The sequence below is a fragment of the Theropithecus gelada genome, chromosome 9 (genome assembly GCF_003255815.1).
Source record: "Theropithecus gelada isolate Dixy chromosome 9, Tgel_1.0, whole genome shotgun sequence".
Lineage (NCBI taxonomy): Eukaryota > Metazoa > Chordata > Mammalia > Primates > Cercopithecidae > Theropithecus > Theropithecus gelada.
Window position 1 is genome coordinate 91,379,900 of NC_037677.1, and position 72,089 is coordinate 91,451,988.

The following is a 72,089-nucleotide window of genomic DNA, read 5'->3' on the forward strand; positions in this document are numbered from 1 at the left end:
CTAGCTATCCATTTTTGTACCAGTATCATTTTGTTATATTGCAAATACTGAACTAAGACAGGGCATCAGTATACTTCTGCTTTTATTTCTGGGGAAAGAAATATTCTGTGTGACTAACCTAAGCAGCATATGATTTCATAAATGGAATTTTAGGTCTGTGAGGAAAAAAAGTTTAGGTCAACTGATCTGCAGTTTCTGCCAAACCATACAGTTGTTTTTGTTTTTGGTTTTGTTTTCTAACACTGTACTGTCCAGTTTCTCTTTTGGCTAACTTTATAATGTAGTATATTTTTAAAAATTTAGTATAATTAGATATGCTGGCACATAATTTGTCAGATAATTGCATGAAATCATTTCTAGGAAAAGGACAACCGACCACTGGAATTCACTATTGAAAACTTGGTTGGCAATGTAGCTGATCTATTTGTTGCTGGAACAGAGACAACAAGCACCACTCTGAGATATGGACTCCTGCTTCTGTTGGTTACAGGTAGGACCACAGATGATGGACAAAGTGAATTTCAGAACAATGCTGAGAAGACAGTGCCAGTGTTTGCCATCCTGTTTCTCTTAGAGAAGCTTCATTCTTTAAATTTCTGTGTCATCAGCTGTTATCTGTCTAAATTTGATGACATGATTAAAAAAGACATCTTTACACAATGGAGGAGGATGAATGAGATCAGTGAAAACAGTATGGCAGTAGCAAAATAAATAAAACCCTGATGAAGTGTTTGGATTTCAGCAGAGGTAATTTGTGGTAGGGAGAGTCAGCAAAATTGGCCTAGTATTGAATGCTGGTATTATTATGGAAAGTCCACTTTGAACAGTAGGTTCATTCTTGAAGATATCTTTTTTCATTTTGGAACTCCATGCTCTGATACTGGGGTAGGGAGATGAAAACGATCTTTATTGAAGCATAAGTGGAATTCTGGAATTGTACTGAGACATCCTGAGATAAATACCAGTCTGGGAAGTAATCTAAAAGTTAGACACCTAAGAAACATGTTTCCATTTAGGCAGAGGCCATACCTAAAGGAATTTTATTATTCCAGAAGCGTGTTTCATAAAACTGCTATTTGACCAAATGGGAATATTTGGAAGGGGGGGAGTTAATAATTGCATCTTTCACATACAACTTTTCTTTAGAATTTATAATTTACCTTTAGAGTAAACTCTACATTTCCTTAGAATTTACATTTAAATAGTAAATGTAGCAGATTTTGTTTGGCAGCAGATAACATACCTTCTTCCCTGTGTCAGGATCCCACTGAAATTTCAATAACTAAATTACAAATTAAAATTAGCCTGTTGGAGTAAAAGGAGAGGAGAATAGAAAACAGCCTATAAGTCTCTGGCAAATTTCTGAGACATGGAGAGACAATGGAGGGCTGACAATTGAAACAGCATAGGGGATGGAGTTATAACGTAAGTATCAGCAGAGGAAGATTTATCAAGAGGAGAAGCTAATCTATGTCACAATAATTCTCATAAGGCTCAGTATTTGGAGGCACCAAGGACCAAAGAAGGTAGGGAATGAGAGTGAAAAGGGAGCCTCTCCTACCCAGATTGCCTCCATAACTCCTTTTACCAGGTACCTGATTTTTTCCCACTGGAAAAGGGAAGCACACCCTCCAGAGAAACACAACCTAAAAAGCCCTGTACTCGGGGACACTTTACAGGGCCAGGAAAGTGTGAGGTGTGAAGCCAGCCATTATTTTCTGGAAGACATTAATGATAATTGGTATAATTTTTTCCTTAAATGTTGGAGGAATTCAAGAGTGAATATCATTAGGGCTTATGGCTTTTTGTTTTGGAAGTTATTAATGTTGATTCAATTAAGTTAGTAAATAAAGGCTTAAGCAGATTATCTATTTTCTTTTGTCTGAGTTTTAGAACATTTGTCTTTAAGAAATTAATCGATTTCATTTGAATTACCGTGGTTGTGGGCAGAGAGTTGCCCATAATATATATTTATTATCCTTTCAATGTCTAAGGTATCAATAGTTATACCCCTTTTAATTTTGATGTTATTAAAATGTGTTTTCTCTCTTTTTGCTCTTGGTGAAACTGGCTAGATGTTTGTTAAATTTATTTTCAAAGAACAAGCTTTTGGTATCATACATATAGTTGGACCTTGTTTTTTATCCACTCTGATAGTTTGTGTCTTTTAGTTGGTGTATTTAGTTATGTTTAAAGTGATTTTGATATAGTGGGATTATATGTACCACATGTTTGTTGTTGTGTTCTCCTCATTGCCCTTGTTCTTTTTCTATTTTTGTCATCAATTCTTGTTCTGCCTCCTGTGGTTTTAAATGAGCATTTTATAAAATTTAATTTCCTCTTCTTAACACATAATATTTCAATATTTACTTTAGTAATTTCCGTAGAGTTTGCAATTTATATTTGTAATTAATCCAAGATCACTTTCAAATAACACTACACTGCTTCATGGGTAGTGCATCTACCTGTAACAAAGTATTCTTAACTGCTCCTTCCAATTCCTTATATCCTTACTGCCATTCATTTCACCTATCCGTAAGCTATAATTACCAAATATATTGTTGTCATTATTATTTTGAACAAACTACCATCTGTCTGACAATTAAGAATAAGAAAAATAAAAGTTTTATATTGCCATCAATTACTCCTTCTCTAACATTGTTCTTTTCTTTATGTACGTCAGTGTTTGGCTTGTATCATTTTCTTCTTTCTGAGGAAATTTTTAACATTTCTTGCAAGGCAGGAACTAAAGACAATTTTCTCAACTTTTTATGAGTGAGAGTCCTTATTTCTCCTTCAGTTAAGAAGGATAAGTTTTCTGGATACAGAAAGCAAAGTGGATGAGACTATTTTCCAACACTTTAAATATTTTGCTTCACTCTCTTCTTATTTGCATGAACTTTTAAGAGATGTTTGATGTAATTCTTATTCTCATTCCTAGATAGCTATGATGTTTTCTTCCCCAGCTTCTTTCAAGATTTTTGCTTAGTCTTTATTTTCTTCATTTGAATATGATGTGCGTAGGTGTAGACTTTTGGGTACCGAACCTACTTGGTGTTCTTTGAGGTTCTTGGATCTGCAGTTTGCTGTCTGTCCTTAATTTTGGGAAATTCTCAGTCATTATTGCTTCAAATATTGCTTCTGCAGAACACTTTGTTTTTAAATAAGCTTTTTTCATTGAAGTACAATATACATAGAAAAAGATGCACATGTTCTAAATGTACAGCTCAGTGCATTAACATAAAGTGAATGTCTTTATATAACCTACAAGTAAGGCATAAAAAAGAATTTTGTTTCTAAGGCATCCTCATTCTTTATACTGCCACATCCTCTCTTAAGGTATCCACTATCATTCCACAGGTTAGTTTTTAAAAATTTTAAAAATTTTGTTGTGTTATACAGTCAGGGTATACATGCTCATATTTCTTACATGGGTATGTTGTGTACTGGTGGGGACTGGGCTTCTAGTGCACCCATTACCCAAATGATGAACATTATACCTGATAGGTAATTCACCAAACTTTGCCCCCCAGTACATCCTCCACACTTTTGGAGTTCCTATTGTCTATTATTTTCATCTTTATGTCCACATGTCCCCATTGTTTAGCTCCCACTTACTTGTGAGACCATGTGGTATTTGATTTTCTGTTTCTGAGTTAGTTCACATAAGATAATGGCCTCCATCTCCTTCCAGGTTGCTGCAAAAAAACATGATTTCGTTCTGTTTTTTATGACTATGTGGTACTCCATGGTCTAAATACACCACATTTTCTTTACCTGAATAACCACTGATGGACATATAAGTTGGTTCCCTGAATTTGCTATTGTGAATAGTGTTGTGAGAACATGAATGAAGGTGTGTTTTTATATAACGATTTTTTTTCCTTTGGGTATATACCCAGTAGTGAGATTGCTGGATTGAATAGATTGAATCCTTTCCTCATTGCTTGTTCTTTTCAGGTTTGTCAAAGATCAGATGGTTGTAGATGTGTGGTGTTCTTTCTGAGGTCTCTGTTCTATTCCACTGGTCCACTGTTTTGGTACCAGTGCCATGCTGCTTGGGTTACTGTAGCCTTGTAGTATAGTTTGAAGTCAGGTAGCATGATGCCTCCCACTGTGTTCTTTTTGCTAAGGATTGTCTTGGCTATGTGGGCTCTTTTTATGTTCCATATGAAATTTAAAGTAGTTTTTTTCCAATTCTGTGAAGAAAGTCATGGGCCGTATGGCCATTTTCACGATATTAATTCTTCCTATCCATGAGCGTGGAATGTTTTTCCATTTGTTTGTGTCCTCTCTCAATTCCTTGAGGAGTGGTTTGTAGTTCTCCTTGAAGAAGTCCTTCACATCCCTTGCAAGTTGTATTCCTAGGTATTTTGTTCCCTTTGTAGCAATTATGAATGGGAGTCCACTTATGATTTGACTCTCTGTCTATTACTGGTGTATAGAAATGCTTGTGATTTTTGCACATTGATTTTGTATCCTGAGACTTTGTGAATTTCCTTATCAGTTTAAGGAAATTTGAGGCTGAGAAAATGGGTTTTTCCAAATATAAAATCATGTCATCTGCAAACAGAGACAATTTGATCTTCTCTCCTTCTATTCAAATATCCTTTATTTCTTTCTCTTGCCTGATTGCCCTGGACAGAACTTCCAGTACTGTGTTGAATAGGAGTGTTGAGAGAGGACATCCTTCTCTTGTGCCAGTTTCAAAGGAAATACTTCCAGCTTTTGCCCATTCAGTATGATTTTGGCTGTGGGTTTGTCATAAATAGCTCATATTATTTTGAGATACATTCCATCAATACCTAGTTTATTGAGAGTTTTAGCATAAAGGGGTGTGAAACTTTATTGAAGTTCTTTTCTGCATCTATTGAAATAATCATGTGGTTTTTGTCATTGGTTCTGTTTATGTGACGGATTACGTTTATTTATTCATTTATTTTGAGATACAGTCTATCCCCGTTATGCAGGCTGGAGTGCAGTGGTGTGATTTCAATTCACTGCAACCTGCGCCTCCCAGGTTCAAGTGATTCTGCTGCCTCAGCTTCCTGAGTATGTGGAATTATAAGCGCATGCCACCACAACTGGCTAATTTTTGTATCTTTAGTACAGATGGGGTTTCCCCATGTTAACCAGACTGCTCGTGAGCTCCTGACCTCATGATCCACCTGCTTTGGCCTCCCAAAGTGCTGGGATTACAACTGTGAGCCACCTCACCAGGCCTACGTTTATTGATTTGTGTATGTTGTACCAGTCTTTAATCTCACAGATGAAGTCAACTTGATCATGGTGGATAAGCTTTTTGATGTGCTGCTGGATTTGGTTTGACAGTGTTTTATTGAGGTTTTTCACCCTGATGTTCATGAGAGGTATTGGCCTAAAAGTTTATTTTATTGTATCTGTGCCAAGTTTTGTTATCAGGATGATGCTGGTCTCATAAAATAAGTTAGGGAGGAGTCACTCTTTTTCTTTTGCTTGAAACAGTTTCAGAAAGACTGATACCAGCTTCTCTTTGTACCTCTGGTAGAAGTCATCTGTTAGTCTGTCATGTCCTGGGCTTTTTTTGGTTCATAGGCTATTAGTTACTGCCTCAGTTTCAGAACTTGTTATTGGTCTATTCAGGGATTCAACTTCTTTCTGGTTTAGTCTTGGGAGGGTGTATGTGTCCAGGAATTTATCCATTTCTTCTAGGCTTTCTAGTTTATTTGCGTAGAAGTGTGTATAGTATTCTCTGATGGTAGTTTGTATTTCTGTGGGATCAGTGGTGATATACCCTTTATCATTATTTGTTGTGTCTATTCTTTTCCCTTTTCTTCTTTATTAGTCTAGATAGTGGTCTATTTTGTTGATCTTTTCAAAAAACCAGCTCCTGGATTCACTGATTTTTTTTTGAAGGGTTTTTCAAGTCTCTATTTCCTTCAGTTCTTCTCTGATCTTAGTTATTTCTTGTCTTCTGCTAGCTTTTGAATTTGTTTGAATTTCTTTGTAGAGTCTGGATTTTAGCCCTTTGTCAGATGGATAGATTGCAAAATTTTTCTCCCATTCTGTAGGTTGCCTGTTGAACCTGATGATAGTTTCTTTTGCTGTGCAGATGCTCTTTAGTTTAATTAGCTCTCATTTGTCAATTGTGGCTTTTGTTGCCATTGCTTTTGCTGTTTTAGTCGTGAAGTATTTGCCCATGCCTGTGTCCTGAATGGTATTGCCTAGGTTTTCTTCTAGGGCTTTTTTGGTTTTAGTTTTTAAGTCTTTAATCCATCTTGAGTTAATTTTTCTGTAAGGTGTAAGGAAGGGACCCAGTTTCAACTTCCTACATATGGCTACCCAGTTTTCCCAGCACCATTTATTAAATAGGGAATCCCTTCCCCCATTGTTTGTTTTTGTCAGGTTTATAAAGATCAGATGGTTGTGGATGTGGGGTGTTATTTCTGAGGCCTCTATTTGGTTCCATTGGTCTATATATATGTTTTGGTACCGGTACCATGCTGTTTTGTTTACTGTAGCCTTGTAGTATAGTTTGAAGTCAAGTAGCATGATGCCTCCAGCTTTGTTCTTTTTGCTGAGGATTGTTTTGGCTATGTGGGCTCTTTTATGTTCCCTTTGAACTTTAAAGTAGTTTTTTTCCAATTCTGCAAAGAAAGTCAGTGGTAGCTTAATGGAGATAGCATTGAATCTGTAAATTAATTAGGACAGTATGGCCATTTTCATGATATTGATTCTTCCTATCCATGAGCATGGAATTTTTTTCCATTTGTTTGTGTCTTCTTTTATTTCGTGGAGCAGTGGTTTGTAGTTCTCCTTGAAGAGTTCCTTCACATCCCTTGTAAGTTGGATTCCTAGGTATTTTATTCTCTTTGAAGCAATTGTGAATGGGAGTTCACTTATGATTTGACTCTCTGTTTATCTGTTATTGGTGTATAACAATGCTTGCGATATTTGCACATTGATTTTGTGTCCTGAGAGTTTGCTGAAGTTGCTTATCAGCTTAAAGAGATTTTGTGCTGAGACAATGGGGTTTTCTAAATATAAAATCATGTCATCTGCAAACAGAGACAATTTGATTTTCTCTTTTCCTAATTGGATACCTTTTATTTCTTTCTTTGGCCTGATTGCCCTAGTCAGAGCTCCAATACTATGTTAAACAGGAGTGATGAGAGAGGGCATCCTTGTCTTGTGTCCCAGAGATTCTGGTACCTTGTGTCTTTGTTCTCACTGGTTTCAAAGAACATCTTTCTTTCTGCCTTAATTTCATTATTTACTCAGTAGTCATTCAGGACCAGGTTGTTCAGATTCCATGTAGCTTTTGAGTGAGTTTTGAGTGAGTTTCTTAATTCTGAGTTCTAGTTTGATTGCACCGTGGTCTGAGAGACAGTTTGTTGTGATTTCTTTTACATTTGCTGAGGAGTATTTTACTTCTAATTATGTGGTCAATTTTAGAATAAGTGCAACTTAGTGCTGAGAAGAATATTTATTCTATTGATTTGGGGTGGAGAGTTCTGTAGATGTCTATTAAGTCCACTTTGTTCAGAGCTGAGTTCAAGACCTGGATATACTTGTTAATTTTCTGTCTCATTGATCTGTCTAATATTGACAGTGTGGTGTTAAAGTCTCCCATTATTGTTGTGTGGGAGTCTAAGTCTCCTTGTAGCTCTCTAAGGACTTGCTTTATGAATCTGGGTGCTCCTGTATTGGGTGCATATATATATAGGATAGTTAACTCTTCTTTTTGCATTGATCCCTTTACCATCATGTAATGGCCTTCTTTGTCTCTTTTTATCTTTGTTGAATTAAAGTCTTTTTTATCAGAGACCAGGATTGCAACCCCTGCTTTGTTTCGCTTTCCATTTGCTTGATAGATCTTCCTCCACCCCTTTATTTTCAGCCTATGTGTATCTTTGCACATGAGATGGGTCTCCTGAATACAGCACACTGATAGGTTTTGACTATTTATCCAATTTGCCAGTCTGTGTCTTTTAATTGAGGCATTTAGCCCATTTACATTTAAGATTAATATTGTTATGTGTGAATTTGATCCAGTCATTGTGATGATAGCTGGTTATTTCACCTGTTAATTGATGCAGTTTCTTCAGTGTTGATGGTCTTTATAATTTGGCATGTTTTTGCAGTGGCTGGTACTGGTTGTTCCTTTTCATGTTTAATGTTTCCTTCAGCAGCTCTTGTAAGGCAGACCTGGTGGTGACAAAATCTCTCTGCATTTGTTTGTCTGTAAAATATGTTATTTCTCCTTCACTTATGAAGGTTAGTTTGGCTGGATATGAAATTCTGAATTGAAAATTCTTTTCTTTAAGAATGTTGATTATTAGCCCTTACTCTCTTCTGGCTTGTAGGGTTTCTGCTGAGGGATCTGCTGTTATTCTGATGGACCTCCCTTTGTGGGTAACCCAACCTTTCATTCTGGCTGCACTTAACATTTTTTTCCATCATTTCAACCTTGGTGAATCTGACAATTATGTGTCTTTGGGTTGCTCTTCTCAAGGAGTATCTTTGTGGTGTTCTCTGTATTTCCTGAATTTGAATGTTGGCCTGCCTTGCGAGGTTTGGAAAGTTCTCCTTGATAATATCTTGAAGAGTGTTTTCTAACTTGGTTCCATTCTCCCTGTGATTTTCAGGTACACCAATCAAATGTAGATTTTGTCTTTTCACGTAGTCACATATTTCTCAGAGACTTTGTTCATTTCCTTTCACTCTTGTTTTTTTAATCTTGTATTCTTGCTTTATTTCATTTATTTGATCTTCAGTCCTTTGAAAGGATATCCTTTCTTCTGCTTGATTGAATCAGCTATTGAAGCTTGTGTATGCTTCACGCAGTTCTTGTATTGTGGTTTTCAGTTATATCAGGTCATATAAGGTCTTGTCTACACTGGTTGTTCTAGTTAGCAATTAATCTAACCTTTTCTCAAGATTTGTAGCTTCCTTGCAATGGGTTAGAATATGCTTCTTTAGGCTAATATCCAGAACCTACAAAGAACTCATACAAATTTACAAGAAAAAAACAAACAACCCCATCAAAAAGTGGGCAAAGGAAATGAACAGACACTTCTTAAAAGAAGACATTTATGCAGTCAACAGACACATGAAAAAGTGCTCATCATCACTAGCCATCAGAGAAATGCAAATCAAAACCACAATGAGATAAAATGGCGATCATTAAAAAGTCGAAACCACAGGTGCTGGAGAGGATGTGGAGAAATAGGAACACTTTTACACTGTTGGTGGAACTGTAAACTAGTTAAAATGGCGATCATTAAAAAGTCGAAACCACAGGTGCTGGAGAGGATGTGGAGAAATAGGAACACTTTTACACTGTTGGTGGAACTGTAAACTAGTTCAAACATTATGGAAGACAGTGTGGCGATTCCTCAAGGATCTAGAACTAGAAATAACCATTTGACCCAGTCATCCCATTACTGGGTATATACAAAGGTTTATAAATCATGCTGCTATAAAGACACATGCACATGTATGTTTATTGTGGCACTATTCACAATAGCAAAGACTTGGAACCAACCCAAATGTCCATCAATGACAGACTGGATTAAGAAAATGTGGCACATATACACCATGGAATACTATGCAGCCATAAAAAAGGATGAGTTTGTGTCCTTTGTAGGGACATGGATGTAGCTGGAAACCATCATTCTCAGCAAACTATTGCAAGAACAGAAAACCAAACACCACATGTTCTCACTCCTATGTGGGAATTGAACAATGAGAACACTTGACACAGGAAGGGGAACATCACACATTTGGGCCTGTTGTGGGGTGGGGGGAGGGGGAAGGGATAGCATTGGGATATATACCTAATGTAAATGATGAGTTAAGGGATGCAGCACACCAACATGTCACATGTATACATATGTAACCATGCTGCATGTTGTGCACATGTACCCTAGAACTTAAAGTATAATAAAAAAGAAAGAAAAAAGGAATATGCTTCTTTAGCTCAGAGAAGTTTGTTATTACTGATATTCTGAAGCCTACTTCTGTCAATTTGTCAAACTCATTCTCCCTCCAGTTTTGTTCCCTTGCTGGTGAGGAGTTATGTTCATTTGGAGGAGAAGAGGCATTCTGTTTTTTGGAATTTTCAGTCTTTCTGCTCTGGTTTCTCCCCCTCTTTGTGGTTTTACCTAACCTTAGTCTTTGATGTTGGTGTCCTACTGATGGGGTTTTGGTATGGGTGTCCTTTTTGTTGATGTTGATTCTATTTTCCTTCCAACAGAGAGGCCCCTCAGTGACAGGTCTGTTGGAATTTGCTGGAGGTCCACTCCAGACCCTGTTTGCCTGGGTACCACCTGCGGAGGCTGCAGAGCAGCCAATAATGCTGTCTGATCCTTCCTCTTGAAGCTTCATCCCAGAGGGGCACCCACTTGTATGAGGTGTATTTTTGCCCATCCTGGGAGGTGTCTCCCAGTCAGACTATACAGAGGTTAGGGACCCACTTGAGGAGGCAGCTTTCTGTTATTGGATCTCAAACACTGTGCTGGAACAACCACTGCTCTCTTCAGAGCTGTCAGGCAAGGTCATTTAGGTCTGCAGAAGCTGTCTGCTGCCTTTTCTTCAGATACATCCTTCCTCCGGAAGTTGAATCTAGAGCAGCAGTAGGCCTTGCTGCGCTGTGGTGGGCTCCGTCCAGTTTGAGCTTCCCTGCCGCTTTGTTTACACTGTGAACATAGAACCACCTACTCAAGCGTGAGCAATGGCAGACACACCTGCCCCCTGCCAAGTTCCAGTGTCCCAGGTCAATCTCAGACTGCTGCACTAGCAGCAAGCAAGGTTCCATGGGCTTGGGACCTACTGCACCAAGCATAGAAAGGAATCTCCAGGTCAGCTGGTTGTGAAGACCATGGGAAAAGTGCAGTATTTGGGCAGCAGTATACTGTTCCTCCAGGTACAGTCACTCACAGCTTCCCTTGGCTAGGAAAGATAAATCCCCCAACCCCTTTGCTTCCCAGGTGAGGCATGCCCTGCACTGCTTCAGCTCACTCTCTCATTTCAACCTTGTTGAATCTGACAGTTATGTATCTTGGGGTTCCTCTTCTCAAGGAGTATTTTGTGGTGTTCTCTGTATTTCCTGAATTTAAATGTTGGCCTGCCTTGCTAGATTGGGAAAGTTCTTCTGGATAATATTCTGAAGTGTTTTCCAACTTGATTGTATTCTCCCCATCACTTTCAGGTACACCAATGAAACATAGGTTTGGTCTTCTCACACAGTCCCGTATTTCTTGGTGGCTTTGTTCATTTCTTTTGATTCATTTTTTTCTAATCTTGTCTTTACACTTTATTTCATTAGTTTGATCTTCAATCTCTGATATCCTTTCTTCCACTTGATCTGTTTGGCTATTGATACTTGTGTATGCTTCATGAAGTTCTTGTGCTGTGTTTTTCAGCTCCATCAGGTCATTTATGTTCTTCCCTAAACTGGTTATTCTAGTTAGCAATTCGTCTAACCTTTTTTCAAGATTCCTCACATCCTTGCATTGAATTAGGGCACACTCCTTTAACTCGGAGTAGCTTGTTAATACTCACCTTCCAAAGCCTACTTCTGTCAATTTGTCACTCATTCTTCATCCAGTTTCATTCCCTTGCTGGCAAGTAGTTGGGATTCTTTGGAGGAGGAGATGCATTCTGGTTTTTGGAATTTTCAAACTTTTTGTGCTGATTTTTCCTCATCTTTGTTGATTTGTCTACCTTTCATCTTTGATGTTGGTGACCTTCATGTGAGGTTTCTTTGCAGATGTTCTTTTCATTGATGTTGATCATATTACTTTCTGCTTGTTAGTTTTCCTTCTAAATGTCAGGCCCCTCTGCTTCAGGTCTGCTGGAGTTTGCTGCATGTCTTCTCCAGATCCTGTTTGCCTGGGTGTCACCAGCAAAGGTTGCAGAACAGCAAAGATTGCTGCTTGTTCCTTTCTCTGGAAGCTTCTTCCCAGAGGGACTCCCACCAGATGCCAGACAGATGGAGATCTCCTGTATGATATGTCTGTTGACCCCTGCTGGAGGTGTCTCCAAGTCAGGAGGCACAGGGGTCAGGGACACACTTGAGGAGGCAGTCTGTTCTTTTGCTGAGCTTGAGCACTGTGCTGGGAGATCAGCTGCTCTCTTCAGAGCAGGCAGGCAGAAAAGTTATGTCTGCTGAAGTGTGTCCTCAGCCACCCCTTCCCCCAGATGCCCTGTCTCAGTGAGATAGGTGTTTTATCTATCAGCCTCTGCCTGGGGCTGCTGCCTTTCTTTCAGATATGCCCTGCTCAGAGAGGAGGAATCTAGAGAGGCAGTCTGGATATAGTGGCTTTGCCAAACGGTGGTGGGCTCTGCCCAGTTCAAACTTCCTGGTGCCTTTGTTTACACTGTGAGGGGAAAAGTGCCCACTCCAGCCTCAGTAATGGTGAATTTCGCTCCCCCGATCAAACCCTAGTATCTTAGGAAAATTTCCAGCTGCAGTGCTGGCAGCGACAATTTCCAGCAAGTGGAACCTAGCTTCCTGTACTTTGTGGGGGTGCATTCCACTGAGCTAGGCCACTTGGCTCCCTGGCTTCAGCCCCCCTTTCAGGGGAGTGAATGGTTCTATCTCGCTGGTTTTCCAGATGCCACTGAGGTATGAAAAATAACTCCTCCAGCTAGCTCAGTGTCTGCCCAAATGGCCGCCCAGTTTTGTGCTTGAAACCCTGGACCCTGGTGGTGTAGACTCTTGATGGAAACTTCTGGTCTGTGCATTGCTAAGACCATGGAAAAAGCATAGTATCTGGGCTGGAGTGCACCATTCCTCAAGGCACAATCTCTCACAGCTTCCTTTGGCTAAGGTAGGGGGTTCCCTAACCTCTTGTGCTTCCGGGGTGAGGTAATGCCCCACCCTGCTTTGGCTCACTCTCCGTGAGCTGCATCCATTGTCTAACCAGTCAAAATGAGATATGCCATGTACCTCAGTGGGAAATGCAGAGATCACCAACCTTCTGCATTGATCTCGCTGGGAGCTGCAGACTGGAGCTGTTTCTATTCAGCCATCTTGCCAATGTGTGGGTGTTTTAAATGAGATTTACTTTCTGATGTAGTTCTTATCTTGAATCTTATTGGTGTATACAAATTCTACAGATTTTTGTACCCTGAACATTTACTGAGGTTGTTAATTAAGTCTAGAAGACTTAAAAAGAGGTCGTTAGATATTTCTAGGTATATGATTCGATCATCAACTAGCAGAAATAATTTGAGTGCCTCTTTTCCAATTTGAATGTCTTTCCTTTCTTTCTCTTTCTTGGTTGCTCTGACTATAGCTTCCAGTACTATGTCTGGTGAGGAGTGCTGAGAATGGACATCCTTGTCTTGTTGCAGTTCTTAGGGGTTGTTTTCACTTCTGCACATTCTACATGATGTTGGTTGTGTGTTTGTCATAAGTGGGTCTTATTAATTTGAAGTATGTTCCTTTAAAGCCTAATATGTTGAGGGGTTTTTTTAAATCATAATTGCCTTTTCTATATCTATTGAGATAATCATATGGCTTTTGTTTTTAGCTGTGTTTCTTTGATGACTCACATTCATTCATCTGTGTATGTGGAAACATTCTTGCATCCCTGGAAGAAAATCCACTTGATTAGGATTTCTGTTTACTTATTTGTTTGGTTTTTTAAAAAGTCAATATTTATTTTAGATACAGGGGCTACATATGGTGATTTGTTACATTGGTACATTGTGTGATGCTGAGATTTGGAGTATGGATCCAATCACCCTGGTGGTAAGCATAGTACCTGATAGGTAGTTGTTACCCCCTCTTCCACCTTCTAGTTGTCCATAGTGCTATTTTTTCCCATGTTTATGTCCATGTATGCTCAATGCTTAACTCCTACCCATAAGTGAGAATGCTCATTATTTGGTTTTCTGTACCTATATTAGTTTGCTGAGGATTATGGTGTCCAGTTCCATCCATGTTGCTGCAAAGGACATGATTTCATTCTTTTTATGGCTGCATAGTACTTCATGATACATATGTAACACATTTTCTTTATCCAATCTACCATTAATGGACACATATTTTGATTCCATGCATTTGCTATTGTGAATAATGCAGTGATGAAGATATGCATGCACATGTCTTTTTGATAGAATGATTTATTCTCTTTTGGCTATGTTACAAAGTAATGGGGTTGTTGGGTTGAATTGTGGCTGTGCTTTAAATTCTTTGAGAAACCATCAGACTGTTTTCCACAGTGACTGGACTAATTTGCATTTCCACCAACAGGGTATAAACATTTTGAGGTGCTGTTTTATTTGGTTTGCTAATATTTTGTTGAGGATTTCTGCATCTGTGTTCATCAAGAATATTGGCCTGTAGTTTTCCTTTTTATGTGTGTGGATGTCCTTGATTGTTTTTGGTATTAGGGTGATACTGGTTTCGTTGAATGAGTTAAGGAGAAATTACTGCCCCTTCACTTTTTGGAGTTGTTTCAGAAACATTGGTATCAGCTTTCCTATGTACAGCTGACAAAATTTGGCTATGAATCTGTCTGGTCCTGGGCATTTTTTGCTAAAAGATTTTTTATGACTGATTTGATTTCATTACTCATTATTGGTATATTCGGGATTTCTATTTATTCCTAGTTCAGTCATGGGAGATTGTATGTCTCTAGGAATTTATCTATTTTCTTTAAGATTTTGAGTTTGTTTGCATAGGTGTTCTTTGTAGTTTCTGATATCTTTTGTATTTCTGAGGTATCAGTTATAATGTCACATTTATTATTTCTGATAGTACTTATTTAAATCTTCTCCTTATTTCCTGGGTACTCTAGCTGTAGTTGTCTATCATTTTTGTTTATTCTTTCAAAGAACCACATTTTTGTTTCATTGATTCTTTGTATCAATTTTGGGGGGCCTCAGTCTCATTTATTTATGCTCTGAACTTTGTTATTTCCTGTCTCACTTAGTTCTGCTCTGATCTGATCTTTTTTATTTTCATTCTTCTGTTAGCTTTGAGATTGGTTTGCGCTTGTTTTTCTAGTTCCATGATGTATGACATTAGGTTAAGTTGGAATCTTTCTATGTTTTTTGATATAGACATTTAACACTATAAACTTTCCCCTTAGGATTGCTTTTACTGTATCCCAGAGGTTTTGGTATACTGTGTCTATATTTAATTTATTTCAAAAAATTATTTGATTTCTGTCTTAATTTCATTGTTTACTTAAAGGTCATTCAGGAGCAAGTTGTTTGGCTTCCACATACTTGTTTAGTTTTGAGAGTTCCTCTTTGTATTGACGTCTAATTTTATTCCACTGTGGTCTGAGAAGACACTTAATATGATTTTGATATTTTTTGAATGTATGAGGCTTGCTTTATGGCTAAGCATATAGTGGACTTTGGAAAATGTTCTATGTGCAATTGAAAAGAATTTATACTCTGAAGTTGTTTGATAGAATGTTCTATAAATGTCTATTTGGTCTATATGATCTATAGCCAAGTTTAAGTCCAGAAATTCTTTGTTGATTTGCTGCCTCAATGATCTTCTAGTGATGTCAGTGTGCTGTTGTAGTCCCTCATTATTATTCTATTGCTATCAGTCTGTTTTGTTATGGCCAGTATTATTTGTTTTATGAATCTGGGTGCTCTGGTTTTGGATGCATATATATTTAGGATATTTATTTTTTCTTGTTGTATTGAACCCTTTATCATTATAATCCTCTTTTTTTTCAATTGTAGGTTTAACATCTGTTTTATCTGATATGAGCGTGGCCACTCCAGGTCACTTTAGCTTTCCATTTGCATGATATATATTTTCCCCCCTTTACTATGAGTCTATAGCTGTTCTAGCTGGTAGGTAGGTCTCTTGAAGGCAGTAAATGACTAGGTCTTGTTTTTCAATCAAATTTGCCATTCTGTATTTTTAAGTAGAGTCTTTGTGTCACTTACATTCAACGTTAATATTGATATGTGGCCAGGCATGGTGGCTCACACCTTTAATCCCAGGACTTTGGGAGATCAAGCCGGGCAGATCACCTGAGGTCAGGAGATTGAGACCAGCCTAACCAACATGGAGAAATCCTGTCTCTACTAAAAATACAAAATTAGCCAAGTCTAATGGCCCATGCCTGTAATCCCAGCTACTCAGGAGGCTGAGGCAGGAGAATCGCTTGAACCTGGGAGGCAGAGGTTGCAGTGAACCAAGATTGCATCATTGAACTCCAGCCTGGGCAACAAGAGCAAAACTCCATCACACACACAAAAAAATTGATATGTGATGTTTTGTTCCTGTCATAGCGTTGTTAGCTAGTTGCCTTTGACTTTCAATTGTAAAATTGTTTTTATCAGATCTGTGAGCTTTGTATTCATATGTCCTCTTACAGTAGTATTCCCATTTTGTTTCCAAGTTTAGGACTTTTTTGATCAGTTCTTGTAGCACCAGGCTAATGGTGAGCAATTCCCTTAATGTCTGTTTGTCTGCAAATGACTATTTCTCTGTCATTTCTGAAGTTTTGTTAGTCATGATATGACATTCTTGGTTGGCAGTTCTTTCTTTAAGGATGCTAAAAATAAATAGTCCCCATCTCTTCTAGCATGCAGGGTTTCTTTGGAGAAGTCCAGTATTACTCTGATGAGATTTTTCTTTATAGGTGATTAGATATGTCTTTCTTGATGCTCTTAGGATTTTTTTCCTTCATGTTGACTTTAGATAGTTTAATGACTATATGCCATAATGAGGTTCTTCTTGCAAAAAATCTTCTAGAAGCTCTCTGAGCTCACAAATCTGAATGTCTCAAATTTCTCCTAAGACCAGGGAACTTTTCCTGAATTTTTTCCTAAACTAGGTTTTCCCATACTTTTTAGTTTTTTCCTTCCCTTTGGAGTGCCAGTAACTTGTAGTTTTGGATGCTTTACAGAATTCCATATTTTTCAAAGGCATTGTTCATTTCTAAAACCCTTTCCTCTTTATTTTTGATTGACTGTATTAATTAAAAGACCTATCTTCCAGGTCTGAAATTCTTCCACTTGGTCTAGCCTTTTGTTAAAGTTTCAACTGTATTTTGTGAACCCTTCAATTATTTTTTTTAATTTCCAGAAGTTCTGTTTGGTTTCAAAAATGATATCTATTTCTTTTTTCATATCATAAATTGTTTTTCTGTTTTATTTGTGTTGGTCTTTAACTTTCTCTTGGACCTCACTGGGCTTTTAAAAATGAATACTTTGCATTATTTATTTGATATTCAAATATTTTATTTTTGTTAGTATGATCCTTTGGAGGTGTTATACACTTCATCTTTTCATACTTTTAGAGTTGTTTCTCCGCTTTCCTCTCATTTGAATGAGCTTCACCTTCTTGTTTTTTGAATTAGCTTTTGTTTGAATAAAAAATTCCCCCCCTTAACCCATTCCCCATTTGCACTGACAGTGCTCTCTGTTGGCACTTGCAGCTTCAACATTTACCCTGAGATAACACACCAGGTTTTGGTATAAGAAATTCCTTTACCACCTTTTAAACATTACTCTGCTGAACTCTTACATCCTATTCAAGAAGGATAATCTCAAGCACATGATCAGTCATGCAAACTTCAGAGTGATGTTGATAGAAAGAATGCTGGAAAAGCATCACAAGCAAGGGCAGCAACCTCTTTAAGGCCCTCCATGCTGTGATGATGTCATACCACTTTGCCTGTCTAGATGACATTTCCCCAAAAGCATACCACCAACGTCAGGGAAACAGAATTGGCTGGTTGCTGCATCATTTGCTGCTCACACAATGACAAGGATGGCAAGAAGATTCAGAAAGAAATGCAGTATATTTTTGTGGAATGTGATGTTCCACTTTGTGTTGTTCTATATTTTCAAATTTACCACACAAAAAAACTATTAAATACTGATCTTTACATACACTTTTGTTACATTAGGAGTAGAGACAAGTTCTGTTTGGAGACAACTCCAAGGAAAGTTTTTATATTTTATTTTCACATTCAAAACCTTTGCTTCAGCCTCAAAGAGAGTGTTTATGTAAAATTAAATAAATGCTGGCAGTGAGCTGCACTTTTTTTTGTCTAATGGGAAAAGATTTAAGAAGGTGTGTATTACATATGCTGTTTAGGGTCCTTTGGCTTTGGTTCTGGGTGCTTTCATTGGAAAGTGTTTGTAAAAGTTCCTTGGTTATAAATAGCCTTTGTATAATGGCTTTCCCAAATGCTGGTTGAAATAGTTCTGTGCATGGTATGTGAGCAGGCTCATTTTCTCCTCTGGGGCTAGAGTGTGGAGTTCTCAGAAAGTATATATTGTTCCCCAGTGCTGTGCATAGTGTCAGTAGATTTTCTATTGTGTTATGCATTTCAACCTCCAGGACCACTGGTGGTACTCATAGGTAAGAGCTGGCTAAGGTTAATGCAGATGTGTATATACTTGATCCTTGTTTACTGGTAGAAGCTCTCTGTTACCTCAGGCAATGGGATGGTTAGTGGCATGCACATTTGTCTGAGCTCCCAGATTAGCCCTCAAATGGAAGACCAAGACTGGTGGGGTAGATGAGACAGGCCTGCCTACAGGTCTCCTAGTGTCAGGAACAAGCATCAGCTTTGAAAGCAGGTCTAGTGGGCCATAGCCAGGCATCTGAAGATGTGCTAACTCATGTTGTCAGGAAATCCTGGCTGCCCCAAGTTCTCTGCATGGGTGGGGTGGCCTAAACCTCTAATTTAGAATAGTGAGTGCTTCACGTGCCTGGAGATATTTCTGGCCATCAAGCAGAGAGGCCATGACTGCACCAATATCTCTTCACCTGAAGGGAAGGGTACTTCAGGAGCCTTATCCAGGGAAGCAGGTGTACCAAATGCCTGGAAATATGCCTGAGGAGGTAGCAGAAAAACTGCTGCTGCCAAAAGGTCTTTGCAGGGGATAAGAGGGGCAAGTCAAGCTCCTAATCCCAGAGAGTATGTGCCGCTCAAACTGTGTGTGAGATGACTAGGGAATGAGCACAGAAATCGCCACAACAAGGTCTTTGCATGGGAAGGTAGGGGCTGTTCAAACTCCTAATCATTGAGAATGGGTTTGCAGAATGCCTGCAGTTATGTCTGGGTGTGCAGCAGAGGAAGTGCTACTGCACTAAGGTCTTCGTGTGGGAAGAAGTGGTGACTCAAGCTCCTATTCCAGTGAGTAGGTACACCCAAAGCTTGGTGTTATGTGTGGGTATGGAGCAAACAGTGTGCCTCTGCACCAAGGTCTCTGCATGGGAAGGGAGGGGAAGCTCAGGCTGCTAATCCATTTGTGAGGATGCTCCAAATGCTTGGAAAAATGACCAGGAGTGGAGTGGAGGGCACACCTACCACCTTGCCAAGATCTTAGTAAGGAAAGGGTAACTTGGCTCAGGCTCCCAATACAGGTAAGCAGGAGTGTGGTTTGCCTCTCTCCTGTTTCTCAGAGCTGGTGGGACACTCTGTCACGACTGAACAAGGGAGCAGGATGGGGCATCCAGCAGTGACACAGGCAGACCAGTTCCAGGTCACAAAGCTGTCCCAGACTGCAAGCTGTGATGCCCAAGAGAAACCTCGATTTCAGCAACTCTCCTCCCACTCCAGAACAGTGATGGGAGAGAGCTCAATTCCAGAGCTTACTGTTGGGGTGCTCACCACACTCACCGCTCAATTCTGACTGTGGGTGCCCTTTCCCTGCTCCAGAGCAAGTGCTTCTGTCTCTGTCCTGAGACTAAAATGCCTGCAGTGACTGCTGCTGCCAGGTCACCAATGACTGACTTTCCAGGAGCGCAGATTAAAAATGGCAATGTCTTCTCAGTTCTGGGTCTGGGAAACACCTGCAGATTTTCCTGGTGTCTTTCCCTTTCATCACCTTTCAGCCTCCCTGCAAGTAAGTTCCAGCATTTGGGGCCTGGATCTCTAGCGGAAAGGAGATTCAGAGAGGGAGACTCTCTGGCCCTCTCACACACTGGAGGCTTCACCCGTTTTGATAAGCTGAACACCATCATGGGGCCTGCATTCCCACCTCCTTCACTTGGGATCTGAAGTGTGTTTCACTATTTCAGCGAATTCCCAGATTTTTTCTTGAATTAAAGCTCACAGAATTGATCTTTATACACTATTTTGCTATTTCCAAGTGGCTGAGGCATGATAAAGCCTCTAATCTGCCATCTTGGCAAAACACACACACACACACACACACATTTTTTTTTAAAAAAGAAACAAAATGATAGTTTTATTTATTTGTGAATTTATATCAATGGAATCATCCCATAGTACTTATTTGCTGTCAAATACTTTCATTTAATGTGTCGTGATATTCAATCAAGTTGTTGCAGACAGCAATAGTTGTTATCTGTTTCTTAGTGTTTCACTTTATGAGCATTTTACAATTGTTTTATGGTACTGCTTCAAACATTTGCGTTGCTTCCAGTGTGAGGCTGTTTTGAATAGTGCTGTTATGTACATTCCGATACGTCTTTTTGCTATCACAAAGTATTGCTGCATTTCTGTTCAGTACATACCTACAGCTGCAATTGCTAGATATGCATGTATTTACTTTAAGTAAATTCCACCAAAGGATTATCCAAATGGTTGAACTATTTTACTAATTTTTCTATGAGACTGTGATTGTTTCACTTTCTTGTCAACAGACAACATGATCTGTCCTTTTTTCATCTGAACCATTCTGATGAGTTATATAATAATCTAATTGAAGTTTTAATTTGTATTTCCATAAAGCTTAATGATGTTGAGCAATTCAAGTTTGCATTGTCAGCAGTGATTCTTCATTTGTGAAAGCCTAGTTTATTTTGCATATATAAGCACACAGTTGGCTTTATTTGTTTTTAAAACAATCACAGGTATATAGAAGAACTGCTTGTTCTTATAAATAACTGTTTTACACGGAACCTTTTGAAAGTAAATACTGACCTGATTCCACATAGTTGAAGTATTTTAGTATGTATTTACTCAAAACAATGTGCTTCTCTTATATAACTATAGTAAAACCATCAGGATCAGAAAATCAATGTTAATGCATTGGAACTTTCTAATTCTTCTTCCTGTTGGTGTTTTACAAAAAGTCCTAAAATATATGCTTTTTGTCCCTCTCATAATTTAGTTCAGAATCTAGAATCTCGTGCCACAACTAGCTGTCACATCTCTTTCATCTACTTCAGTGTGGAGCAGTTCTTTAGTCATTACTTGACTTCCAAGACATTGCCACTTTTTGAGAGTATAGGCTGAATATTTATAAAATGTCCCTCAATTTAGGCCTGTCTAATGTTTTTTAATGATTAAATTGAGCAGATGAATCTCTGCCAGGAATATCACAGAGGATACTTTTCATTTTGGAGTGATAGATAATTTCAATGTGTTTCATTAGATTGATGTCATTTGATTACTAGGTTCAGATAGTGTGTGGCTGTCTTCTCCATTGTAACTATGTTCTTCTCAACTACGTAATTTAGATGTATTCTGTGGGTAGATTCTTTGAAATTTTGTAATTATTGTAAACTAAAAATAAATCCCAAGCCTGCTTGGACAAGGGAACCCCAGCAAAACCTTAAAAACTGTATTCCCGGCCATGAGAGGGTGGGAGATCAGACATGTCTCTTTAGACCCCCTCCCTTTTGTGGTTGACACGAAACAACTCATCAACATTAGTGTTAAAATAGAGACCATGAGACTGATGGGGTGGACTCTTTGTGGCAATAAGATACCAACTTATAAATAGGACCTAAGGTCATGGCAGGCAAGAGTTAGGTCATTCACCTCCACACTTAAAGAATAAACTGTGTTCTAACTGGCTCAAGATTTTAATTTTTCTCTAGCAACTATAAAAGCACTGGCCTCCACCAGATGCCCACCTTGACCCACTGTTCCACAAGCCATAGCTACAGCTTTCGTTGGACAAGAGACTGATTTCAGTAACCTTATTCCGATAAGAGGACCACTGAACCTGCTGTAGTGGTTCTGACTGTTTACAGAGGCTTTGTGCTTGAGTGCTCTCATGTCCCTGCTCAATTTTTTCGCCTATGGGGTTAAAGATGAGTGGGTCAGTGAAGAAATGGAGATTAAGTGTCTAAATTCATGCCTCTGTTTTGGTATCATTGTGAACACTAAATAAAAATTTGAATATTTTTTTGCTTTATGTTTTCAACTTAGAGTCAAGTATGATATATACTAATCATATTGCTAATCATATGTTCTGGGTTTTATTCTTCTCTCTCCAAACAAGAACAAAATCCTTGGAAAGTCTCAACAGATTACATTATTTTTCCAATTGCTATTTCTTGTTTTACACTTATCATAAATGCACCAGTAAATTGATTCTGTGGCCCTGAAGTAATTAGCCTCATTTTATCTGCAAATAATACACAACTGAACTGATTCTCTCAATATTTCCCTGAAGGTTGTTTCTTCCCTTGGACAGACTTTTCCTGTTATAAAGCCAAACTTTCAGTAACTCTAGATGGCAAACATCCAGAGACCTTCCTCACCCTCTTCTCCTTTGTCACTCTCTCTGCTTATTATTATGAGGACAAGACTGGCCTCCTGGCACTCTCTTTTCTTTTATTTCTTGCATTATGCTCAAAAGAGGGAAAGTCTGAGAACTGAACCAGCAATTAATAACACTTTTTATTTAGCACATTCACAAAAGAAATGGATCTAAATTATCATTCATTAATCACTTTTCTGTGTTTTACAGTGATAACATATTAAAAAGTCAGCATCAGAAAAGTATTAGCATATGCGACAGTCAATACAAGTGTTACGAGTATGAATAATTACAGATATATTTGTACAGTGACCTGAACAACTCTCCTTAATGGAGGTTGGATGCTCACGGGATATTGAGTGCATGGGAAGATGTGATGAGAGGTCAGAGAAGACATAACGGTGGGAATGTCGTTGATAAAAAAGAGTTTCAGGTGATAGCAGATCGGCAGCCAGATGGGCTAGCATTCTTCAGACAGGAATGAAGCAGATCTGGTACGAGGGTGGCAGAGAAATAATTCCTCTGGTAGCTGAAGTAGTATTGAGGTTCTTTAAATCAGCAACAGGTTTCAGGTTAAAGTTCTGTAAAATTGTGGTTAGAAATAAAAATAGCTCCATGCGGGCAAGTCCCTCTCCTGCACAAATTCGTTTTCCTGAAGATAACAAAGAGAGGAAGTAGTTACTCCTTGTGTTTAACTGTGACTGTGACAGTATGTTTGTGACTTGCACAAATAGAATACACAGTAAATAATTGATTAATGATTGGGTAGATGAATGAACATGTGGATGAATGGATGGATGAAATGATGGATGGATTAATGGATGGTAGGACAAACAAATGTACAAAAAGAGACACATTTGCTATCCGTCTAACATCTAATCTCAATAGGCACCCTTCATTCAGCAAATATTCGTTGATTATCAGCACCATAACAGTCGCTTCCTTATTTATTTCCACATTAAAACAACTCTGTTGCCATTTTGAGTTTCCATCTGTCATTATAGAAATACATGCACATTCTTGTTTCCTGTTCCAAGCCTGATATTCCATGATCTTTCCTTCCACTTTTCACATAATCTGTTCTCAACTCTAGTCATATACACTCTTCATCAATCTTGAACACACCAAGAAGTTTCAAGTTTCATGTCCTGTTGTTCGTTTTGGCTAAGATACATCTTTATTAGGCTACATTCAGGACATAGGTTCGATTTCATTTCATCTTCACACTCTTTACAATTGTCTCAAGTAATAAAATCCTATGCTCTCTGGTTTTCCTCAACATCATACTCATGTTTTCATTAAAGCATGGATCACCAGGAATCATAATTCTGTATTTATTTATCTATTGTGCTAAAATGTGAATTATTGAAGGAAGGTCTCTGTCTTTGTCATCTTGGTATCTACAGTGCCAAATATAAAGCAGACATAAAAGATCAAAGAGTAAAGGAAGGAGATTCCATGGCCAGAGACTTAGCACACAAAGCACAGGTGTGAAAATCAAGTATCCAGGATATATGATCATGATTGGAGGAAGACAGGGTGCTATGGAATCACTGCAAAGTAACCTCCTCCCTTGCCAATGTTTCTGGAACCCCATTTTTTTTGGCAAAGGTTCTGACATCCTTGATCTAAAGCAAATATCCTGCTCTGTAATTCATTATCTCCTTCAAAATGCCCAGCCTTCCCTTAAATTGTACCACCTCCTTTGAAGCACATCAAACGTCCTCTGAGTTTCTTACTCCATTTTATGCCTCACTGTGTTGTATGAGAGAGCAAGAAGCATGCAGATTCCCCCTCTAGCCCCTACCCAGGGGCCTGTGCATTCCTCTCTCACTGTCCTGGTCTGACTAAATTACAACGACCTGTTTACTCTTCTTCCCTAACTCAGGAGTGAGCCTCTGTTCTCACTGAAAGTTGTGCCCTTGGAGCTCAGCCTGGGAGGTGACAGACACCATGTAGAAGACACTCAATGCAGTTGTGGACTCAGATACATTCGCCAAGGCAGGTAAGAACAGATCAGATGAATTTTACTTTCCAGGAGGAGCTCTTGGGTACTTTAGTGATGTATCTAGTGGCAGAGTTCAGTCAACCTAGATGTTAGTTTTCTCAGTTGGGAACAATAGGGTTAACTCCTGGAAGCCCCACTATCTGGCCCAACAATGAGGGTATATTGTGAGGGTGGAGCGCATGGATATTGAGAGTGGTGCTCTTGATCATGGACAAATAGCAATTCTACCAGCCCCAGATGGGGTGCCATGCAAATTCCAACTGATTCCAAAAAGTTCTCTCTTTCCTTCAAATGCAAATGGAAACGAGATTCTATTACCTGCTGAGAAAGGCATGAAGTAGTCACTTTTCTTAAAGTTGCCATTCTCATCCAGAAAGTGGCCAGGGTCAAAGATCTTTGGATTAGGGAATTCTTTGTCATCGTGCAGCACGGAAGTGAGTAATGTTATTATGATTGTGCCCTGGAAGTAAAAAAACAGATAATCTGATTTATAAAGAAGTCCAGAAGTGAGAAGAAGTAGTGGACATCACGTAGCCCCATATCATTGATCAATAGATGAGGGAACTAAGGTCCAGCCAGACATAGTAATTTACATGGATGAGCTAAAGGCCAGTGGTGGAAGCTTGCTAAAGAACTTTCCAATCACATTTGAAGTCTTGCATCTTGGATACTTGTGTGCAACCCTCTGAATGTGTTCTCTAGATCATCAAGTTTCGATGCCCTTGTCTGTCCCCATCACTTCAAATTTCACAAATCTTGTATTTAGATTATATAGATTACAGTTTAAAATGGAAGTCTCTGTTGACACTTGAAATGTCCAGAGTATCTGTTCATAGAACTTTTGTAAATAAACATGTAATCTATTTTAATATGATGTCATCTGGGATGATAACCACAAGTGCAATAACCAGTAAAAACTATTGAGTGTTTATTATTGCCATGCTACAGATTAATTTTAGCTTAAAACACTGAAAAGATGATGAAATTAGAAAGATTATCACTTTGCTACAATTCAAGTCAGGATCATCAGGTCAGGTAAGGATCATCAATTAAAGCTAGAACCACTGGGTGTGTGATTCTGGAAGCAGGAGTTTCACAAAGTCTTAATGTACTCCCATAGACTTTTACTAGTTGTGTATAAAAAGCAGAACCCCTACAATGGTAAGATCTGGAGGATACCACCATATTATGTGAGGAACTTAGCATGACCAATAATGACATATGTGACATTTTATGCTCCCACCTCATCAATGTGATTCAGTGGGATATTCAGTGGGATTCAGCACCTATGTAGTTTTCTTGCCAAAATTCTAGCTGGAATCTGCCTCTAGAAAACAATCACACAAAACTAGCCTGATGAACATTTTAAATGACTGCTGGTCTCAAAAAGGTCAACTGATGGAAAAGAAACAAACAAGGAAAGGAACTTTCCTTGATTACAGGAGGTGAAAACGTCAACATAAGTGAATTATATGCTTGTTCCTTGCCTGGATAGTAAATTGCAGAAGAAAAAAGGCATAAAAATATTCTAGAAAAATTGAGAAAATTGAAATGTAGGCTGTATTATTATTTGAACAATAGCTACTGAGTGTGAATACTCTATTATTGTGTATAAGAAAAATCTTTGTTTTGGGGCATACATACTGCAGTATTGAGGTGTAAATAAACCTTGTATTGAGAAAGAAAAACCTCTTCTGGTTGTGTGCTTTGGTAAAAACAGTGTGGATTGAAGTCCTAATCCTTGTAAAAAATCAGTGATAATTAGGGAAAACCCCATCGCATCTTGATAAGTTATGAATTCTGTCTTCTCTGGAGGATAACATTAGTAATTGAAATCTTATCAGTCTCATTGTTTTCCTTCACGAAAATATAACTTTTATTACTTTTAATTGAATAATAATAAGTGGAATTGTGTAGTTTATTGCATAGCAACTAAAACATCTGGATGAATACAGAAACCATATGATAGACAGCATTGTAAAGCTGCAAAGACCAAAATTGGCCTCCAGATTACAAAGACAATAACTGGCCCCAGTGACGGGAGAACTTCAGAGGGGTGAGCTCATACCTACAGTCAATTTTTGACTGTGTTCATGTCATATTCAATTCTGAATCGGGACAGGAGGTGTTGTCATTATAACTGCCTATGAGAAGTGAATGAATCCATTCTGAAAAAGATAAACACTCTCTGAAATTCTGCATTTTTTCATATATAATATCGGGTACTGAGCCATAGGGTTTTAGGCATTTGAAAGATACAACTAAGCAGTCACAAGAAGAAAAGTGGAAAGAAGGGAAAGCAATGAAAACAGATCCACATTAGGGAACATTTCTCAACTAGTTTTATGCAGCCAGCATTATCTTGTTATCAAAACTCTGAAAAGAAAATGTTGAGGAAGAAAAATTGCAGACCAAAATATCTTATGAATATAAATACAGAAGTCCTGAACAGTGAGTAATGGAGCAAATCCAGCTGTTTGTGTATACTTTGTATATTTAGTGAGGGATGTGAGGCCAGTATATACAATCATATATTTAGACGCAGAAAATCAATTTGATAAAATTGCACACACATTCATGACAAAAATTTATATAAAAATAGGAGAAGAGGAAAAACTTCCCTAATCTGATAAAGAATATCCACTAAAATCTTAAAGATTTCTGATAAAGAATATCTGCTAAAATACTTAAAGCATCATTCTCAGTAGTGAAATATTAATATTCTTGTAGTCTACCCCCCAGCAGATCAGAAATGAAATAAGGATGCCCTCTATCACCAATTCTATTCAATGCTATCCTGGAAATCCTAGCCAGTACAATAATGTAATAAAGATAAATTGAAGATAAAATCATTGGAAAATAAGAAATAAAATGCATATTAACCTAGATAGCAAAATAATGTACATAGAAATTCCAAATATATCTATAGATAAATTATTAGAAATGATCAGTAAATTTAGGAAAGTTATTAGATATAAGGTCATCAAAATAGTATAATTGAATACAATTACATATACCAATTACAAAGAAATAAAAAAGCATTAAAAATTTATAACGACAAATTATTAATTATCTAGGAAAAACCTGATAAAAGAGTTGTAAGTCACTGCACTGAAAATAAAACATTACTGAGAAAATAGAATAAAACTCAATAAGTTGGGAGCATAACCATATTCATGAATTTAAAAATTCAATGCATGAGGCTTGCTCTGCTGGGCTCCCTGCCTCCGCACCACAGCCCCTGCAGTAGCCGCCTTGGAGCCCGCAGCTACTGCCTCTGACCAGAAGATGGCTGTGCCACCCATGTATGCTGATCTTGGCAAATCTGCCAGGGATGTCTTCACCAAGGGCTATGGATTTGGCGTAATAAAGCTTGATTTGAAAACGAAATCTGAGAATGGATTGGAATTTACAAGCTCAGGCTCAGCCAACACTGAGACCACCAAAGTGACAGGCAATCTGAAAACCAAGTACAGATGGACTGAGTGCGGCCTTACGTTTACAAAGAAATGGAACACCGACAATACACTAGGCATCGAGATTACTGTGGAAGATCAACTTGCACGTGGACTGAAGCTGACCTCGATTCATCCTTCTCACCTAATACTGGGACGAAAAATGCTAAAATCAAGACAGGGTACAAGCGGGAGCACATTAACCTGGGCTGTGACATGGATTTCGACATTGCTGGGCCTTCCATCCGGGGTGCTCTGGTGCTGGGTTAGGAGGGCTGGCTGGCCGGCTACCACATGAATTTTGAGACTGCAAAATCCCGAGTGACCCAGAGCAACTTTGCAGTTCCTACAAGACTGCTAATTCCAGCCTCACACTAATGTGAATGACGGGACAGAGTTTGGTGGCTCCATTTACCAGAAAATGAACAAGAAGTTGGAGACCGCTGTCAATCTCGACTGGACAGCAGGAAACAGTAACAGGTGCTTCGGAATAGCAGCCAAGTATCAGATTGACCCTGACCCCTGCTTCTCAGCTAAAGTGAACAACTCCAGCCTGATAGGTTTAGGATACACTCATACTCTAAAGCCAGGTATCAAACTGACACCGTCAGCTCTTCTGGATGGCAAGAATGTCAATGCTGGTGGTCACAAGCTTGATCTAGGACTGGAATTTCAAGCATAAATGAATACTGTACAATTGTTTAATTTTAAACTATTTTGCAGCATAGCTACCTTCAGAATTTAGTATATCTTTTAATGTTGTATGTCTGGGATGCAAGTATTGCTAAATATGTTAGCCCTCCAGGTTAAAGATGATTCAGCTTTAAGATGTTACCTTTCCAGAGGGACAGATAAAATCCATTTCCAAAAAAGGTCCTTTCAGTGGTAGACTTGAGGGGGAACTTGGTGGCCCCTTTGAGATGCCAGGTTTCTTTTTTATCTAGAAATGGCTGCAAGTGGAAGCTGATAATATGTAGGCACTTTGTAAATTCATATTGAGTAAATGAATGAAATTGTGCTTTCCTGAGAATCGAACCTTGGTTTCCTAACCCTGATTGATGAGAGGCTCACTGCTTGATGGTGTGTACAAACTCACCTGAATGGGACTTTTTTAGACAGATCTTCATGACCTGTTCCCACCCCAGTTCATCATCACCTCTTTTACACCAAAAGGTCTGCAGGGTGTGGTCACTGTTTCTTTTGTACCATTTTGGAGTGGAGAAGGTGGATGTGATGAAGCCAACAATTCAGGACTTAGTCCTTCTTGTGTTGTTGTTGTTTTTTTTTTTTTTTTTTTTTTTTTTTTTTTTTTTTTTTTTTTTTTTGCCCTTGCACCAGAGTATGAAATAGCTTCCAGGAGCTCCAGCTATGAGCTTGGAAGTGTCTGTGTGATTGTAATCACATGGTGACAACACTCAGAATCTAAATTGGACTTCTGTTGTATTCTCACTCAATTTGTTTTTTAGCAGTTTAATGGGTACATTTTAGAGTCTTCCATTAGTGTGAAATTTGATCCTCCAAATGCTGTAATTAACGTCACTTAAAAAAAACTTGAGTAAAATGTTGAAACCTAAAAAAAAAAATTCAATGCATGAACATGTTAAGCCTTTCCATATTGAACTACACAATGAATGTCACTTTGATAAAAATTTCAGAAGTGTTTTGGGAAATTGACACACTGATATTTTCAACAATTATTTGAAAGTGTAAACACCTAAGAGTAGCCTATTAAGGATACCTAGCTTTATAAATCTTTATAGACCCAAACAAAATAGCAGAAAGTCCATCAAGCTGCCACATGTATGAGTTTTGCACTTCTCTCATCTTCTGTTGTTAGGGGATTGGAGCTAAACTAGCACTTTGGAAATTTCAGAAGCACAGAAATATAGTGTAAGAGAAACAAGCTTACCTTGGGGATGAGGTAGTTTCTGAACTTAATATCAGTGGTCACTGCGTGGGGTACACCGGTGGGGACAAGGTCAATGTATCTCTGGATCTCGTGTATTACAGCATCTGTGTAAGGCATGTGGCTCCTATCCTGCATGCAGGGGCTCCTGTGTCTGCCAATTACATGATCAATTTCTTCCTGGACTTTAGCTGACAAGACACAAGAAAGAACTGATGGAACATTTGTCATAGCAATTCATGGCCACATTAAACATGATGTAAAAATCCCAGCAACATTACAAACATGAGTTACATGTGCAGAAGTACAACCAGCCATATAAAAAGAATTACTGTAATATAGATACATATCATTCTCCTACAAACTAGTCATTACAGTGCATAAGTACATTTCTATAAATTAGCATATATGACAACTAATACAAATTTAAGTAATACATTATTTAAAAAATAAACAGAAGTCAAGAAATTACAGTGCTTGCAAACAGAAAAACAGGAATCAAATATTATATGTATTACCAAATAATATATGGGGTATAATGTTAAATTGCAATGGTTTTGTAAATATATTTGCGTGTGCGGTGGCGGGGCAGGGGCGGTGATGCAATTAGCACTGGTACTGTCTTCATTTTTCCACTTCCCATTGTGGCCACTTTAAGCATGCTAGCAGCTTCTTCTGAAATTTATATTTACATTTCTAAATATCCACTATTTCTTTCTATGTTTTACTAAACAATTTTTAGACAATATTTAATAATTTTCTGGTATGCGAGATGAGAATTTTTATCTCTATCTCTGTTCCATATACAGACGCATGCCCACAAAGTGATATTTGTACACACAGACACACACACACGCACGTATACACACACACAATTCTCCTCCTTCTACTTACCAGAATATATTTAGACCACAATTTCTGGTTATATCACTATTCATTGTTTATATCATTCTAAATATACTCACACAAGCACACACACACACACATATTCTTCCTTGGTTCTTTAGTTAAATCACAATTTTCTATTCTTCAAGTTAGAGTATTTGCACATGTTTGAAACTCCTAGTAATAATTTCCCAATTATAGGGAAATCTCAGACTATCAATCACATCTCTTTGGTTCTTGAAGTCTCCTCTACATGTATTATTCACCTGGTCCCTTCTGAAGTGGTTGTTTCCTGGGAGCCCAGTAGCGTCTCTGATGCTCTCATTCTCTTACATGGGGTCTTCTGATTCCTGGCACCCTTAATTTCTTCTGACTTGGTTTCAGACATGAGATGGAGCACGATCCCCAGTATTGGAGAAAGTTAGTATAGAGGGTGAAACTTGTAACAAGCATGTAGGTCCCAAATACTTTTTTCTATGAATACACAACATAGTATGATTGGGAATTCTGATGCTGTCTGAATGCTGATATTTTATATATGACTTGATATAACTGTCTGAAAGATTTTAATTTTCCCTTTACTTCTGGTGCTCTGAAATTCCATGACTTTGTGTCCTGTGATGGATGTTTTAATTTCATTCACTCTGCTGAACACTTGTAGATAACTTTTTATTAAGATGGCAAAATACGAAGGTCTTTTCTCTAGACATGTTTCTTCTCTGGAGAATATCTACCTGCTGAATGTCAGGAAGCAAGATGAAGAAAAGTGCTGAATCTTTGAATCTGAGGAATAGATATTTCCCAAACCTTTTTTTTCTGGCTTCACACCTCACACTTTCCTGGCCCTGTAAAGTGTCCCCGAGTACAGGGGTTCTTAGGCTTAGTTTCTCTGGAGAGTGTGCTTCCCTTTTCCAGTGGGAAAAAATCAGGTACCTGATAAAAGGAGTCATGGAGGAAACCTGGGCAGGGGAGGCTCCCTTTTCAGTGTCATTCCCTACCTTCTTTGGTCCTTGGTGCCTCCAAATACTGACCCTTATGAGAATCATAGTGACACAGATTTGCCTCTCCTCTTGATAAATCTTCCTCTGCTGATATTTGTTACAACTCCATCCCCTATGCTGTTTCAATTGTCAGCCCTCCATTGTCTCTCCGTGTCTCAGAAATTTGCCAAAGACTTATAGGCTGTTTTCTATTCTCCTCTCTTTTTACTTCAACAGGCTAATTTTAATTTGTAATTTAGTTATTGAAATTTCAGTGGGATCCTGACACAGGGAAGAAGGTATGTTATCTGCTGCCAAACAAGAACTATTTAAATGTAAATTTGAAGGAAATGTAGAGTTTACTCTAAAAGTAAATTGTAAATTCTAAAGAAAAGTTGTATGTGAAAGATGCAGTTATTAACCTCCTTCCAAATATTCCTATTTGGTCAAAGAGCAGTTTTATGAAACACACTTCTGGAATAAAAAAATTCCTTTAGGTATGGTCTCTGCTTAAACAGAAACACCTTTTTTAGAAGCCTAACTTTTAGATTACTTCCCATACTGGAATTAATCACAGGATGCCTCAGTACAATTCTAGAATTCCACTTATACTTCAATAAGGATGTTTTCATCTCCCTACCTCAGCATTAGAGCATGGAATTTTCAAAATGAGAAAAGATATCTTCAAGAATGAACCTACTGTTCAAAGTGGACTTTTCATAATAAAACCAACATTCACTACTAGGCCAATTTATGCTGACTCTCCCTACCACAAATTACCTCTGCTGAAATCCAGACACTTCATCAGGGCTTTATTTATTTTGCTACTGCCATACTGTTTTTACTGATCTCAGTCATCCTCCTCCATTGTGTAAAGATGTCCTTTTTAATCATGTCATCAAATTTAGACAGATAACAGCTGATGACACAGAAATTTAAGGAATGAAGCTTCTCTGAGAGAAATAAGGTGGAGGACACTGGCACCATCTTCTCAGCATTGTTCTTAAATTCACTTTGTTCATCATCTTTGGTCCTACCTGTGACCTCTGGGTGCTTCAGCAGGAGCAGGAGTCCATATCTCAGAGTGGTGCTTGTTGTCTCTGTTCCAGCAACAAATAGATCAGCTACAGTGCCAACCAAGTTTTCAATAGTGAATTCTGACTCTTGGTTGTCCTTTTCCTAGAAATGATTTCATGCAATTATCTGACAAATTATGTGTCAGTATATCTAAATATACGAAATTTAAAAAAAAATACTATGTTATAAAGTTAGCCAAAAGAGATACTGAACAGTACAGTATTAGAAAAAGCAACTGTGTGGTATGGCAGAAGCTGCAGATCAGTTGACTCAAACTTTATTTCCTGATAGGCCTACAAGTTCCATTCATGAAACCATTTGCTGCTTAGGTTAGTCACACAGAATATTTCTTTCCTCAGAAATAAAAGCAGAAGTATACAGATGTCCTGTCTTAGTTCAATTTGTGTTATATAACAGAATACTATATACTTGGTAATTTGTAAAGAAAAGAAATTTATTTCTGATGATTCTGAAGGCTGGGAAGTCCAAGAGCATGGCACTTGCTTCTGGCAATGGCCTTCTTGCTACTTCATCATGTGGCAAAAAGTGGAAGGGCAAGAAAGAGTAAGAGTGAGAGCAAGGGTGGGGGCACAATCACATTTATAACAAGCTGTCAAGAACTACCCCACTCTTGCAATAATGACATGAGTATATTTATGAAGGCAGAACACTGATAACGTAGTCATGTTTTGTTAGGCTGCACCCACCAACTCTGTTGCATTGGGCATTCACTTTTAACACATGAACTATAGAGGATACATTCAAACCAGAACATGAATCTTCTTCTATTTTTTCCTTATTACTCAAAACACAAATGTGAAGGAGGAATAGGATTGACATCATCTTTGGACATGAGCATTTGATCATAGTAATGAAGACTTCTATACTAAATATGGTATATAAAAAAAAAAAAAAAGAAGGCACTTGACTCTCTCATGCTTAAGGGCTACCATATTATTTCTAGTCTAGCCCACCATAAGGCTTCTTGTATTTGAGATATATAAGCCGACTATTTGATTATGCTCTTGATATAGTTTGGATAATAAATATTTATCTCTCCCATCCTGATAATAAATGAGTTCACATAAGATCTGGTTGTTTAAAACTATTTCTCCAACTTGCTCCTCCTCTTGCCATGTGATGTGCCTGTTCTTGCTTTGCCTTCTGCTATAAGCAAATACTCCCTGAGGACTCTGCAGAACCTGAGCAGATGCCAGCATCATGCTCGTACAGCCTGCAGAACTGTTAGTCAATTGGGCCTCATTTTCTTATAAATTATCTGGCCTCAGATATTTCTTTGTAGCAATTCAAGAACAGCCTAACACATTCATTTTTATGACTTTTTATTATTTGTAAGTGAACACAATTTTAGTGTATAAATATAAGTAAATTAGTGCTATATCATGAAAAGTGTTACACTCTTGAATCAAGAGTTTGCAATTTTCTTCTGTCAAAAATTTACAAAGACTCAGTTACACCTACATATTCATTACAAAGCTGAAATGTGTGAAACAAATATGTCAACAAAACCAAGAATGAAATATAGTGAAAGATAATGAGTTCACAAAGACAAGACAGGTCTAACAAAATTGTAATCTAGATGGGAGGCAACAGGCAACTTGTTCTAAGGAATAAGTTCAGGAATAAATAGGAAAATACAAAGTGAAGAGAAATGGCAATTATTAATACAAAAACGTGAGGCATTAACTGCCTATATTGGATAAAGAAGAGTAGGGGTAATGCAAATGCCAAGGCTAAGGGACCAACTGAATAAAGTTCTCATAAATTGAAAGTGTGAATACACCTACAATGAGTAAAGTATTTGAATTAGTAATCAAGAACTCCACCCCACCCTCCCCACAAAAAAAAGTTCCAACTCAAGATTACTTCACTAGTGAATTCTACCAAAATAGTTGAAAAGAGCTCAGATCCAAGGGAAAAGGAAAGGGAACTTGTATGAAGAAGGTAATGTCCTCGAGAAGTCTCAAAACCACAGCCCACTCCAGTACTTGTGCTCGTGAAGGCAAAGAAGGTCACCTTGACTTCAGATCCCAGCAGACTGCCAAATTGGGTAGGGAGGCTGAGAACACTCCTACATGCCCTTTCCATGGATTACTAAGTCTCTCAGGGTTTCACCTCTGCCAGCTTCTTTTTACTTTATTTGTGTGTGTGTGTGTGCATGTGTGTATGTGTACGTGTTTGTGAGTTGTAGATTCTTCTTATGAATTGACCAATAAGCTCCATTGCTGTCTCTTTAACAGTCCATTTGGCGTATGATTATTCACCTGTAATAATGGCTCTTCCTTCTGAGAATAATTGATGATTGACATCTTTGTCAGCCAACTGGAAATCTCTGATGCTTCAGGCTATGGAAAGGTCTGAGAGATATACAGTGCTTGGGTTCCACTCTTTGCTACAAAGGAGGGCAATATTGAGTGGGGCTTAACTGGGCCTAACTGTGCTTGGTCTCCCAGGAGCAGGTGTAAGCACCACCTCTGATGAGGGTGGCAAGAGAGTGACATAGACTCTGTAAGATTCACTCGGTTATAAATAGGCTTAGTGTGGTGATTTTCTCAAATGCCAGCTGTACTAGCAATGTACTGGGTTTGTGAACACACTGAAGATATTCTAATTAGCTGGGGTGATGTGGGTATAGTGTTAGCGGAGATAAGACAAAAGTTTTCTTCTTCCCAAATGTTGTGTTATTTTGCCAGTAGATGTTGTAATAGGCTGTGCCTATTGGCTTCCAGCTAGGAGGTGGTTCTTGCAGGAGAGAGCCACCTATACTAGTAGCTGTGGGATTTGTGCTTGGCTTATATTACCCAGGGGAACATGTAGAAGAATGAAATATGATTCCTATATCTCACCATATACAAAAATTAACTCAAGATGGACTAAAGACTTAGATATGAGACTTGAAATCATAAAAATTTTAGACAAAAACCTAGAAAAAACTCTTCTGAGCATTGGTGTAGGCTAAGGATTTATGACTCAGTGTTTAAAAGCAATTTCAACAAAAATAATTGACAATGGGACCTTATTAAACTAAAGAGCTTCTGCACAGCAAAAGAAATGACAAGCAGAGTAAACAACCTACAGAATGGGAGAAAATATTTGCAAAATATACCTTCAACAAAGGACTATTTTCCAGAATCTACAAGAAACTCAAACAGCAAGAAAAAAAAAATCCAAATAATCCTATTAAAAAGTGGGCAAACAACATGAACAGAAATTTCTCAAAGGAAGATATACAAATGAGAGAGTGGAGCAAGATGACAGAATAGAATGCTTCACTGATTATTCCCCATGCAAGGACATCAACTTAACAGCTATCTACACAAAGTGTACCTTCATAAGAACCAAAATCAGATGAGCATGCACAGTACCTAGATTTAAATGTATATCACTGAAAGAGGAACTGAAGAGATAGAAAAAATAGTATTGAATTACTGACATCCTCTCTTCCCCTGGCAGCAGTGGCATGGTTCAGAGAGTGTTTCTGAGTACTGAAGGAGGGAGAACACAGTAATTATACAGCATAAAATTAATGCTGTTCTGTTATGGCAGGAGGGAAAACAGGCCAAATTCAGCTGATGCCCACTCACAGAGGGAGCATTTAAACCAGCCCTGGCCTGAGATGAATCTCTGATACCAGTGGTTGGAACCAAGTTTCTACAAGCCTCATCACTGTGGACTATAGGGCTCTGGGACTATAAATAAACTTGAAAGACAGACTTGGCTACAAGGATTGTAACTTTTATGTGAGTCCTAGTTCTGAACTGGGCCCAGAGACAGTAGACCGGGGGTGGGAGGTGCAACTTACTGAAACACCAGCTGAAGATGGGTAAGGGGGTGCTGACATCCCCCCTCTCCTAATCCCAAGCTGCACAGTTTTCACTTCCAAAAGAAACTCCTTTCTTCTGCTTGAGGAGTGGGGGCTTGAATAGCTAGCAGCAATACCCAGGTACTACGTTGAGGGCTTTGGGTAAGACTTTGAGACTTGCTGGCTTAGGTAAGACTCAACACATTCCCAGCTAGCTGGCCATCAGGAAAGACTCCTTCTACTTGAGAAATCAGAGTAACATATAAAGGCGACTTTGTCTTGCAACTAGGTATCAGCTTGATCACAGGAGGGTAGAGCACCAAGTGCACTCCTGGAGTCTCTAAAACCAGGACTTGGCTCTTGTGCAGGGTCTAGTATTCTGAATGGGCCTTTGATAGCACTGCTCAAGGGGTGAGACTCCACTGCCCTTGGAAAGGAAAGGGAAGAGTGAGAAGGACTGCATTTTGTGGTTTAAGTGCCAGATCAGCTGCAGTACAACATAACACCAAATAGATTTCTAAGGTTTTTGACTCTTGCCCCTGGCTTCTAGGTGGTACCTCTGGACATGCCTGGGTACTGGAGGAATTTGCTGCACTGAAGGGAAGGACACAGGCCTGGCTGGATTCACCACCAGCTGATTGTAGAGCCCCAGATGCTTGGAAACATAGGCAGTAGCCAGGGAGTGGTTACAGCAGGCTTTGGGCAAGGCCCAGTGCTCTGCTGGTTTTAAGTCTGACCCAGAGCAGTCACAGTAGTGGCGGATACATGAGTGCTTGTGTCATTCTATCCCCAGTTTCAGTTGGCTCAGAACAGAGAGAGAGACTTTGTTTATTTGGGAGAAGCTAAGGGAAGAGAACAAGAGTTTGTTTCTGGTAATCCACAGAATTCTCTTGGATCCTGTCCAAGACCATCAAGGCAGTATCTCTACAAGTCTTCAAGAACCACTGCATTATTGGGCTTGGAGTGCCCCTAAAGCAGATAAAGCTTAGATCACAACACTTAACTCATTTCCCATTTATTAAAAAAAGTGCAGTTCACTGCCAGTGCAGTATTCTAGGGGCAAATTGAAAATAGGTTAAGTCCTTTTTAATATCTGGAAAGCCTACCAAGAAGGATGGGTACAAAAAAAAATCCCAGACTACAAAGAAGACAAAAATACCTAACTCTAGAATGCCCAGCACCAGATGAACATCTACAAGTATAAAGAAAATCCAGGAAAACATGACTTCACCACATTCACTAAATAAGGCACCAGGGACCAATCCTGGAGAAACAGAGATATGTGATCTTTCAGCCAGAAAATATAAGATATTTGTTTTGAGGAAACCTAAAGATATTCAAAATAACACAGAGAAGAAATTCACAATTCTATCAGGTAAACGTAACAAAGAGACTGAAATAATTTACAAGTCAAGCAGAGATTGTGGAGCTGAAACATGCAATTGGCATACTAAAGAATGTATTAGTCTTTAGTAGAATCATAGAATAGTAGAATTGATCCAGCAGAAGAAAGAATTAGTGAGCATTAACAGAAGCTATTTGAAAATACAGCTAGAAGAGACAAAAGAAAAAAGAATAAAAAACAATGAAGCACACTTACAGGATCTAGAAAATAGCCTCAAAATGCAAATCTAAGAGTTATTGGCCTTAAAGAGGAGGTAGAGAAAGAGAAAGGAGTAGAAAATGTATTTAAGGGGAAATAACAGAGAACTTTCCAAAACTAGGGAAAGGTATCACTATCTAAGTATAAGAAGCTGATAGAACACCAAGCAGGTTAAGCCCAACGAAGACTACTTCCAGGTATTTAATAATAAAACTCCCAAGGACATCCTGAATTGTATTGCCTAGATTTTCTGCTAGGGTTTTTATAGTTTTGGACCTTACATTTAAGTCTTTAATCCATCTTGAATCAATTTTGTATAAGTTTAAATACATGAAAATTAAGCAATATGCTCCTGAATGAACAGTGGGAGAATGAAGAAATTAAGAAGAAAATTGAAAAATTTCTTGAAGCAAATGATGAGAAAACACAGCATACCAAAACCTACGGGATTCAGCAAAAGTGGTACTAATAATAAAGTTAATAACTGTAAGTATCAACTATCAAAATAGAAGAAAAACATCAAATAAACAACCTAACAATATACCTTAAGAAACTACGAAAGCTGGAGCAAACCAAATCCGAAATTAGTAGAAGAAAAGAAATAATAAAGCTCAGAGCAGAAATAAATGAAATTGAAATAAAGAAAACAGTACAAAATATTAATAAAGCAAAAAGTTGTTCTTTAGAAGCATTAATGAAAGCTGACAAACCTTTAGCCAGACTGAGGAATAATGTGAGACGATCCAAATAAGTCAGTGATGAAAAAGAAGACATTTCAACTGATATCACAGGTATTCAAAGAATCATTGGTGGCTACCATGAGCAACTATATACCAATAAATTAGAAAACTTAGAAATAATGAGCAAATTCCTAGATACATACAACCTACTGAAATTGAACCATGAAGTAATCCAAAACCTGAACAAAATTATAACAAGTAATCAGATTGAGAGAAAGCATCCTAGTAGAGAAAAGCTCAAGACTCAATGACTTCAATGATGAATTCTAGCAAACATTTAAAGAAGAAATAATACCAATCCTACTCAGACTGTTTTACAAAATAGTGAAGGAGGGAATACTTCCAAACTAATTCTATAAGGCCAGTATTACTCTGATAACAAAACCAAAGACATGTTTAAAAAAAAAAAAAAAAAAGGTATAGGCCAATGTCTCTGAGGAATATTGATGCAAAAATCCTCAAGAAAATAGCTGCAAACCAAACTAATGAATACACTAAAGAACTCATTCATCACAACCAGGTGGGATTTATCACTGTATGCAAGGGTGCTTTAACATATGCCAATTAATAGATGTGGTACATCCTATCAACAGAATAAAGAACAAAAGCATGTGTTGATTTCAATCGATACTGAAAAATTATTTGATAAACCTCAACATCCCTTCATGGTAAAAGCCCTAAAAAAACAAGGTATAGAAGGAATATACCTCACCATAATAAAAGCCATCCACAAAAGACCCACAGCTAGTAACATACTAAATGAGGAAAAAACTGAAAGCCTTTCCTCTAAAGTCTGGAAAACAACAAGGATGCTTACTTTCACCACTGTTATTCAACATTGTACTGGAATACCTAGCTAGAGCAACCTGAGAAAGATATGAAGGAGATCCCAATTAGAATGAAAGAAGTCAAATTATCCTCATTTGCAGATAATATTATCTTATATTTTAGAAAACCTAAAGACTCCACTAAAAAACTACGAGAAATAATAAACAAATTCAGTAAAGTTGGAAGACACAAAATAACATACAAAAATTGGTAGTATTTCTATATGCCTACAGTGAATAATTTTAAAAATAATTTTAAAAAGTAATCCTATTTATGATATCCACACATAATATTAACAATGAGATACCATCTCACACCAGTTAGAATGGTGATCATTAAAAAGTCAGGAAACAACGGATGCTGGCAAGGATGCAGAGAAATAGGAACGCTTTTACACTGTTGGTGGGAGTGCAAATTAGTTCAATCATTGTGGAAGACAGTGTGGCGATTCCTCAAGGATCTAAAACCAGAAATACCATTTGAGCCAACAATCCCATTACTGGATATATACTTAAAGGATTATAAATCATTCTACTATAAAGACCCATGTACATGTATGTTTACTGCAGCACTATTTGCAATAGCAAAGACTTGGAACCAACCCAAATGTCCATCAATGATAGACTAGATAAAGAAAATATGGCATATATACACCATGGAATACTATGCAGCCATAAAGAATATGAATCCATGTCCTTTTCAGGGACATGGATGAAGCTGGAAACCATCATTCTCAGCAAACTAACACAGAAACAGAAAACCAAACGTTGCATATTCTCACTCAAAAGTGGGAGTTGAACAATGAGAACACATGGACACAGGGAGGGAAACATCACACACTAGGGCCCGTCAGTGGGTGGAGAGCAAGGGGAGGAAGAGCACTGGGACAAATACTTAATTCACGTGGGGCTTAAAACCTAGATAATGGGTTGACGGGTGCCGCAAACCACCATGGCACATGTATACTTATGTAACAAAGCTGCACATGCTGCACATGTATCCCAGAACCTAAAGTATAACTTAAAAAATCACTGAAAAATATGAATAGAAGGGAAAATTCCTTATGATAACAAAATGTATTTATAAAAATTCCAAAGATATTTTATATCAAATTGTGAAAATCTAAAAGCTTATGCCATAAAATCAGGGGGTAAAAAACCCAAGTATATCTACTTTTACTACTGTTATTTGGCATCGTTCTTAAGGTCCTAGCCAAAACAATTAGACAAGAAAGAGAAATAATATGACGAGTTGTATATTATGGATTTTTTTAAATTAAGGATTATGCATACATTCATACAGCCAACAGACACATGAAAAAATGCTCATCATCACTCACCATCAGAGAAATGCAAATCAAAACCACAATGAGATACCATCTCACACCAGTTAGAATGGCAATCATTACAAAGTCAGGAAACAACACATGCTGGAGAGGATCTGGAGAAATAGGAACACTTTTACACTGTTGGTGGGACTGTAAACTACTTCGACCATTGTGGAAAACAGTGTAGCGATTCCTCAAGGATCTAGAACCAAAAATACCATTTGACCCAGTCATCCCATTACTGCGTATATACCCGAAGGATTATAAATCATGCTGCTATAAAGACACATGCACACAATAAACGTATGTTTATTGCGGCACTATTCACAATACCAAAGACTTGGAATCAACCCAAAAGTCCATCAGTGACAGCCTGGATTAAGAAAATGTGGCACATATACATCATGGAATACTATGCAGCCATAAAAAAGGATAAGTTCGTGTCCTTTATAGGGACATGGATGCAGCTGGAAACCATCATTCTCAGCAAACTATCGCAAGAACAGAAAACCAAACACCCCATGTTCTCACTCATAGGTGGGAATTGAACAATGAGATCACTTGGACACAGGAAGGGGAACATCACACACCAGGGCCTATTGTGGGGAGTGGGGAGGGGAAGGAGGAAGGGATAGCATTAGGAAATATACCTAGTGTAAATGACAAGTAAATGGGTGCAGCACACCAACATGGCACATGTATACATATGCAACAAACCTGCACATTTTGCACATGTACCCTAGAACTTAAAGTATAATAAAAAAATTAAGGATTATATGTCATAACTAAATGGGATCTATATGACGAGTGCAAGAGTGCTTCAGTAAGAAAATCAATCAATGTAATACAATACCTTATTAGAAAGAAAGGAAAAATCTAACAAAATGACCACCTCAATAGAAGCTGAGAAAGCATAAGACAAAATTCAATTCTCTTCCTGATAAAATCACTCAAAAATATGAATAGAAGAGAAATTCCTTATAATAAAATGTTATTTATAAAAATTGTAAAGGTATTTTAGGTCCAATTGTGAAAATCTAAAAACTTAATCCCCAAAATCAGGGGGAAAAGATCCAAGTATATCCAATTTTGCTACTGCTATTCAGCATAGCACTTAATGTCCTAGCCAAAACAATTAGACAGGAAAGAGAAATAAAAGGCATTTAGGTAAAAAAGGAAGATGTAAAACTGTTTCTATTTTAAAATAACACAATTCTATATAAAGAAAATTTCATACAACCGACAAAACACAACGAGAGCTGACAAATGTTTTCAGCTTAATTTTAGAGTGTAAGATTGGTCCAGATATCAGTTGTGTCTGTTTATATCAGCAATGAGCGACATGAAAATAAAATCAAGGAAATAATTACATTCGTAATAGCATCAAAAGGGCCAAAAGCCCTGAGAATCTATAGTCAAGAAGATAGAAGATGGAAAACTATCAAATGTTGCTTAGAAAAATAAGGAGGACCTAAATAAATGGCAAACCATGTCATGTTAAAGGATTGAAAGACTTAAAATTGTTAAGATGGCAATGCTTCCAAAAGTAATCTAAAGATTGAATGTAATCACTGTCACAATTCCAATGTCCTTTTTAAAATTTTTATTTGTGCAAAAATGGAAAAGCCAATTCTGAATTTATATGCAACTACAGGGAGAGGACTCAATTCCCAAATTTCCAAACTTCAAAACAAAACTATAGTAGTCAAAACAGCATGGTACTGGCAAAAGGAAAGAAATAAAGACCAATGGAATAAATTGAAATCCAAACGTAAACCTAATCATCTATGCCCAGTTCATTTTCAACAAATGTGCCAAGATCATTCAATCTAAAGGAAGAGTTTCAAAAAAATAAATAAACAAAGGAAGAGCTTCTTCAACAATCAGTGCTGGGACAACTGGGTAACCATATACAAAAGAATGAAGTTGAACCCCTATCTCACTCTTATGCAAAATATAACTGAAAGTGAACGAAAAACTCAAATGTGAACAAAAACTATAAAATTCTTAGAATAAAACATCGGGTTAAATCTTAATGCCTTCAGAATTGGAAGTAGATGCAGAGATTTGACACCAAAGCAACTAAAATAAGAGAGATAAACTGGGTTTCACCAAATTTAAAATGTTTGTTCATCAAAGGACAAAATTAAGAATGTGAAATGACAACCTATAGAATGGGAGAAAATATTTGTATTTCATACATATTTAGTAAGCGTTTAATGCCCAGAATCCATAAACAATTACCTACAGTTGAACAACAACTGACAAGCAACCCAATATAGAAATGAGCAAAGGGCCAGGTGTGGTGACTCACACCTACAATCCCAGTGCTTTGGGAGGGCTGAGGTGGGTGTACTGCTTGAGTTCAGGAGTTTGAGACCAGCCTGGGAAACATGGTGAAACCATGTTTGTACAAAAAAAATACAAAAATTAGCTGGGTGTTGGGGTTTGTGCCTGTGCTCCTAGCTACTTGGGAGGCTGAGGTAGGAGTATCACTTGAGCCCAAGAATCAGAGGTTGCAGTGAGCCAAGATGACAGCACTGTACTCCAACCTGAGCAACACAGAGAGGCCCGATCTCAAAAAAAAAAAAAAAAAAAAAAAAAAAAAGAGCAAGGGCCTTGAATAACATTTCTCCAAAGATCTTGTAAAAATGGTAAAAAGCTGATTAATATAATTGCTGAAGTCAAAACCACAATGAAATACCAGTTTGAGCTGACACAAAGAACAGAAAATTACAAATATTAGCTATAATATGGAAAAGAGGAACCCTCAAACATTGATAGTGGGATTTTAAAATGGTGCATTTACTGTAGAAATGTTTAGTTGTTTCTCAAAAAGTTAAATATAAAATCACCATATGACCCAGAAATAACACTCCTAGGACTATACCCTGGAAAACTGAAAATATGTTCACGAAGAAACTTGTGTACAAATGTTAACAGCAACATTATTTATAAAAGCCAAAAGATCATTTATATAACACAAATGATCATCAACAGATAAATGACAAGCAAATTGTTGTATGAGTACATGAAAATGGAATATTATTCAACCACAGAAAACAACAAAGTACTATCACATGCTAAAACTTAGTTGACCCTCCATATCATTATGCTAAGTGAAAGAAGCCAGGTAAAAGGTCACATATGCCATGGGTCCTTTTAAATGCTATATTCATTATAGGAAAATCCATAAAGATAGTTGATTAATGTTTACTACATGATGGAGTGGGGAATGAGGTGTAACTATTTAATGATAGAATATGTTTCTGTGGAGTGATAAAAAAGTTTTGAAAGTAGAGAGAAACGGTAGGTGTGATGTAGGGCAGGCGAGTCCCAATGTGGAGCTTAATCTGGGAGGGTTCTTGGCTTTGCCCAGAAAAGAATTCAAAGGTAGCTCAGAGGTAGAAGAAAACAGCTTTGTTGAACAGGCAGTGGTACAGCTACTGCCTGAGCAGGGCTACTGCAGAGCAGGGCTGTGGTATAGGCAGAGAGTAGGAACTCAGGGCAGTTTTGCAGTCATTTTTATACCCACTTTTAATTGCATGCATATTAATGGACAGTTTGTGAAGGGAAGGGGTCCTATCTTTTGGGTCATTGGGTGCCATGGAAAGGGGAGGTAACTCCTGGGTGTTGCCATGGGAATAGTAAATTGACACAGCACACTGGTGGGCGGGACAGACTGAAAGCTGCTTTTGTCCTGGCCCGGTTTTAGCTAGCCATCAATCTGGTCCCGTGTCCAAGTCCCACTTCTGGAGTTTCCCGCCTCTTACCACAGTTGCACAATATTGTAATTAAACTAATACCATTAAAGTGTACACTTTAAATTGGGTGATAACGGTACATGAATTTCATCTCAATATTTAAAATGTCATAATTTTTTGAATTAATCTATAGATTTAATGCAATCTGTTAAAATCCCTATGGGCTTGTTTGCAGAAATTGACAAGTTTATTCTTAAATTTATGTTGAGACTGAATGAACCCAAAAAAGCCCAAATAGTCTTGAAAAAAGCTTTGAGGACTCACACTTTTTTATTTGAAAATTTGATACAAAGTTACAGTAATTAAGACTTCAAAATGAGGTACTACTGTCAGAGGGACAGACAGATCAATGGAGTAGAATTGAGAGCCTACAAACAAATCCTCACATTTATACTTAACTGGTTTATAATGAGATCGTCAAGACAATTCAATAGGAAAAAATATGCTTTTTCAGTAAGTAGTGCAATGAAAACAGGATTCACGCTCACAGGCTACCTGATAAACATCAACCTCCAACTCCTTTGTGCAAATTCATTTTAGGTTACACCAAATTAAACCTTCTCTCTTCCATCCACCAACTCTTTCCCATCACACACCTCTCCACAATCTACTCAGTCCATCTGAAACTTTTCTTCTGTTCCACACTGCAAATATTTTAAGGGCTATTTCAATATGCAGGGCATGCAGGAAGCCCATTTATGATAAGCCATTCTTTTCCATTGTCACATAATCTGTGTGCAATATTGATATCCATCTTCAGTTTATGGTAGGATATTTTATATTTTCTACTTATTTGTGATTGTTTCCATTTGACTGCAGTGTCTATATTACTCTACTCACGTAGATTATTTTTATTTCAAGAAGAGAGTCTATGCATTCTAGCTATTGGACAATTTTGTATTTTCCATGACGTTTAGTGCGGGCCCATAAATACAATAAGTAATTAAGGTGCTTGTCAAGCATTACTGGCCTGATCATTTAAACATCCTTAGTAAATTACAGAATGATTCGATGAATCACAAAATGGACAAGAAATCAAAATACTGATCTGTTGCTAGTATCTTACCCGCTGCATTTTGATCAGGAAGCAATCGATAAAGTCCCGAGGATTGTTAACATCCAGTGTTGCTTGGTGTTCTTTTACTTTCTCCCTAATGTAACTTTTTGTAAGAGCAACATTTTTAAGCAATTTGTTGTGAGTTCCTGGGAAACAATCAATGAGTAGAGGGAAATTATTGCAGACCTAAAAGAGAAAAGAATATTAAATATAAACATGTCATAAGACATATGTGTCTTACACCAAGCCTTGATTGAAATTATAGCTATAAATATGAATAAAATATTATGTACATTTTGATGGGGAAATTTTTATTGTGCATGTATAGCAATTTTCTGTACCTAAAGATTGGAAGGAGAAAATTTTGAACAGGAAATCAAAGATGATAATTATTTTCTTCACTCATACATCATTTTATTGTATAAAAACATTTTAATATCAATTTTCTCATTGTTAAACCAAGTCTTCCCTACAACCTTGAAATATAAGATGGCATGAATTACTATGATTTATATTTAGTTGATGACGCTAGAGGTTAAGGGGGTTTGGGCAACCTGATAGAGAGCACAAAGCTAGAACCCACTGTTTTTATTTCTGTCAAGTAGCTTCAAAAATGGAATCAGTATTTTAGAAGTGCGAGCAGCTCGAAGATACCTTAAAACCCAGCTGTGCACCTGAGCAGTTAAGTGATTTCTCTAAGATCACACAATTATTATTTAGGCAGAGTGTAGGGCATGCCAACTCAGCACAGGGTAAAATTTGAATGTTTGTTTATGATTCATACACCATGAAACCAACCATTTTTGTCATTCCTAACCTAGCTGCCTCATCAGCCAGGATCTCAGCTACGGCATCAAACACACCTGCCCTACTCAGTGTTTCCTGGCACCTTCTATGGTCACAAATATTCTCCCTCCTTGATGGAGATAGTCTTTCCCTAAATTAGAATATTTCTGCCAAGTAATGTGATGAAGAGGTCAGTAAGCATTGATTGGAGGATAAGCCTATTGAGTAATGAAAACCTTCAGAAAGGGCCCAGATGTCCATGGAGTGATATGGACATGTTTTTGGGCTGTCACCAAAGCACTTTATTGAAACAGGCTTTGGGATTTAGTGGATAAACCACTGGTCAGGAAGCCATTGGGCTTGAAAGCCACCCCTGTATTTGGGCATTCATTTTCTGTGTGTAAAATAAAAGGCTTGGTCATCTTTCCCAGATGTTCACTTCATAAATTTCTGCAGTACTGTGGTGTTCAAACATGCCCTTCATATAGAACTTTGGACTTACCAGAAAACATAGCATAAATAGTTTCCCAGGAAGATAAAATCTTGGCCTTACCTGGATCCATGGGGAGGTCAGAATCTTGAAGTTTACAGTGAATCTTTTCATCAGGGTGAGAAAATTCTCATCTTTATAATCAAATCGTTTCTGGAAAACAACGGAGCAGATCACATTGCAGGGAGCACAGCCCAGGATGAAAGTGGGATCACAGGGTGAGGCTAAAGATTTAAAAATGTTTTAAAATATTATTAAAAAATAAACATTTAAAAGATCTGCATTTGTTAAGACATAAAGGAATTTTAGAAATTTTAAACAATATCTTACAAATTCCCCATGTGTCCAAAAAAATCAGCATGCATGAAATAAACACATTACTTTTACCTTAAATATGAGTTGAGCATTACAGTCTAGCTAAGCAATGTCATTTCACATGTGGTAATTCACATCCACTGCCTTTATTTAAACTCTTTTAACCCAAGGTATCTTTTATTTTGGAAGGAAAAAGACGACTTTTTCGAAATCCTAATAATTCAAGTTTTTAGAGCGGAATCATGTCTGTCTGCAAAGCCTCTGGACAATAAAACACACAGATAGGAAGAGAAAATTTAGGGACCTAGAAATGTCTTACATACAGTGAATAGCTGAAAGTATAATGTGCTGAACCAACAGAAATTAAAGTTAGGGAGATTGTGGTGAATGCACGTGTTTGAGGGAACAAATGTGAAAAGCAGGTACATCCATATGGCATAGAAGAAAAACTAATATAAATGAGCATTAAGTATAACAGATTTGTTTATCTAAATAAGTAAAATGTTAACTTTTTATTTCAAATCTAAATCCCAGTAAAGCTAACCAAAACATAAATTGATAAATGGAATCTTTTTATTTCTTTTTCAATTTGTAAAAAATGAATGTCCTTCCTTTGGAATAATGTTTATCATTTTCAATCATCTTCCAAATTTAATTAATTTGGGCAAAACTACTCTTGAGGATTCTGGGATGTTATTCAGTATAGTCATCAAGATAAGTATGTTTTAATAAAGTTTTAAATTTGACCATAAGTTAGGCCAAATCTGTCATTTTACAGGTAAATAAATTATTTAAAAGGTTTTTTTTTTTTGGTGCAGGAATCTCTAAAATGAAATTGCTGTAACCAAGTGACTAGTGAACATAAATGGAAAGGGTGCCCAGATTCACATCGATAGGTCCTAAATAAGAGTGACATGAAAGGAAAGGGTTCTGAATAAAGTTGGAACTGAACAACAGGAAACCTGCTGAGTTAGCAGCTTCTATGCCAGACTCCTTTAAATATTACTGGGCTCTAAAGGTTCAGAAAAACTGTTGTTTTAGCCAAGGGGGTGAAAGGTAATTTAGGAAGCCTTGGTGAGAGTGTGTGTGTGTGTGTGTGAGAGAGAGAGAGAGATTCTCAGGTACAATCTGATATCCAGGTTTTGTTTTGTTTGTTTGTTTTACTGCATTTGGGAGAGTGAATTTAAAAAGGTAATTTTATATCCCAGCTGATAATCACATTGATTATAACAAGCACTTCATAGGTGAGTAAATTGGCAGTGGGAGAAAAATGATTCACACAAATTTCAAAGCTAAGATCCAATACAGGGGAAAAAAGATGACAAAACTGAAAACATAGCCAAATTACATTTAAGAAAGATAAGATAAAGAGTTTTTCATAATAGTTAAAATCTAGTTAAATTATTTATAAATTAGTGTTTGTGTATTTTGCTGAGTTATACTGTAGATTATATTTACTCAAAATATATAAATTGTTACAGTAAGTAGTGGTTAACAAGAAATAATTAATCCTGACAGTTTTCAAATAGTAACGTGTTTCCCGAGAAATAACAACTGATGAAAACTGTACTGAGATATACCTAAGAAAGTGAAACCATACATAGTGTCATTGCTGGCCAGAGCTGTAGGCATGGACCTGGAAGGAATTCCCAGACATGTGAATCTGACCATATGAAAAAACTCTAATTAAATGAAAGCACATGTCACTTGGTTCATGTTCCATAAGGTGTGATGAGGTCATTTTCACCATGTCCACTTTCCTAGTGTTCTCTAGAGAAATGTTCTGGTGAAGGTAACGCAGATTTATGCTATGGGGGAAACCTTCTTCCTTAACTCTTTTCAAAAAATGAACTCAAGACCCTTATTTATTATTTCTGATTTGAAAACAAGGAAACAAAATTGAGCAGAAAACAGGATTAAATGACCTTTGATTCCTATACCCTATGAACCAACACATTTATACAGGTAAAGCACAGATACACAAAATCTCCCTTGTCTGTGCTTCAAACCTCCCCCCACCACCTGAGGGCTGACAACCAGGATGCACAATGAAGATCTGGCCACCCCTGAAATGTTTCCAAGGATGTCATTAGTGAAGACAGCTAACTGTTAAGGTCGGTGATGCAGAGTAGGTTCACCCACCCTTGGTTTTTCTCAACTCCTCCACAAGGCAGCGAGCTTCCTCTTGAACACGGTCCTCAATGCTCCTCTTCCCCATCCCAAAATTCCGCAAGGTTGTGAGGGAGAAACGACGGGTCTCCTTCCATCTCTTTCCATTGCTGGAAACGATTCCTAACAAAAAAAAGGGGGCAGAAACTGGGAGAATTCACAGGCAAGGAAGAAAGCGCTGCAACACTGAGCAGCCATGCAGATAGGATAAGCTCTGCTGAGAAGCTTTTTAGGGCTCTGTTTTCCATCTTCCTCACCCCAGTTACCAAAGCTGACACAGGTGTATGTACACCTACCAAGTCCTTTAGTAATTCTTTCAGATATTGGCAAAACGCCTCTTCCAGAAAACTCCTCTGCATTATCAATCAGGGCTTCCTTCACTGCCTCATATCCATGCAACACCACTACAGGATTCATGCCAAAATACACGGTGAACACAGGACCATAGACTTTTGAGAACTGGGAAAGGAAATGCAAATAGCAGCAAAATAAGTCGCTATTTACTCCAAATATTATGTATGATTCAGACTGATATTTTCATTGTATTTTTTAATGTTTGTATTTGCCACACATAGATTCGATATTTCTGAATTTTGTACATAAATGTGATGGTGATTGTCATAGCTGCCACTTATAGATGACCTATGATGTGCCATGCAATGACCCAGGCAATTGGTACACAAATCACAGTTCATCCTCACTTCAACACATTCAGCACATTCATTTGCCCTGTTTTAAAAATGAAGAAACTGAGGCCAGAGAATTCCAAGCTCATTCTCAGAGTCCCACAAGTAATATATAGAAGTTCCAAACTTGAACCTCTGCTAATTTAAACTGATGCTTGAACAATTTATCACTCCCCCATGTCCACCTTGAGGCCAATACCCGGTTAAGGACTTCAGGGTCACCTGTAAAGCTCTTACCATGAGGATTCTGATTCAGCAGTCCTGTGATCAACCCTAGAAATCTGTATTTTCAGTGTCACCCTAGGCAATTATGATGCCCAATCCAGTTTGTAACTGCTGGTATTACCAATACGGAAAGATGAAGTACCACAAAGTTAGAATCAGGACATTCAGCAACTCCTGAAAAAAGAATTTCTTCCATTCTCCAGCAGCCTTGGCCACAGACAGTGACTTTGTTCAGAATCCAGAAGAATTATGTTAACCACCAATTGGGCCCTGACTGATCACTTCAAACTTTTGACGTTGTATTAAATGATTCTATCATACAATGACCCCAATGATTCTGTATTCACAAAATGCATCAACTCACTCTACTATTTCTGACAATGACAGACTTAGAAAGACAAAAGAAACATCAAAGAAGTTCAGAGGGATTATTTTGCTTTACAATGATCTATTAAAATAGAGTGCTTCCAGGAATATATTTTGTCTAAAAATAGCAGTCAAATAACTTACCCTTTGCAAGTGACTGGAGGAACACAAAACATACTTACATTGCTGAAAGATTTGCAGATGTCCTTAACATCCATCTGTAGCATATTTCCAATAATAGGAAGAGGAGTGGGGCCAGGAGGGAGTTTCCTTCTCCCAGAGCTCTGTCTCCAGAGTGAAAAGAGAAGCACAAAGGAGAGACAGAGCACCAGGACCACAAAAGGATCCATTGAAGGCTTCTCTTCTTACTAAGACAGCTGAGAACCTGCACTCCAAGGCTTTTATAACACTCCCTGCTAATTCAGTGTGTGTCTCTTTGACATGTAAAGTAAGCAATTACCTAGGTCCAATTTATAGTTTTTTTCTGTGTGGACTTTGGCCCATGGATAAAGATAGAATGTTCTTTTGTCCTACTCCTTCTTTGCAGTGCCCATCCAGGAGATTCTGGTTTAATTATATTGGATTGGAGTCCAGGTATTGGTAATTAGAAGTCCTGGTTGTTCCAATGTGCTGTGATGATGGAGAAACACTGAAGTAAATGATTCTATGTTTGAATATACTCAAAATTCAATATTCTCAGATTAATGACCAGTTGGGAATTTATGACTTTGAGGGAAATCAGTGTATTCTGTATGTCGTGTATAAAACATGTACATTGTAATGCTATATCAAAAAATAGAAGACTTAACCCTTGATAACAAAAGCCTTTCAAATATTTAGTATAGTTCACTTAAAATACAACTGCCTAAACATGAAATACCGAATATAACTCATACATGTTGAATGACTGCACATATATCAAAGTATTAGCTAATAAATGTATATTTATATATATTGAATTGTATATAAATGATATACATAAATATATATTTATGTTATTACATAATAATATTTATGTTGTTACATTATTATAATAGGTGATTGTTTACATGTCAAAGAGACGCACTGAATTAGCAGGGAGTGTTAATACATTCTTACATAACATAAATACATATTTATATTATTATTAAATATTATGTTAGATATATATAAATGTATATTCACCATTAAAAGAGACTGAAATGTAGAGATTATCATTTTTTATTTTTCAAATGGGGAAAGAAACTCTGGGAGAACAGGACACCTGTCAGTGCCACACAGTTCATCGCTGGTAAAACCGGGATTTGAGCAGAGATCTTCTGATGCCCATTGGGGTGCATTACCACTTGCACCAGAGCTGACTCAAGAACAATTTTGGAAAAACAAAACAAACCCCAGACATTAGTTACTCTGAAGATACATCACCTTGACTCTGTTCAGAAAGCAACAGGCTTCACATTAAATAGAAGTCCATTATTTGTTTATAAGGATAAGAGGACAAGAGATGCTCAAAAGAAGAAATAAAAATTAGAGTTCTGCCCTCTGAATCACCTCACAAGTGGAAGTTGTTCAGCACTATCAAGGAAAGGGCCAACCTCACATAATTTATGGCAGAGGGCTTGACAATCTATGGCTTCTCCACCTCCCAGTCACTTCCAGACACGGCTGCTTCTATTGTTTTTGGTCTGTTATTGTTACAAATAATAGAATGTAATCGTATACAGCAAGGAAGAGAAATTATATACAGAACAACAGTTGTGGATTCAATAGAAGATGGGACACAGGGAAATCATTGAATGGACCCAGGGCACAGTGTGCAGACCTGAATGGGAACTGATAGTCAATGGTCATGAAGATCTGAATTCAACTGAAAGTATGAACTTTTCTTGATCACTAATGACAAAGTGTATGTACAAAGGCATGCTCTGAAAAGATTACCTTTATTCTAAATTGACTAGTACAGTTATTTCCAGCTCTTTCATTAAGAAAATATGAAGACCCAGTTATACAATGTTTTATCGATTATGTTTACAGACATTATGACAAATTTACAGAGAATTTTCACACTCATCACATCTCTTTTTATTCTCTCAATTATCTTTGCCCCCTGTAAAATTATTCCCAGTTTAGAGAGGAGAAAGTTAGACCATGGAGATTCAGTACTTTAGCTAAGGGCACACAGAATGCAAGTGACCAAGCTGGGACTGTAAACCCTAACTCCTGCATCTTGTTGCCTTCCTTTTAAGCAAAACATTCAGTTAAACTGGGGCACCAAGATTTACTAAAATTCAACACCTGTGGATTAATCTAATCAGTGACTTTCAAAATAAACATTAATTTAGTTAATAATTCTAGCACCAGTTGAGTAAAATGTAGGTCAGACGTGTTTGGTTTTATAACCTTTAAAAGGTGAGTGAGTCCAGGTCCTGGTGAACCCTTTATCCAGGGCAAAGGGAAGCAGTAATTTACTGCCTCACTCACAAAGGTGTAAGTTAGTTTATTTGGATAAAATAAGTTCACTTTCTCTCTTTAGAGTAATAATTTTATCCTTGAGAGACAGTTGTCCTTGCTCTCCTCCTCGTTTCTTCTCTTGAGCTGAGGCTCCTACCTTGACCTTTCTTTTTATAGAATAAAAGCAATGTAGATCATTTAAAGACAAATAGGATCTCTGAGATCTACTAATTTAATTTTGCTTTGTTTGTCAGGAATGAGCAATTGACGACTCAGTGAGTCAATACACCAGTAAAAGATTTTGTATTAGAATCCCAGTTTTCCTGCTTGGTGGTTCAGTGAAATACCCCATCTCATAGAATTCCCACCTGAGTCCAAATGATCAAGAGTGTATTAGCATTAATTAAGACCTCTACAGTCACAGATTAACACCAACCTCAGCTTGGTTAGAGTTGTGAATTAGAGTGGGGTTTTTTAAATTAATAGAATTTATTTTTATAGCAATTTTAGGCTCCCAGCAATAGTTCCCACAAACCCCTTCCCAGCACCTACAAATAGTCTTTCCCACAATCAACAACCCCAATCAGTGGGGTTCATTAGTTACAGTCAGTGAACCAACAATGAGACATATCATCAACCAAAGTTCAAAGTTTACATAGGTTTTACTCTTTGTGTTGTACATTCTATAAATTTGACTGATGTATAATGCCATATATCCATCATCGTAGCATCATACAATATAGATTTGCTGTCCTAAAAATCCTCTGTGCTCTGCCTATTCTCTCCCTTCCCTGCAAGTCCTTGGTAAGAAGTGAACCACAGTTCACTTTAGTGTTGCCATAATTTTGCCTTTACTGTAAGAGATTGTTATATAGTTGGAATCACACAGTATGTAGCCTTTTCAGATGGGTTTCCTTCACTTACTAATAATACGCAGAAGGTTTCTCTATGTCTTCTCATGGCTTGAAAGCTCATTTCTTCTTGCCACCAAATAGTAATATAATAATATTCCCTTGCATTGATGTACCACAGTTTATTCATCTAGTGAAGGATATCTTGGTGGCTTCCAATTTTGACAATAATGAATAAAGGTGCTATAAATGTCCATGTGTAAGTTTTGTGTGGACGTATGTTTTCAACTCATCTGGCAAATATCAAGGAGCAAAACTGCTGGATCATATGGTAAGCATATTTAAGTTTTGTAAGAAGCCACCAAACTCTCTTCCAGAGTGTCTGTAACATTTTGCATTCATACCAGCAAAAACTAATAGTTCCCATTGCTTCAAATCCTTGCCAACGTTTGGTTTTATCAATGTCTTAGATGTTCTTATTGTAAAGGTGTGTGTCATTGTTGTCTTCGTTTGCAGGTCCCTAATTATTTGTAATGTTGAACAGTTTTCATGTTTATTTGACATCTGTTTATCTTCTTGGGTGGGGTGTCTGTTCAAATCTTTTGCCCATGTTTCTATTAAGGGTGTCCAGTTTTTTATTGTTGAGCTTTAAGAATTCCTTGAATATTTTGGATGAGAGTGTTTTATTCTTATAAAGATATATTCTTGTATCTTTTGGAAATATTATTCGTCTATAAGATGGACTTCTCCATCCCTTGATAGTGTCTTTTACGGAGTAAAACATTTTTGTTTTAACAAAGTTCAGATAATTGATTGTTTCTTTCACGAATTGTGCGCTTGTTGTTGTATTTGAAAAACCATTGCCAAAGTCTTCTATATTTTCTCCTATGTTATCTTCTCAGAGTTTTATAGTTTTATCATTTTTATATGCCTATTTGCCATTCATATGTCTTCTTTTGAGAAATATTTATTCAAGTCTTTTGCCAATTTTTTGATCAGATTATTAAATATTTTTCTATAGAAATGTTTGAGCTCCTTATGTATTCTGGTTACTAATCTCTTGTCAGATGGGTAGTTTCCAAATATTTTCTCCCATTCTGTGGGTTGTGTCTTCACTTTGTTGATTGTTTTATTTATTATGCAAAAGTGTTTTATTATTTATTTGTTTATTTTTATTATTATACTTTAAGTTCTAGGGTACATGTGCATAACGTGCAGGTTTGTTACATATGTATACTTGTGTCATGTTGGCGTGCTGCACCCATCAACTCATAAGCACCCATCAACTCGTCATTTACATCAGCTATAACTCCCAATACAATCCCTCCTCCCTCCCCCCCTCCCCATGATAGGCCCCGGCGTATAATGTTCCCCTTCCTGAGTCCAAGTGATCTCACTGTTCAGTTCCCACCTATGAGTAAGAACATGCGGTTTTTGGTTTTCTGTTCTTGCGATAGTTTGCTGAGAATGATGGTTTCCAGCTGCATCCATGTCCCTACAAAGGACACAAACTCATCCTTTTTTATGGCTGCATAGTATTCCAGGATGTATATGTGCCACATTTTCTTAATCCAGTCTGTCACTGATGGACATTTGGGTTGATTCCAAGTCTTTGCTATTGTGAATAGTGCTGCAATAAACATATGTGTGCATGTGTCTTTATAGCAGCATGATTTATAATCCTTCGGGTATATACCCAGTAATGGGATGGCAGTGTCATATGGTACTTCTAGTTCTAGATCCTTGAGGAATCGCCATACTCTTTTCCACAATGGTTGAACTAGTTTACAATCCCACCAACAGTGTAAAAGTGTTCCTATTTCTCCACATCCTCTCCAGCACCTGTTGTTTCCTGACTTTTTAATGATTGCCATTCTAACTGGTGTGAGATGGTATCTCATTGTGGTTTTGATTTGCATTTCTCTGATGGCCAGTGATGATGAGTATTTTTTCATGTGTCTGTTGGCTATATGAATGTCTTCTTTTGAGAAATGTCTGTTCATATCCTTTGCCCACTTTTCGATGGGGTTGTTTGTTTTTTCTTGTAAATCTGTTTGAGTTCTTTGTAGGTTCTGGATATTAGCCCTTTGTCAGATAAGTAGATTGCAAAAATTTTCTCCCATTCTGTAGGTTGCCTGTTCACTCTGATGGTAGTTTCTTTTGCTGTGCAGAAGCTCTTTAGTTTAATTAGATCCCATTTGTCAATTTTGGCTTTTGTTGCCGTTGCTTTTGGTGTTTTAGACATGAAGTCCTTGCCCATGCCTATGTCCTGAATGGTATTACCTAGGTTTTCTTCTAGGGTTTTTATGGTATTAGGTCTAACATTTAAGTCTCTAATCCATCTTGAATTAATTTTCGTATAAAGAGTAAGGAAAGGATCCAGTTTCAGCTTCCTACTTCTGGCTAGCCAATTTTCCCAGCACCATTTATTAAATAGGGAATCCTTTCCCCATTTCTTGTTTTTCTGAGGTTTGTCAAAGATCAGATGGCTGTAGATGTGTGGTATTATTTCTGAGGACTCTGTTCTGTTGCATTGGTCTATATCTCTGTTTTGGTACCAGTACCATGCTGTTTTGGTTACTGTAGTCTTGTAGTATAGTTTAAAGTCAGGTAGCGTGATGCCTCCAGCTTTGTTCTTTTGACTTAGGATTGTCTTGGAGATGCGGGCTCTTTTTTGGTTTCATATGAACTTTAAAGCAGTTTTTTCCAATTCTGTGAAGAAACTCATTGGTAGCTTGATGGGGATGGCATTGAATCTAAAAATTACCTTGGGCAGTATGACCATTTTCACGATATTGATTCTTCCTATCTATGAGCATGGTATGTTCTTCCATTTGTTTGTGTCCTCTTTTATTTCCCTGAGCAGTGGTTCGTAGTTCTCCTTGAAGAGGTCCTTTATATCCCTTGTAAGTTGCATTCCTAGGTATTTCATTCTCTTTGAAGCAATTGTGAATGGAAGTTCATTCATGATTTGGCTCTCTGTTTGTCTGTTACTGGTGTATAAGAATGCTTGTGATTTTTGCACGTTAATTTTGTATCCTGAGACTTTGCTGAACTTTCTTATCAGCTTAAGGAGATTTTGGGCTGAGACAATGGGGTTTTCTAAATATACAATCATGTCATCTGCAAACAGGGACAATTTGACTTCTTTTCCTAACTGAATACCCTTTGTTTCTTTCTCTTGCCTGACTGCCCTAGCCAGAACTTCCAACACTATGTTGAATAGGAGTGGTGAGAGAGGACATCCCTGTCTTGTGCCAGTTTTCAAAGGGAATTTTTCCAGTTTTTGCCCATTCAGTATGATATTGGCTGTGGGTTTGTCATAAATAGCTCTTATGATTTTGAGATACATTCCATCAATACCAAATTTATTGAGAGTTTTTAGCATGAAGGGCTGTTGAATTTTGTCAAAGGCCTTTTCTGCATCTATTGAGATAATCATGTGGTTTTTATCATTGGTTCTGTTTACATGATGGATTACATTTATTGATTTGCATCCCAGGGATGAAGCTGACTTGATTGTGGTGGATACGCTTTTGGATGTGCTGCTGTATTGGGTTTGCCAGTATTTTATTGAGGATTTTTGCATAAATGTTCATCAGGTTATTGGTCTAAAATTCTCTTTTTCCGTTGTGTCTCTGCCAGGCTTTGGTATCAGGATGATGCTGGCCTCATAAAATGAGTTAGGGAGGATTCCGTCTTTTTCTATTGATTGGAATAGTTTCAGAAGAAACGGTACCAGCTCCTCTTTGTACCTCCAGTAGCATTCGGCTGTGAATCCCTCTGGTTTTGGACTTTTTTTTTTTGGTTGGTAGGCTATTAATTATTGCCTCAATTTCAGAGTCTGTTATTGGTCTATTCAGAGATTCAACTTCTTCCTGGTTTAGTATTGGAAGGTTGCATCTGTCCAATAATTTACCCATTTATTCTAGATTTTCTAGTTTATTTGCATAGAGGTGTTTATAGTATTCTCTGATGGTAGTTTGTATTTCTGTGGGATCTGTGGTGATATTGCCTTTATCATTTTTTATTGCGTCTATTTGATTCTTCTCTCTTTTCTTCTTTATTAGTCTTGCTAGCAGTCTATCAATTTTGTTGATCTTTTCAAAAAACCAGCTCCTGGATTTGTTGATTTTTTGAAGGGTTTTTTGTGTCTCTATGTTTTTCAGTTCTGCTCTGATCTTAGTTATTTCTTGCCTTCTGCTATCTTTTGAATTTGTTTGCTCTTGCTTTTCTAGTTCTTTGAATTGTGATGTTAGGGTGTTGATTTTAGATCTTTCTTGCTTTCATTTGTGGGCATTTACTGCTATAAATTTCCATCTACACACTGCTTTAAATGTGTCCCAGAGATTCTGATACATTGTGTCTTTGTTCTCATTGGTTTCAAAGAACATCTTTATCTCTGCCTTCATTTCGTTATTTACCCAGTAGTCATTCAGGAATAGGTTGTTCAGCTTTCATGTAGTTGTGTGGTTTTGAGTGAGTTTCTTAATTCTGAGTTCTCACTTGATTGCACTGTGGTCTGAGAGACAGTTTGTTGTGATTTCTGTCCTTTTACATTGGCTGAGGAGTGCTTTAATTCCAATTATGTGGTCAATTTTAGAATAAGTATGATGTGGTACTGAGAAGAATGTATATTCTGTTGATTTAGGGTGGAAAGTTCTGTAGATGTCTATTAGGTCTGCTTGGTGCAGAGTTGATTTCAAGCCCTGGATATCATTGTTACCTTTATGTCTCATTGGTCTGTCTAATATTGACAGTGGGATGTTAAAGTCTCCCATTATTATTGTGCAGCAGTTTAAGTCTCGTTGTAGTTCTCTAAGGACTTCCTTTATGAATCTAGGTGCTCCTGTATTGAGTGCATGTATATTTAGAATAGTTAACTCTTCTTGTTGCATTGATACATTCAATATTATGTAATGTCCTTCTTTGTCTCTTTTGATCTTTGTTGGTTTAAAATCTGTTTTATCAGAGACCAGGAATGCAACCCTGCTTTTTTTTTTTTTTTTTTTTGCTTTCCATTTGCTTGGTAGATCTTCCTCCCTCCCTTTATTTAGAGTCTGTGTGTCTTTGCATGTGAGATGGGTCTCCTGAATACAACACACTGATGATTCTTGACTCTTTATCCAATTTGCCAGTCTGTGTCTTTTAATTGGGGGCATTTACCACATTTACATTTAAAGTTAATGTTATTATGTGTTAATTTGATCCTGTCATTATAATGTTTCCTGGTTATTTTGCCTGTTAATTGATGCAGTTTCTTCCTAGCATCAATGGTCTTTACAATTTGGCATGTTTTTGCAGTGGCTGGTGCTGGGTTTTGTTTCTTTTCATGTTTAGTGCTTCCTTCAGGAGCTCTTGTAAGGCAGGCCTGGTGGTGACAAAATCTCTCAGCATTTGTTTGTCTGTAAAGGATTTTATTTCTCCTTCACTTATGAAGGTTAATTTGGCTGGATATGAAATTCTGTATTGAAAGTTCTTTAAGAACGTTGAATATTGGCCCCACTCTCTTCTGGCTTGTAGGGTTTCTGCACAGAGATCCACTGTTAGTCTAATGGGCTTTCCTTGTGGGTAACTTGACCTTTCTCTTTGGCTGCCCTTAACATTTTTTCCTTATTTCAACCTTGGTGAATCTGACAATTATGTGTCTTGGGGTTGCTCTTCTCAGGGAGTATCTTTATGGTGTTCTCTGTATTTCCTGAATTTGAATGTTGGCCTGCCTTGCCAGACTGGGCAAGTTCTCCTGGATAATATCCTGAAGAGTGTCCTCCAACTTGGTTCCATTCTCCCCATCGCTTTCAGGTACACCAATCAAACATAGATTTGATCTTTTCACATGGTCCCACATTTCTTGGAGGCTCTGTTCATTTCTTTTTACTCTTTTTTCTCTAATCTTGTCTTCTTGCTTTATTTCATTAATTTGATCTTCAATCACTGATACCCTTTCTTCCACTTGATTGAATCAGCTATTGAAGCTTGTGCATGCATCATGAAGTTTTCATGCCATGGTTTTCATCTCTATCAGATCATTTAAGGTCTTCTCTACACTGTTTATTCTAGTTAGCCATTCATCTAACCTTTGTTCAAGGTTTTTAGCTTCCTTGAGGTGGGTTTGAACATGCTCCTTTAGCTCAGGTAAGTTTGTTATTTTCGACCTTCTGAAGCCTACTTCTGTCAACCCGTCAAAGTCATTCTCTATCCAGCTTTGTTCCATTGCTGGCGAGGAACTGTGATCCTTTAGAGGAGAAGAGGTGGTCTGGTTTTTAACTTTTCAGCTTTTTTTTGCTGAAAATTTAAATTTTCAGCTTTTCTGCTCTGGTTTTTCCCATCTTTGTGGTTTTATCTACCTGTGGTCTTTGACGTTGGTGACCTACAGATGGGGTTTTGGTGTAGACATTCTTTTTGTTAATGTTGATGCTATTCCTTTCTGTTGGTTAGTTTTCCTTCTAACAGTCAAGTCCCTCAGCTGCAGGTCAATTGGAGTTTGCTGGAGGTCCACCCCAGACCGTGTTTGCCTGGGTATCACCAGCAGAGGCTGTAGAACAGCAAATATAGCTGCCTGATTCTTCCTCTGGAAGCTTTGTCCCAGAGGGGCACCCACGTATATCAGGCGGCCCCTACTAGGACGTGTCTCCCAGTTAGGCTACACGGGTGTCAGGGAACCACTTGAGGAGGCAGTCTGTCTGTTCTCAGAGCTCAAACGCTGTGCTAGGAGAATGGCTGCTCTCTTCAGACCTGTCAGACAGAGAAGTCTAAGCCTGCAGAATTTGTTTGCTGCCTTTTGTTCAGCTATGCCCTGTCCACAGAGGTGGAGTCTATAGAGGCAGTGGGGTTGCTGAGCTGTGGTGAACTCTGTCCAGTTCAAGCTTCCTGGCTGCTTTGTTTACCTACTCAAGCCTCTGCAATGGTGAACACTCCTCCCTGAGCCAGGCTGCTGCCTGACAGTTTGATCTCAGACTGCTACAATAGCAGTGAGCAAGGCTCCGTGGGCATGGGACCTGCTGAGCCAACCATGGGAGAGAATCTGCTTGTCTACTGGTTGCTAAGACCTTGGGAAAAGCACAGTATTTGGGCGGGAGTGTCCCATTTTTCCAGGTACAGTCTATTATGGCTTCCCTTGGCTAGGAAAGGGAAATCCCCAACACCTTGTGCTTCCTGGGTGAGGCAATACCCTGACCTGCTTCAACTTGCCCTCCATGGGCTGCACCCACTATCCAACCAGTCCCAACGAGATGAACCACGTACCTTAGCTGGAAATGCAGAAATCACCTGTCTTCTGCATTGATCATGCTGGGAGCTGCAGACGAGAGCTGTTGCTATTTGGCCATCTTGGAATGGAGAGCCAGGCTTTATTATAGAATCTGCATTTCCATAGTCCAGACTTCCTTGAAGACAGAGGCCAAAGAGAGGAACAATCTCATAATCTGGTCCCTGAGTTCTGTTTTCATGGTATAGATCATTCTACAGAACTCCAAGTATAATTTTCTCTAATAATTATCCACATTCAACTCTTTTTCTGGTGCATACCTGACCAAATAAAAACTGTCCATGCCAACATTCAGGCTTGCAGGTTATTGAAAGACATCCCCAACTCCATATCTATTCAAATTAATTTTTGTTTCCACTCAATTAAGGTTTCTCTCCTCCATCTTTTTGCCACCAAATACCTCTGGATCTCTCATCATACTGCAAGACAATAGTGGCAAACATATGGCTCTGGCCAGCCACATAGTCAGCCCTTGTCATGAAGAATCCATTTGTTCATTCTGCTTGTCAGCATGAATTCACAAAACTCTGACTCAGCGACTGAGTGTAGCTTTCAGGGAGAATAACTTGAAGGCTATAAGCAGGATACAGTACAGGTCTCCATGAATCTTTCCTGAATTATGGCATTTTAAAAATATATAAGTTTAATGATTATAACCCTTGCCTTTTTCTGTACCTAAGATAGTATCTGACAGATTTATTAATAATGCATCTGTAATTTATAAGTAGATGTACCTTTACATTGAAACTTTGATGAAATTTTGCTCTAAAGTAACTTCTAACCACATTTGATGTAACTTCTGAGCACATGCAGAATCTCCACCACCAGTATATAAGCTCTTGACTAAAACACTGCTTTGGAGTATTTTAATGGAAACTCTGAAAGACTACCCTAGATTGCAGTCCTCAGGAAGACTCTGAGTAAAATTAACTTTAATTCTTTAAAAGCAAGGTGTTTTTCTTTAGTTGACAGCACCATTCTACTCATCCAAAATCCCCTCTCCTATGTTTCATGCAAATATTTAAAGATCTACATCAAACCTCAGGGATTACAGGAGGCCCTCCTAGGTTTAACCCCTCCTTCCTTCTCTTCCATATGCTGTGTGATATGATTATGCCTACATTCAATTTATATTTGTATTTTTTAACTTGTTTGTATTTCCATTTCACCTGACATATGCATTATGTCTTTCTTAGATTATTAGTAACTAAAAACAGTGTAATTAGTATATTCTAATTATTTAACAATTTAATTTTTAATTATTCCATGAAGCTTAGGCCACATGCATATACACAATAGGTGCTTGTCAAACACTTCTGGATTGATCATCTCAATGTCTCCAATAAGTACAGAACTAATAAATAAACCACAAAAATATAGGCAAGGAAATAACATTTTACATGTCCCATTTTGATACAAAAATTAATAAAATCTCATGGATTGGTACTGCTTAGGAATTATTGATGTTCTTTTATTTTTCCAAAAAATAACTTTTAACACAAGCAAAATGTTTACATACTTTATTGTGTTTATTTTTATATAATTCAATTTTTTTATTTTTTACTTAATGTTTTAGTATTTAGAAAATTCTGTGGGTACATAGTAGATGCATGTATTTATGGGGTACATGGGATGTTTTGAAATAGCCATGCAATGTGAAATAAGCACATCATGAAGAATGGGGTATCTATCCCCCAAGCATTTATCATTTCAGTTACAAAGAATCTGATTTCATTCTTTACATTATTTTAAAATATAGAATTAAGTTATTATTGAGTATAGTCACCCTACTCTTCTATCAAATAGTAGTTCTTATTTATTCTTTCTATTGTTGGTGCACATAAACTATACCCACCTTTCCTTGAGCCCCTCACCACCCTTCCCAGCCTCTGGTAACCATCCTTCTACTTTCTATGTTCAATCAGTTCAATTGATTTGATTTTTAGATGTCACAAATATATGATATGTGATGTTTCTTTCTGTGCTTGGTTTATTTTGCTTAACCTAATGATCTCCAGTTTTCATCCATGTTGCTGCAAATGACTGGATGTCATTCATTTTTATGGCTAAAAGGTACTTCATTGTGTATATATATACACCATGTTTTCTTTATCCATTCATCTGTTGATGGACATTTAGGTTACTTCCAGATCTGGAATACTATAAACGGTGCTGCAGCAAAAATGGGAGTGCAGCTATTGCTTCAATATTCTGATTTCCTTTTTCTTGGGTATATACCTAGCAGTAGGATACCTGGATCATAGGGTAGCTCTATTTTTGTTTTTTTGAGTAACCTCTAAACTTTTCTCCATAGTGGTTGTACTAATTTACATTCTCGCCAACAGTGTACCTGGGTGCCCTTTTGTACACATTCTCACCAGCATTTGTTATTGCCTGTCTTTTGGATGTAAGTCATTTTAACTGGGATGAGGTAATATCTCATTGTAGTTTTGATTTTCATTTCTGTGATGATAATTGACATTGAGCACCTTTTCATATGCCTGTTGTCCATTTGTAGTTCTTCTTTTGAAAAATGTCTATTCAAAATTTTGCAAATTTTTAGGTGGGATTATTAGATTTTTTTTTCTATAGAGATGTTTGAGCTTTTTGTACATTCTGGTTATTAATCCCTTGCCAGATGAGTAGCTTGCAAATATTTTCTCCCATTCTGTGGCTTGTCTCTTCAGTTTGTTGATTGTATTCTTTGCAGTGCAAAAGATTTTTAACTTGATGTGATACCATTTGTCCATGTTTGCTTTGGTTGCCTGTGCTTGTGGGGTATTGCTCAAGAAATATTTGCCCAGACAAATGTCATGGAGATTTTCTCAAATGCTTTCTTGTAGTAGTTTAATAATTTGAGGTCTTAAATTTAAGTCTTTAATCTATTTTGATTTGATTTCTGTATATGGCAAGAGATAGGGGTCTGGTTTCAATCTTTTGCATATGGCTATCCAGTTTTCTGAGCACCACTTATTGTAGAGACTGTCTTTCACCCCATGTATGTTCTTGGCACTCTTGTCAAAAAGCAATTTACTGTAGGAGCGTGGATTTATTTCTGGGTTCTCTGTTCTGCTCCATTGGTCTATGTGTCTGTTTTTATACCAGTGCCATGCTGTTTGGGTTACTACAGCTCTGCAGTAGAATTTGAAGTCTGGTAATGTTATTTTTGCTTAGAATAGCTTTGACTATTCTAGGTGTTTTATGGTTCTATATAAAGTTTAGAATTTTTTTCTGTTTCTGTGAAGACTGTCATTGGTATTGTTACAGGAATTTCATTGAAACTGTAGCAATGCAAGGAACTGCATTGCTTTGGGCAGTGTATTTTAACAATATATATTTTTACAAAATGGATTCTTACAATCAATGAACATGAAATATTTTTTCACTTTTTTGTGCCCTCTTCAATTTCCTTCATCAATGTCTTATAGTTTTTATTATAGAGATCTTGTACTTTTGTTAATTCCTAGCTATTTAATTTTCTGTGTGGCTCTCATAAATGGGATTACTATATATTTTTTTCACATTGTTTACTGTTAGCATAAAGAAATGTCACTAAATTTTACATGTTGACTTTGTATCCTGCAACTTTACTAAATTTGATTATCAGTTCTAATAGTTTTCTTGTGGTCTCTTTAGGATTTTCCCAATATAAGATTGCATCATCTGCAAACAAGAATAATTTGACTTTTTTTTTCCAACTTGGATGCCTTTGATATTTTTCTTTTGTCTGATTTCTCTAGCTAGGACTTAAATTAATATGTTGACTAACTATGGTGAAAGTGGGCATCCTCATCTTGTTCCAGATCTTAGAACAAAAGCTTTCTGTCTTTTCCCATTCAGTATGTACTAGTCGTGGGTCTGTCATATATGCTTTTTATTATGTTGAGGTATATTTCTTCTATTCCCGGTTTTTTCAGAGTCTTTATCATGAAGGGATGTTAAATTTTATCAAATGCTTTTCAGTATCAATTAAATGATCATATTTTTTTATTCTTCATTCTGTTGATACAATGTATTACACTGATTTGCATATGTTGAACCATTTTTGCATCTCATGAATAAATGACTTCATCATGATGGACAACATTTGTAATGTACTGTTGAATTCAGTTTGCTAGGATTTTGTTGAAGATTTTTGCATCAATGTTTATCAGTGATATTGCTCTGTAGATTTTTTTTGTATGAATCTTTGATTGGCTCTGGTATCAAGATAATACTGGCTTCCTAGAATGACTGTGGAAGTATTCCCTCTTCTTCTATTTTTTGGAGCAGTTTGAGTAGGACTAGTATTACTTCATCTTTAAATGTTTGGTAATATTCAGCAGTGAAGACATCAGGTCCTGAGCTTTTCTTTATGGGAAAACTTTTTATTATGACATTGATCTTATTACCTGTTACTGATCTGTTCAGGTTTTGGATTTTCTCCTAATTCCATCTTGGTAGGTTGTTTGTATCTAGGAATTTTTCCATTTCTTTTAGATTTTTAAATTTATTGGCATATAGTTGGTCATAGTAGTCACTAATGATCTCTTGAATTTCTGAAGTATCAATTGTAATGTTTCCTTTTTCATTTCTGACTTTATCTATTTGGATCTTATCTCTCTTTTTTTGTTCATCTGGTTAAAGGTTTATCAATTTTGTTTAAGTTTAAAAAAAAACAACTTTTTGTTTCATTGATTATTTTGTAATTTTGTAAATTTAATTTTATTTATTTCTGCCTTGATATTTACCATTTCTTTTCTTCTATTAATTTTGGGTTTGGTTTTTTCTTTTTTAGTTCTTTAAGATGTATTGTTAGATTGTTTATTTGAAGTTTTTTCTCTTTTTTGATGTAGGCACTTAATAGCTACAAACTTTCCTCTTAGTACTGCTTTTACTCTATCCCATAGGTTTTAGTATAATGTGTTTCCATTAACATTTCCTTCAAAAATTTTTGAATTTCCTCCTTAATTTGCTCATTGACCCACTGATCATTAGGGAACATATTGTTTAATTTACACATGTATTTGTAGAATTTTCTAAATTCCTCTTGTTATTAATTTCTAGTTTTGTTCCATTGTGGTCAGAGAAGAGGCTTATTTTTTCAATATTTTAACAACATTTTAAGGCTTGTTTTGGTACATAACATGTGGTCTATTCTTGGAGGAGACTATATTAAACCAACTTATGGCACATAAGGAACACAATATGCAAACCTGAATGGGAGATGGAATTCAGTGAGCGTAAGGAGCTATATATCATTAGGATTATATACATTGCTAGATAACTAATGGCAATGCTTGTGCAAAGGTATGTCCTGTAGAGATATTATCATATTTATTTTAAATTGGTCAGTAGAATTATTTCTAAGCTGTTTTATAGGAAAAATTAAGTTTTTGTCAAGACTCCAGTTACACAACGTTTAACCCTCATGTTTTAGGGACTCTGATAACTCACAGAAAATGTTCACTCTCATTATTTCACTTTTGATTCTCTCAATTACCTTCACCTATGGTAAAATCATCCCCATTTTAAAGAAGAGGAAATCAAGACTCAGGGACTTATCATCTTAGCCAAGAACATGGTGTCTGCAAGTTGTAGAGCAGAGGCTAGTACCCATAACCTTTGCACCTCAAAAGCTTCTCTCTAAGTAAATTGTTCAGTTCAACATTCATGACGGTGTACTGTGATACACTGTTTCATTATTTCCTCTAAACAGCAACTTTCAAAATAAACATTGAGTTAATCATTGCAGCACCAGTTGATTAAAAACAGGGTGAAGAAAGTTTGATTTGGTAACTTTTTGAACTTGCATGAACCCAGGTCTTGGTGAACTTTTATACTAGAACAAAGATAAGCAGCAATTTGATGCCTGATTCACATTGCTCTAAATTCTGAAAGAAACACACTCCTTTATTATGGTTAAAATGAAAACTGGCTCTCTTTAGATCATCAGCTTTTTTCCCTAAGAGATGCAGGTCTCTACTCTCCTCCTCCTTCCTATCATAAGACTCCCCCCTGTATCATTTTATAAAATGAGAGAATTACAGATAACTAGAGATAGAAGGAACTTCAGTGACCCACTCTTCTAATTCCCTACTTTATCTTTAGGAGTAAGGAATGCATATCTCAGTGAGGTGAAGTGTTACCTATGAATGAGAATAAGACATTGTTTTCAAATCCAGGTTTCCAATTCCCTGTTCAGTGACTTTTCACATCAATAAGATTTTTCCATCACTGCCTAAATGAATGGACAAGATGTCACTAGCACAAAGTGCTCCACAAAAAGAATCATCAACCTTGCTTGACAAGAGTTGTTTGTTTCTTTGTTTAAATTTTTTTTTAAGTTCCAGGATACATGTGCAGAATGTACAGGTGTGTTACATATGGGTAAACATGTGCCATAGTAGTTTACTGCATCTATCAACCCATAACATATGTATTAAGCCCCACATGCATTAGTTTTATTCTGATGCTCTCCCTCTCCCCACCACCCCTGACAGGCTTCAGTGTGTGTTGTTCACCTTTCTGTGTCCACATGTTCACATTGTTCAGCTCCCACTTATGAGTGAGAACATGTGTGTTTGCTTTTCTGTTCCTGTGTTAGTATGCTGAGGTTAATGGCTTCCAGCTTCATGCATGTCCCTGTAAAGGACATGATCTCTTTGCTTTTTGTGGTTGCCTAGTATTCCATGATATATACGTACCACATTTTATTTATCCACCCTATCATTGATGGGCATTTGGGTTGATTCCATGTTTTTGCTATTGTGAATAGTGCTGCAATAAACATATGTGTGCATATATCTTTATAACAGAATGATTTATATTTCTTCGGGTATGTGCCCCGTAATGGGATTGCTGGGTCAAATAGTACTTGTGGTTGTAGCTCCTTGAGGAATTACCACACTGTCTTCCACAATAGTTGAACTAAATTACCTTCCCGTCAACAGTGTATTTTTCCACAGCCTCACTAGCATCTGTTGTTTCTTGACTTGATATGAGTGGCATGAGGTGGTGTCTCATTGTGGTTTTGATTTGTATTTCTCTAATGATCACCAATGTTGAACCTTTTTTCACATGTTTGTTGGTTGTATAAATGTCTTCTTTTAGGAAGTGTCTGTTTATGTCCTTTGACCACTTTTTCATGGGGTTATTTTTTTTCTTGTAAATTTGTTTAAGTTCCTTGTAAATTCTGGATATTAGACCTTTGCCAGTTGAGTATATTGCAAAATTTTTCTCCCATTCTGTAGGTTGCCTTTTGCTGTGCAGAAGCTCTTTACTTTAATTAGATTCCCTTTGTCAATTTTTACTTTTGTTGCAATTGCTTTTGGTGATTTCATTATAAAATATTTCTCCATACATATGTCCTAAATGGTGTTACCTAAATTCTTTTCTAGTGTTTTTGAAGTTTTGAGTTTTACATTTAAGTCTTTAATCCATCTTGAGTTAATTTTTGTATGGGGTGTAAAAAAGGAATCCAATTTCAATTTTCTGCATATGGCTAGCCAGTTCTCTCAGCACCATTTATTAAATATGGAATGCTTTTCCCATTGCTTGCTTTCATCAGGTTTGTTGAAGATCAGATGGTTGTAGATGTGTGGTCTTATTTCTAAGATCTCTATTCTGTTACATTGGTCTATATGTCTGTTTTAGTACCAGTGCCATGCTATTTTGGTTACTATAGGCTTGTAATGTAGTTTGAAGTCAGGTAGTGTGATGCCTTCAGCTTTGTTCTTTTTGTTCAGGATTGTCTTGGTTATACAGGCTCTTTTTTGGTTCCATATGTATTTTAAATTAGATTTTTCTAATTTTGTGAAGAATGTCAATAATAGTTTGATGGGAATAGCATTAAATCTATAAATCATTGTGAGCAGTATGAACATTTTCATGACATTGATTCTTCCTATCCATGAAAATGAAATGTTTTTCTGTTTCTTTCTGTCTATCTTATTTCCTCAAGCAGTGGTTTGTAGTTCTCCTTGAAGAGGCACTTCATATACCCTGTTAGCTCTATTCTTAGGTATTTTATTCTCTTTGTAGTAATTGTGAATGGGAGTTCATTCATGATTTGGCTCTCTGCTTGTCTACTGTTGGTGTATGAGAATGCTTTTGATTTTTGCACATTGATTTTGTATAATGAACTTTGCTGAAGTTGCTTATCAGCTTAAGGAGATTTTGGACTGAGTCATGGAGGATTAGGTTGTTCAATTTACATGTAGTTGTGTGGTCTTGAGTACTAATTTGGTTGCACTGTGGTCTGAGAAACTGTTAGAATTTCAGTTCTTTTGCATTAGCTGAAGAGTGTTTTACTTCAATTATATGATCAATTTTAGAGTAAGTGCCATGTGACACTGAGAACAATGTATATTCTGTTGTTTTGGGGTGGAGAGTTCTGTAGATACCTATCAGGCCCACTTGATCCAGAGCTCACTTCAAGTCCTAAATATCCTTGTTAATTTTCTGTCTCAATATGTCTAATATTGACAGTGGGGAATTAAAGTCTCCCACTTTTATTGTGTGGGAATCTAAGCCTCTTTGTGGGTCTCTAAGAGCTTGTTTTGTGAATCCGGTTGCTCCTGTATTGGGTGCATATATATTTAGGATAATCATCTTTTCTTGTTTAATTAATCCGTTTACGATTATGTAATGCCCTTCTTTGTCTTTTTCTCTTCGTTGGTTTAAAGTCTGTTTTGTCAGAAACTAGAATTGCAACCCCTGCTTTTTTCCTGCTTTCCATTTGCTTTGTAAATTTTTCTCCATCTTTTTATTTTGAGCCTGTATGTGTTTTTGCATGTGAGATGGGTCTCTTGAATACAGCACACCAATGAGTCTCAATTCTTTTTCCAGTTTGCCAGTCTGTGTTGTTTAATTGGGGCATTTACCCCATTTACATTTAAGGTTAATATTGTTATGTGTGAGTTTGATCCTGTCATCATGATTCCAGCTGGTTATTTTGCACACTAGTTAATGCAGTTTCTTTATAGTGTAATTGGTCTTTGTATTTCAGTGTGTTTTTGCAGTGGCTGGTACCGGTTTTTTCTTTCCATGTTTAGTGCTTCCTTCAGGAGCTCTTGCAAGGTAGGCTTGGTGGTGATGAATTCCCTCAGCATTTGCTGTCTGAAGAGGATTTTATTTCTCCTTTGCTTATAAAGCTTATCCAGTTCGACTGGATATGATATTCTGGGTTGAAAATTCTTTTATTTAAGAATGTTGCATATTGGCCCCCACTCTCTTCTGGTTTGTGGGGTTTCTGCTGAGATGCCCACTATTAGTCTGATGGGCTTTCCTTTGTAGGTGACCTGGGCTCTCTCTCTGGCTGCACTTAACATTTTTTCCTTCATTTCAATCTTGGAGAATCTGGTAATTATGTATCTTGGGGCTGATTTCTCATGGAGTATCTTACTGTGGTCCCCTGTATTTCCTGAATTTGAATGTTTACCTCTCTTGCTAGGTTGGGGAGGTTCTCTTGGATGATATCCTGAAGTGTGTTTTTTAACTTGGTTCCATTCTCCCCATCTCTTTTAGGTATTCCAATCTGTTGTAGGTTCAGTCTTTTTACATAGTCCCGTAGTTCTTGGAGGTTTTGTTCATTCCTTTTCATTCTTTTTTCTATAATCTTATCTATCTGCCTTAATTCATCAAGATAGTCTTCAAGCTCTGATATTCTTTCTTCCATTTGATCAATTCAGCTATTGATACTTGTTTTTGCATTATGAAGTTCTTGTGCTTTATTTTTCAGCTCCATCAACTCACTTATCTTCCTCTCTAAACTGGTTATTCTCATTAACAGCTCCTATAACCTTTTATTGTGGTTCTTAGCTTCTTTGCATTGGCTTAGAACATGCTCCTTTACCTCAGCAAAGTTTGTTACTACACACCTTCTAAAGCCTACTTCTGTTAATTTGTCCATCTCAATCTCCATCCAGATCTGTGCCTTTGCTGGAGAGGTGTTTCAATCATTTGGAGAAGAGGCACTCTGGCCTTTTGAGTTTTTGCCATTTTTTCATTGATTCTTTCTCATTTTCATGTGTTTGTCTAGCTTTGATCTTTGAGGCTGTTGACCTTTGGATGAAGTTTTTGTGGGGACTTTTTTGTTGATGCTGTTATTGTTGCTTTCTGTTTGTTTTTCTTTCAATAGTTAGGTCCCTTTTCTGTAAGGCTGAAGCAGTTTGCTAGGGGTTCATTTCCTGTCATGTTCCTCTGGGTCTCTCCAGTACCTGATGATGTAACACAAGGAGGCTGGAGAATGGCAAAGATGGGTGCCTGCTCCTTCCTCTGGTATGTCTGACCTCAAGGGGCACCAACCTGATGTCAGTAGGCACACTCCTGTATTGGGTGTCTGATGATCCCTGTTGTGGGGTTCACCCAGTTGGGGTGAGTGGGAACCAGGACCTGTTTAATGAAGCACTTTGGTTGTCCCTTGGTGGAGTGGGTGCGCTGCGCTGTGGGGAAACCCACTCATCTGGGCTGATTCCTTCTCATCTCATGCAGATTCTTCAGAGCTGGGAGGGGGAAATAGTAAGTATACTGGTCTGTGGAAACCATAGCCACCACTCCTTTTAGAGACTCAGGCCCAGGGATATCAGAGCTATGTCCCTAAGTCCCTGGCTTTAGTTGCTGGAG

The 72,089-nt window shown here is 37.4% G+C and overlaps 1 protein-coding gene and 1 pseudogene across 4 annotated transcripts; one reads left to right on the forward strand and one right to left on the reverse strand.

Annotated features, from left to right (window-relative positions):
• Window positions 1-22,563: 22,563 nt before the first annotated feature.
• LOC112631270 (cytochrome P450 2C20) lies at window positions 22,564-51,382 on the reverse strand. 3 transcript variants are annotated; one of them, XM_025396120.1, is made up of 9 exons: window positions 51,119-51,382; window positions 49,956-50,118; window positions 49,633-49,782; window positions 47,239-47,399; window positions 45,909-46,085; window positions 32,718-32,859; window positions 29,819-30,006; window positions 24,773-24,914; window positions 22,564-23,098 (listed from the first exon to the last, which is right to left on the reverse strand). In XM_025396120.1, exons 1-9 carry the CDS (start codon window positions 51,284-51,286, stop codon window positions 22,917-22,919), a joined length of 1,473 nt encoding a protein of 490 aa, XP_025251905.1. In that variant the 5' UTR covers window positions 51,287-51,382; the 3' UTR covers window positions 22,564-22,916. The 3 variants fall into 3 exon arrangements, with proteins under 3 accessions (XP_025251905.1, XP_025251907.1, XP_025251906.1); XM_025396122.1 differs by having other exon boundaries at window positions 51,081-51,381; XM_025396121.1 differs by lacking the exon at window positions 45,909-46,085.
• LOC112631272 lies at window positions 27,672-29,176 on the forward strand (annotated as a pseudogene). The gene has a single exon (XR_003121094.1). The product of XR_003121094.1 is annotated as a voltage-dependent anion-selective channel protein 1 pseudogene (transcript).
• Window positions 51,383-72,089: the final 20,707 nt, after the last annotated feature.

Excerpts from the sequence above, each read along its gene's own strand:
- LOC112631270 (XM_025396120.1), bottom strand. The coding sequence starts at position 51,286 with ATGGATCCTTTTGTGGTCCTGGTGCTCTGTCTCTCCTTTGTGCTTCTC. Across the intron at positions 47,400-49,632 it reads GGAGTTGAGAAAAACCAAGG|CCTCACCCTGTGATCCCACT; the intron begins GTGGGTGAACCT and ends TTAAATCTTTAG. Across the intron at positions 32,860-45,908 it reads TCCTGATCAAAATGCAGCGG|GAAAAGGACAACCAAGAGTC; the intron begins GTAAGATACTAG and ends AATCATTTCTAG.